The sequence below is a fragment of the Crinia signifera genome, chromosome 5 (genome assembly GCF_055691185.1).
Source record: "Crinia signifera chromosome 5, ASM5569118v1, whole genome shotgun sequence".
In the NCBI taxonomy this organism is placed as follows: Eukaryota; Metazoa; Chordata; class Amphibia; order Anura; family Myobatrachidae; genus Crinia; species Crinia signifera.
The window spans coordinates 167,234,764-167,306,852 of record NC_139221.1 but is presented as its reverse complement, the minus strand read 5'-3'; the positions used below and the strand labels follow the sequence as shown (position 1 = coordinate 167,306,852).

Here is a 72,089-nt window from a genome sequence, read left to right as displayed (position 1 = left end):
AGCGCTATGTGCACAGCGGCGCGGGAAGCGCTAGTTATTTTCTATTCACTGTAGGGACCCCGCCGGCCTCAGCCAGCTTATACACAATAACAGCGCCGCAGGTTCCCCCGGCGGCACGGACACCCCTGCACGCACCAGCACTCATCAGGGACGCCGGGGACGCAAGGTTTTTACCCCCACCGGCACCGGGGCGCCCCCACCCCGACTCGCCTGGGGCGCTCCGGTGCCTTGCACCGGCCCTGAATACATGCTTGCAAATCAAAATTCTTTCTAAACTTTAACTTGTGAAATTATAATAAATGTAATTTAATCTAATGTTCCTTCAAATGTAGAATAGAGGGTTGTATTTGGTAAATAAACCGTTAGATTGGGATGCTGCTATATCACATAACATGCTCTGTTCAAATACGTACTCCAAGTTTAGTAGGATTTAATGAGAAGCAGTCTGAAACAAATTCAATTATATTGTTCATTTGAAATTCAGACTTCCAGAGGGGATAAAGAAAAAGGCGTTTCACCATACATTTTGGAAAGCAAACATTATTTAGAGAGAAAAAGCATTAGAACTATGGGGCCAGTTCAGACCTCATTGCAGGGCTTCAACTTTTTGAAGCTCTGCGATCAGTTAGCCCCCTCTCTGCCTGAGAGAAGGGCCGCCCCTGTGCAGAGCTGCAAATGGCCCATGAGCACAGCATCTATTCAGTGCAAGGAGGTGAGCCGGAGGCTGTTCAGCTGCTCGGGGAGAGCTGTGCACATCATCAAAAGTACAAAAACAAGTGATGCTGCACTAGGCCATGCCCCCTCCACATGAGCTCAAGTTCGCTCCATCTGAGGCCCTACCCCTTTTTCAGGAGTGAGCAGTCCATAGGCATGGCAGATCTATCTAATAGGAATATGAAAGTTGGGAGGTATGCTATAGTACAGTAGGTAATGTCTACTTGGTAAATCAAGAGTAATGTAGCTAACTCAAAAACTTACCAAGTCAAAGGTGCAGCTCTATGTCTAATATAAAACATAAATACACAAGTAAGTTATGTCAACGTTTTAGAGTTGCCACAATCCTCAGGATAATAAATACAAGCAAGTGTACCTTATAATCCACAAATCAGCAATGTGCGGGGTGGGAGAACAAATGCATTATTTCGAAAAAAAATATCTGACCTGATCATGTACCCACAGCATTTATATTTAAAGCAGAAAATGTATATGGTAAAAAAGAGTGCTAAGTGAATTTGAAATATATAAAAATAAGATAAATGTTAACAATATATGAATATAAATATACTGAGTGGTACCTGTAAAATAAATCAATGATTAGAAAAATGTTTATACCCTTTTGGGGAATAGGTGATTTTTGTAAAGAGTTGTTGTGACCGGTATTTTCTTTCCATAAGCTTACCCTGAGTTGCTCCGTGTTACTGGAGAATTCTGGTGCTCCATGGATAGAATGAAAGGATGCTCTCTGCAGTGCCAGATGGTATCCAAAATTGATGTTGAGGCAGTACAGATGCCGGCTAAGTCACCTTGCTGTGACCGCCATTACTGCTGTAATCGATGCTTTCTACTGAAACTGGAAGTGTTTTCACTGCAGTGAACGGGATCTGGGTCATGCTGACCCAGAATACCCATTCACACTCACCGCATCCTGTGTCGATTCCGGAATCTGAACATGGGATGCGGTGACAAGACCCTTTCATACAGAGCTAAATCCTGGGTTGATGCGCGTTCATGTACAAAAACCCGGGGTATTTTTGCAAGTGTGAAAGGGGAATTAGGGAAAGGAAATACCGGTCACAACAATTCTTTACAAAAATCACCTATTCCCCAAAAGGGTATAAACATTTTTCTAATCATTGATTTATTTTACAGGTACCACTCAGTATATTTCTATTCATATATTGTTAACATTTATCTTATTTTTATATATTTTTATATATTTCAAATTCACTTAGAGCTCTTTTTTACCATACATATTGCCCTAATTGATCAAATCTGCTTTTTCTGAGCGCAGAACCATCAAACTAACTCCATAAAGTGGAAAATTATCAATCATTCAATAACGGATAATGGACAAATTATGCGTAACGTCTAGAAAATGTCTTGTGATCAGGTGATTGGTTGATCATTTAATCCACTCTGAAGAGCTGCTGTAATGGAGGATATATACCTAGCCATCCTTCCTTTATATCTACACTGGATTTTACCCACATAGAATAAACCTCATTGGCAAATTGTGGCCTGACAACTGCTGTATGTACCAAACACCAAAAATCATAGCTTTTCAGAGCTTGGGTTAAGCCATCCTTAGATGTCCATCCTTATATTCCCACACAATTTACATCTTTAGCTCAGCAGAGACGTTGTTCACTTTTGTGAAGAACTCCTGAGAATATGACACTGCACATGTATTTGTCAATTACTTATTAACAATAAAATTCTATTAAAGATGTAATTTACTCTTGCTAGTTTCTTTACTATTACAAGAAAGTATTACATTCCTACATATCTGGAAAGGATTACTGTGTACAGATCACATGCTGCTTTAAGAATGTTTTTCATTCTAGCTAAATAATCCACTGTAACCTACATCAAGCCTTGAATTCCCCTGTTCCACTGTATGTTGCTTTATGAATTCATACTAGAGCTGAGCCAGATCTGAACATTAATTTTACTCTTGAGATATAAAATGTGTCAGTGCTATTTTCACTTTAGCATGCAGATGACGCTGTTACAAGCAGGACACTACAAGAGTGGGCGGAGTCAATCTGTTACATCTCCTCCTTTTTACCTCAAGCTCTCACACTCTGAATTGCACCATCAATTGTTACAAATTTTTCACATCTTTACAAACTCATGTTACAGAACTAGGAAGGAAATGCATGACATTTTAAGCACTTTCTAACAAAACTACAAATTAGAAATTACAATATATCTTTTTTTCTCTTTACTTTGCCCTTTTTAAATGTCCATCCTCGTCCTACACTCCCAATTGGCTGACTGAACACGTGCAGTAGGGAAAGAGAGTGCAATGGACAGATTTTATAACACTAGTAACTTCTCAATCTGAAAGATAGCATTGTGTTGATACAATGTATGCATGAAACTATCATACCAGCTTTCTGTACTAGCATACCAATCATTGCATCTATCTACAAGCTCAAGAGAGAGAGAGAGAGAGAGAGAGAGAGAGAGAGAGAGAGATAATCAGAATAGTATCAAAGAAAATAAACAGTCTCTTATGATTCAATGATTTCTCTGAGGAATTGCACTTCCTTATGTCCTCACACCTGCTCTACTGCTGTATCTAATAGTTCATACAGACCAGAAGCACTTCATAGTGCAAGATCGTCTAAATTCAGACTGCAAAAGTCCATGATAATTCCATAGTACATACAGTACTTAGCAGAAAGTAATTAAACAGTTTGCCTTATCATGTGAACTTTCTATGAGACATACAAAATAACTCTATATTGTGCTATAAAACATTTATTGCATTTATAAAAACATTTTTTGCACACACCAAAAACATACAGTATATTTCCAGAAGTAGATCTTATCACAACAGCAGCATTGAGATAGCAGTCTTCAAGGTGTTTCCTCCAATTCAAATGTTGGAAGGATAGCTGCTCATGTTCTCAGAAGCCCCCTTTATATCCCATCTAATATGGAATCAATTAGCCAATACACAATCAAAAACCAAAACTACAGCTATTTCCATTATTTTGTCTTTGTATACATAGGCGAATCTAAGGGGTGGTCTGGTGGTGCACCGGACCACCCATTAGACTGCCGGGCGCACACAATTTAAAGAAATTACATCCAGGCAGAAAGAGCTGTGCGCTGCCAGCCTAAGCAGGTCCATCGATATTTTCAATTCTCGCACTGGACCGGGAGCCAATAGGAGCGCATGGTCTGGCAGCCCAAAAGGAGCGGCCACCAATACCACCAATGCCTCTCCAGATTGACTGCCGGACCGCAAGTTCCTATTGGCTTGCAATAGGAGAATTTAATTAAATTGAATTGAAAATATTGACGGACCTGCTCTCTCTGCCCGGCTGTTATTTCTTTAAATCGTGTGCATCTAGCAGCTGTCAGTGTCACTCCTCCATGGCAATGAGCAATACCCTTACCCATTCCACTCTTGGCAATGAGCAATTTCACTCCCCTCTGGCAATGAGCAATCCCCCTCCCCATGGCAACAAACAATCCCCCCCCCCCACAACAAGCAATTTCACTCCCCCTTTGCAATGAGCATTTAACTCCCTCTTAACAAAAAGCATGTATTCCCCCTTGGCAACAAGCATGAAGCCCCCTTGGTATCAAACATGAAGCCCCTGGCATTGAGAATGAAGCCCCTGGCATCAAGCAATGAGCATGTAGGTAAGTGGCACTTACGTGTCAAATATGCAATGGGCATTACGGTTTGTTATATAGTATGTAATGCGCATCATGATGTATGGCACAATATGTAATGGGCATTACGGTGTGTGGCCTTATGTGTTATTGGCATTACGGCATGTGGCTTCATGTGTAATGGGTATTACAGAGTTTGCTAAAATGTGTAATGGGCATTACGGGGTGTCGTCTAATGTGTAATACCACGCCCCTTTTTGTGATGACATGCCTCCTTTCCATGAGGCCACACCCCTTATTGTCACACGGTATTTGGATCTGGGATCATCCATTACCATAGGGAGAGGTATCAGCAGTAGAAAGAAAGAAGTAATAATGCCACTGTATAGGTCATTGGTACGACCTCACCTAGAGTATTGTGTTCAGTTCTGGAGGCCATATCTCCAGAAGGATATAAATACATTAGAGACTGTACAAAGAAGAGCAACTAAAATGGTGCATGGCCTACATCACAAAACGTACCAGGAAAGACTAAAAGATCTTAATATGTATACTTTGAAGCAGAGCAGGGAAAGGGGGGACATGATAGAAACTTTCAAATATATCAAGGGCTTTAACAAGGTACAGGTGGGAGACATTCTTCACAGGAAGAGGAGCAACAGAACACGAGGACATGCACTGAAACTAGAGGGAGGAAGATTCAGGGGAAATACGAGGAAGAATTTTTTCACAGAAAGAGTAGTAGATAAGTGGAATAGCCTCCCAACAGAGGTGGTAGACGCAAATACAGTAGTACAATTTAAACATGCTTGGGATAAGCATATTGATATCCTTACAAAAAAATAAGGATCAAATATGGTTTGAGGTAACATGTTTAAAAAAAGGGGCAGACTAGATGGGCCAAGTGGTTCTTATCTGCCGTCAAATTCTATGTTTCTATGTTTCTATATTTCTAGGTTTGTCTATGTTTGTATACTATGTAATGCCTAAATCAATATGGCTGCAATTTATCCATACCCAAATATGTCTCAGAATAAAATATTTTCCCATAACTAGGTTCATACTCAAATATTTCAATAGAATTACTTCTAAATATTCACTATAGATATATATTGTATAGGAGCACCAACATGATTAAAAATGAATAATAATTCACTGTATCCAATATGGGTATGGCAACAGCAAATCCCTGATATGTTTTATTCCACAAACAATATAGCCTTGGGTAATGGAAATACACTGCAATCCCTTGAATTCTATTAAATAACATTTATAAAATGTAATACATACAAAGGCGGAACTACAATACGTGCAGCAGGTGACGTTCACCGGGGCACCTGAGGACTAAGGGGCCCTCTGCTGCCCCTGTCTCCCGCTTCCTGTCACCAAAATGTTTTTCTATCATAATAGGGTACTTTTTATGATACATATTGGAGAATATTACCGTTCCAAAATTCAACAATACGCTTGTTTTATATCATTGTTTTAATAAATGTTTTATTTCTGATGAAAATTTGGTTGATCATGGTTGTATAAATTAGGGGAAAGACTATTATCATTTGGGCACTTGGTAACACTATCGTTTGTGATATATATATATATATATATATATATATATATAGAAACCCCCTTTAGAAATTGTGCGTTTGCTCCTGACAAATTCTTAAAATTCTGCTCACACAGAACTGATTCCTTGTTGTATATAATGTTTCTTTTGAACCTGCACGGGACTATAATTGAGGAGACTGAAATAACTGTCTCTAGAAAATTTCGGTACTCTTTACCTAGAAGGGCGCCCATCGCAGGCATCGCATGTACCAAAAAATCGCATGCGATGCGACCGACGCGATTACCGCGATTTCCCATAGGGAACAATGTTAAATGTCCCAATTGACCCGATTTTCCATAGGGAACAATGTTAAAAGGCCCACAGAGGCCAAATAGCCACCCTGAAGTGTGAAATGGCCCCCAAAATTGTTAACGCCACCCCACGATCAATGTCAACCCGAAGCGTGGCGAGCGCAGCAAGCCCGTGAGGGGCGGCGGTACGCGTCCTACGACCTTTTCATACCCCCACTATCCACGTCGGCGTGGAGTTGAGAATAGAAAGTGTGGCGAGCGTAGCGAGCCACCGAGCCCGAAGGGTTGCGAGCGCAGCGAGCCCCACGAGGGGACGCGGACACCTGTGAAGCCCGTGAGGGGACGCGTATACCTGTAAAGGTGTCCACGTCCCCTCACGGGGCTCGCTGCGCTCGCCACGCTTCGGGCTCGGTGGCTCACTGCACTCGCCACACTTTCTATTCTCAACTCCACGCCGACGTGGATAGTGGGGGTATGAAAAGGTTGTAGGACGCGTACCGCCGCCCCTCGCGGGCTCACTACGCTCGCCACGCTTCGGGTTGACGTTGATCGTGGGGTGGCGTTAACAATTGGGGGGGCCATTTCACACTTCAGGGTGCCTATTTGGCCTCTGTGGGCCATTTAACATTGTTCCCTATGGAAAATCGGGACAATTGGGACATTTAACATTGTTCCCTTTGGGAAATCGCGGTAATCGCGTCGATCACATCGCATGTGATTTTTTGGTCGCATGCGATGCGACCGACGCGATTTTTTTACCTTACGATGCCCAAGATCCAAATCGTGGGCGCCCTTTTAGGTAAAGAGTACCAAAATTTCTAACTGTTATATAAGGTTATAAGGCTAGAGTGGATTCTTAGATATTCATTACATTGTAGATTTATTATATATTATATTTTATGTGTTATATTATGATATGATTTAAAAATGTCTACTAATGAATTTTACAATTAGTAAAAAATAGAATATTACATTTTTTATTTGAATTTGCGCTTTGTTAATTTACTACCATGTGGACAGTATGTAGTGCCACCTGAGATAGCCAGCAAGGTAGGATGCTGGACGAACTTTGACTTTTTTAAAGGGGCAAACACTTACAAGGAAAAACCATGCCTTGTAAGTTATTGCCCCTTTAAAAAAAATCCAAGTTCGGCCGGCATCCCGAACTGCTGCCGAACTCAGACGGCATTCCATTCCATAGATCTATTCACCCAAACCGATGTGCTGTCGGGGCTCTGGCATCAATTGCCAATAATCCTCACTCCTCCAGGGTGTGAGATGTTAATACATGTTGTTGCTGCAGAGTTCCTGCTTCTCCTTGGTAAAGAGGCAAAGCGAACACATTTCCCTTTTGTAAAATTTGTTCAAGAGAACACCACCTCTTCCCCTAATTCCACATGCTCACAAGATTTAAAAGTCAGGAATTAACATGTTTAGTATCTTTGGTGAGCGTTTCATCTTGCTCAAGCATTATATATGTGGTGTGTTATAATGACAGAAATCTAACTAACATGGGCGTACCATACTATCCCTTTAAACGAAAACACTTTACATAAATGACACACTGCACAGATTCTGTGACTGGCTGACTAAATTCCTACTGGTATGCAAGGGAGACAAATAAATACATTGTTTATCTCTGCAGAGTAAATACTGCCTGCTTTTACATGAAGCCCACACATGTTAGACAGCTTTATTTTCACATTGCAATTTCTATTTTAGTTTGAACACACACTACCCAGGAGCTCCGTGTCCTGCCCCTTGGGAGGAAAATAGAAAAAAATTGTTTATGCTTGACATCAATGGAGGGAAAATATCTGGTTCTTGCCCCATGCTGGGCGTTCCAATGGGCGCTAATACCTTACCACCACCACCTGCTCGCACAAGCATTTTGTCATGCCTGCTCACACCAAGCTTCTGCACATGCGCAGAAATGGGCATGCGCAGATGCTAAATAACGCTCACCCATGCGCAGGGGCTGGCTTGCAACTTTTAGCCTGGGGGGCAAGTCCAGAGCACCGGCCCATAAGTAACAGCGCATCGTTAAATTGAGGTTTTTCGTTTAAAAAATATGTATTAATAAAAAAAATAGGACACCACAGGCTGCTAACCTGTATAATATCAGGACACCACAGGCTACTCCCCCTGTCTTCTAATAATAAAAAGGACACCACAGGCTGCTCCCCATGTATAATAATAATGCCATGACACCACAGGCTGCTCACCCTGTATAATAATTTATTATACAGGGGGAGCAGCCTGTGGTGTCATGGCATTACTATTATACATATACAGGGGGAGCAGCCTGTAGTGTCATGGCATTATTATTATACAGGGGGAGCAGTCTGTGGTGTCATGACATTAATTTTATTATACAGGTAGAGCGGCCTGTGGTGTCATGGCATTTTTATTAATAATAATGCAATAACACCACAGGCTGCTTCCCCTGCATAATACCAGGAGGACACAACAGGCTGCTCCCCCTGTATAATAATAATGCCATGACACCACAGGCCGCTCTCCCTGTATAACAAAATGAATGCCATGACACCACAGGCTGCTCCCCCTGTATAATAATAATGCAATGACACTACAGGCCACTCTCCCTGTATAATAAAATGAATGCCATGACACTATTATACAGGGGGAGCAGCCTGTGGTGTCATGGCATTATTATTAGACAGGGGGAGCAGCCTGTGGTGTCATGGCATTATTATTATACAGGGGGAGCAGCCTGTGGTGTCATGACATTAATTTAAAATGCCATGACACCACAGGCTGCTCCCCCTGCATAATAATAGGAGGACATAACAGTCTGCTCCCCCTTAACACATTAAAAGGAGGACACCTCAGGAAACAGCAGAATTTTTTTTTTTGTGAGTTCCTCACCTGGTGCTGCTGCTGCTGCGGCGGCTCCCAGCCTCTGTTTCCTGCAGCCACAGTCCCTGATTCCCTGTCCACTCCAGTCCTCCGTCTGCCTGCCTGCCTGCTGCTCCTAGTCCTACTTCCTTCCAGACGCATGGGCTGGCGGGCGGCGTCATCGTCATGACGTCCAGTCCACACCCAGCGTCTGTCACCGACAGGCAGCAGAGGGAACAAGCTGCCGGGCCCTCCTCCACATAGCCCTGGAGGCCGGCGGCCATGTTCCTGTAGCCGCGGGCACATTTTAAAAGCCTACAGGAACATGGCCACCGAAAGTGGAGCAAAAGGTGAGGTGGCAGCCGCTGCGGGCCACAGCACTCCTGTTAGAACGGCCTGGGGGGGACATGGCACTCTGCCCCCCGGCCCAGCCCGCCCCTGCCCAATCTGAATCACCTGCATGTATTCTTTGGAGCATTGCCAGTTTGTTTTGTGGGGGTTCAAACAAACCAAAGATGCTACGATGCTGGGGCCTAATCTTACACCTGCCCATATCATACTCCAGGATGTCTTTGTCAGCTAGGCTATGAGCATACATTTTACCTCTTCAGCTCCTCCTCCTCATTTTTGCCAGCTCCTACAAGGACTCAGGAACATTACATCACACCTGCCCATATCATACTCCAGTATGTCTTCATCAGCTCAGCCTACTATGAGCATCCATTTTTCTTCCTTAGCTCTTCTTTCTTGTCTTTGCCAGCCCCAACAAAGATGCAGTGCCATTATCTCATCACTAGTCCCAGCAATCTCCGCCACCAACATCTTTTTTCAGAAGGACAATTCCATATTTTACCTATTTTCTTTGAATTATGTGCTCTTTGTAGCATTGGCAGCTTGTTTTAAGGGGGTACAAACAAACCAATCTTTTTAACCGCAGTTGTGTGGCAGACCCTGCCGCTTAATACCCCTTTCACATTGCACTTTTAAAACGGTATATTGCCGTTTTTTTCCCATTTTAAAACGTTTAAGGCTGCAATGTGAAAGTGCCAAAGTTGAATTACCGGTTAAAGATAACCGGTATTTCAACAAGGTTAAAAAGCAGAGTCCTACACGTTTTAAAGCCGCTTTTTAGGCAGTGTGAATGGCTCTATTTCAATGGCTTGAAACGTGTCCCTTGGGGGTTAAACGGGTTGAATTTTGAATGGTATTAAATGATTTTTAAAACGGTTTTCACCTGCAATGTGAAAGGTCTCAAGGCTCAGACCCGTTTTAAAGTCCCATTTAAGAATACCGTGTCATTACCCATTTCTGCAATGTGAAAGCAGTATAAATGATTGGTTTGTTAATGTTGTATGCATGTTCGGTTTATACAACATAAGGGTGGGAGGGAAGTCTCAAGGACAATTCCATCTTGCATCTTTGTCTTGCACTGCAGTGTCACTCCTAGATGTGCCATGAGTTTGTGCTGCCCACATGTGTTGCTTAGCTTAGTCATCTAGCTACCTTGGTACAACCTTTTGGCCTAAAAGCAATATTGTGAGCTGTGTTCAGAATAGAATGGAAATGAGTAAAAATTAATATTATTGAGGTAATAATACTGTAGGAACAAAAAAAACCTAATTATGTCGTTTTAGCAGTTTTTGATATTTTTACAAAGCAAAATACAGATCTAAAACTAAAACCCAGAAAGGGTGGTTTGGCAAAACCAATCTACATCCAAAACCAAAACACAAAATCTGAAAAGTGTCTGGTGCACATACCTACTTTATTGTAATAATAGGATTTGTGAAACGAACTAGTAAAACTGTAATGCAAATAATATGAGCTATGACAATGGGTGCTGATTCATAATTGCAATCTATTCTGATGTATATGAATTTAGCGATTGTCCGTGGTTTGCGCATGCATCCCCCGCGATGTGTACATGCTGAGATAGAATTGCAATTATGGACGCATTAAGATTTTATTCTCAAGTGATTCACAGGAAGTGACCATTTTGTGGGAGGCAATGGGGAGTGATGGGAAAAATGCAGGTGTGTTATAGCCATTTGTGGTACATGTCAAAGGCTGAGTCTCTGCATCTCAGTTACAATGCCAATACTGCATAACCAGATATGTGACAGCAACACATACTGCTTTCACATAGCAAAAAGGCAGGTTTGCACCGAGACTTTGAAATGGCTCAGTCCCGGAGTGAACCTGCATTTTGGGATGTTCACATCCCCACAGTGAACCGGCATTATTGCCGGTCCGCTGACGTAATCTGGGGGAGGGGCAGGGAGTCGCGTGTCATCGGGGGCAGGGGAGGAGGCAGCGCTGCCTCCTACATAGTGGGAATGGGAAACAGGTTGTTTAACCCGTTCACACTGCCAAGCAACATGACAACGAATCGGTAAGAACTCTGTTTTTTTACCGGTTCATTTTGCCATGTTGCTACCCATTTAAGGGACACGGTAACCCCTTTCACATCACACTAAATACTGGGTCAAACCGGCTTGTATCCGGTAATTATTTGCGATGTGAAAGGGGTATAACTGTCATTTAACAGGCCAACAAGCTCCTGTAAGTTAAAAAAAAAAAAAAAAACATTTCAGTTAAGCTCTGATTGGCTGGTTCTTTATCTCTCTCCAAGACTTAGTAAATAGTCTCTTTTATCTTTTTTCCAAACTTTGATAAATAGTTCAGATCAACTATAAATACATTTTTTCTGAAACAAATACTGTACTTCAAATAGTTCCATGAGCCACCCAATCAATATAGGTTACATAGGATGTATTTCTGACAGTTTTGCACTATGCTACATATACAGTACTGTAGTTGAGTTTTTCAGTCTTTTCATCTTCAAATTGTTCTGTAAAACATATTTTCCAGCATTTGGCAAAATAATGAAATAAATAATTCCATTTAAGCCCTAGGTATAGTAAAAAAAAAGTTAAAAAAATTGTGCTATGCTAATTATCGGAAGATTCATTTTATAGCTGTGTCAATGTCCTTGTGCTGAGAGGAAGATCATAACACAAGTACAAAAGCAAGCCTGTCAAACACCAGAACATTTCTGCTATTGAGTATTATTAAGCGAAACAATGGCTGGTTTTCTATAATGCCAAACCTTTCAGACAGAACAATGCAGCCATAGACTAATTTCTGCAATTGTGAGCCGAGGAGACAGGACGTTCAAGGGTTTATAGCAAAAGCCAAACAGCAATACGTTTTACATTTCTATTTGTGGTTTATTCAAACACAGCAATTTCAGCAACACTGCATGGAGTACATGCTTTGTATGGCATTGTAGTTACTGCTTTGTACAGTTGATATGGCTGCTATGGGCAACTTTTCCACTTTATCATTCATCAGCTGAATGGACAATATATTGCATAGTGTATACCCAGCCTTACACTTCCAGCTGAAAGTCCAGATCAACATGCATACATTCCTTTACAATCTACCATTCAATGTAATATGGACATACAGTATACAATCCAGTATGAAATTAGGTGTCCCCATCAGTCATATGGAGATTGCTAAACATAGCCATACAATAATAAGAAATGTAACTATCAAATCCCCATAAAGATGCACATAATGATGTGTGTGCTTGATCTGCTATGGAAACTCTTTATTACGTGCCTTGATAACATTAGATGTAAAACGATCAGTGGTCAGTATGACATGTTGTGTGCCAATGCTGGGGCCGCACCTCAGTTTTGGCTTGCACATTTTTTTCCAGCCATGCCCTATATGTCAAGCTGAATTTCAAGTCTGTGACCACATCCTCTACACTGGTGGCTTCTGCAATGTGTGGGTTGTCATTGGAGGCACAGGACCATCTTAACGTATAGTCTCACCGGGTAGCTGCCCAGGGCATTTCTAGGGGCCTTCAAGCAAGATTGATCTGATGCCTCTGGAGCACCTTGGGAGGCAGATAGAGAATACTGCCAGACACTGACTGGATTACACTGGACTGAATAGCTATCAGCATGCCAATTGTTGGATAATTGGAGCTATCCACCAATCAAAGTGCTGATAGCTATTCAATGTATTGAAGCATGTGAATAAACAGCATGGGACTGATGGAGTGCTAATTAGATTTTTTTTTTCACTTATTCCTATGAATAAGTGGATAGGGCCCCCAGTGCATTTTGCCTTGCCCAGGGTTTACAATGCTGTTATGACAGTGAAGGCATAGCCCACCAGTGCCTCACTCACTTTCTGTAAGAATGCTAAAACAATAAAACTTCTATCCATTGGACTTATTAGCCTATTGGCACACCGGATAAGGCCTATGGTCAATTTACTTCTAATTTACTGTTTTCTACATGTACAAAGTATTGGGTATTTGCATAAAATGATTCTAGAATATTTGAAATAATATAGATTCATTAATATCCAATGTCATTTCTGTTTTGTTTTTTTTCTAAATCATTGTACATTGATGATAAAGTACAACTTAGTAGTTAAAAAAAGTTGTAAGAAAATAACCATTGCAAATTAGCACAGTATATGCATTTTGTGGAATAAAGAACAAGAGAAAATTTGTGGAGCAGTGAACACTTTCTATATTCAAACAATAATTAATACTTTGTTCAAAGCAGATGAGAAACCAAGGGGAGGTATTTTGGGTAAGTAATGTAGCACTGTAGGAATCTTCTTTGGTGTCAAATTATATTGAAGCTGATTAAACTACAAAAGCTTTTCTTCAATAAGATCTATATCCAATAGCTTTTCTGCGGCTAAAATAAAATTCTCTCATTAGCAAGTTTACTATGGAAAAGTAATAAAACTTGTGTTACTTAAATCAATAACTCAGTCTGAACACTAAAAGGCTACATTTTCTAAATGCTTTTCAAGGGATATGCTCAAAAAAGCCATTAGTTACTTAACAGGTTTTTTTTCATTTGTCCTCTTTTTCTTCACTCCAGTGATGTGCTCTTTGATGTATCTCACTAAGGATTTTTTCTTGCAAATAAGCTTCAGTAATTTCTGTCAGTCTTATATAATGTTATCCTTTACAATCTAATGTTACTGTACTTTAGCAAAGTATAATGTTATGTTCTCCTTGTTGTTAGAATTAACATATTTAGATATGCAAAATAGTATTTTAGGGAGTGTTATGACAGCAATTACAAAAAGCTTCTGCAAATTTTTATATACTGTATAACCCAGCCATCACTAGGTGTGTACCAGCGGTGCACCAGCTGGCAACACCACCAGCACAGCTGCCCCCCTTAGCCGAGCACCCTTCAGCTCCCCGTCCACTGCCCTCTGGTGCTACTCCCCACTGACAAACATTCCAAATTTCAGCTGGCAGCCTGTAGGAGCTAGGTCACACACACACACACACACACACACACACACACATACATATATATATATTATAAGGGCACGGTCGTGCCCTTATATTAAGGCTGAATCCAACGAACGGATTTTTCCCATAGGGAACTTTTCGGATGGGGGCATGGTGTTTGAGGGACTGCACCTCAAAAGTGACTGGGTGTACTGAGCTGAAATTTGGCATGTACGCGTAGAATCGTCAACCGGTGCTGCGTGCCAAATTTCAGGTCGAAATATAAAAAAATGACCAATTGGGAGCGATCTAAACTTCCAACTGCCAGTTTTTTTCTGACACTCGCGAAATGACACTTTGTCACCCATGTTAGTCTATGAGGGGTTTTTTGGGAAGGCATAACTCGGGGTAGGGGAACAATTGAGACTTGGGGTTTGTTTTATTAGGTAGATATTGTCCCAGTGGAGTGCCTTTTGGGGTTGAGGATTTTCAGATAGGTACAGTTTTTTTATAATTTAGTGAAACATGCCCCATTATAGAGATAGGAGCTCCAACTTGTTGCGCATGCGCAGTCCCGCCACTAGGGGGAGTCCTCAGATTGGCTTCACTTCAGTGTACCAAGATGGCCGACGGTGAAGCTAGTGTGAAGTGCTGCGGCCAGAGCCTCCTGCAGGTCCCCTCCATAAACTTCTGCCTGGCCAGCGTTGAGGTACTGGGTGGGGGGAGAGTGAGTGGGGGGCGCTGGCAGCTAATTCATGGGGTGAGTGAGTGAGTGAGTGGGGGAGCGCTGGGAGCGAGGGGGAGTGTGGCCGTCTGTCCTGCTGCTGACATCCATGCGCTGCAGCCTCAGTGTGCATGCCTCGTTATTAATAGACTATCTCTGTATGTATGCTCTCCCTGTCCTGTCACCCTGCAGCAGAGAGTGACAGTGTGATTTCAGCTGCAGGGTGACAGGACAGGGAGAGCGTACATACAGAGATCTTCAGTGCAGCGTATTGTTGTATTAAGCTAGCCAGCAGCTGCTGCTGCTGCCTCCAGAAGCCCCCGGTGTATGTAGCCTGACAAGTCCTCTTGTGGCCACCCCACGGTGAGTGCCTGCCCCACCCCATTCTGAGTGTCTTCCGTAGTAGATCTCTGTATGTACACTCTCCCTGTCCTGTCACCCTGCAGCAGAGAGCGGCAGTGTGCTTTCAGCTGCAGGGTGACAGGACAGGGAGAGCGTACATACAGAGATCTTCAGTGCAGACACTCACAGCGTATTGTTGTATAAATCTAGCCAGCAGCTGCTGCTGCCTCCAGAAGCCCCCCGTGTATGTAGCATGACAAGTCCTCTTGTGGCCACCCCACCACACGGTGAGTGCCTGCCCCACCCCATTCTGAGTGTCTGCCATAGTAGATCTCTGTATGTACACTCTCCCTGTCCTGTCACCCTGCAGCAGAGAGCGGCAGTGTGCTTTCAGCTGCAGGGTGACAGGACAGAGAGAGCATACATACAGAGATCCATACATACCTCCCAACTTTTAAGTCCTTAGAAGAGGGACACATGCCGTAAAATAGGGGGCGTGGCTACCGGAAAGGGGGCGTGGCCTATATGCCTGCCGTAGTAGATCTCTGTATGTACACTCTCCCTGTCCTGTCACCCTGCAGCAGAGAGCGGCAGTGTGCTTTCAGCTGCAGGGTGACAGGACAGGGAGAGCATACATACAGAGATCCATACATACCTCCCAACTTTTAAGTCCTTAGAAGAGGGACACAGGCCGTGTAAAATAGGGGGCGTGGTTACCGGAAAGGGGCGTGACCTATATTCACGTCTGCCTGCAAGACCACGCCCCCATTTTGACGCTGTGGGGGTTGGGATGGCCATCATTGCCATCGATGGCAATTCTGCAACTGACCATCGATAGTCCTAAACTATGCAATGGATGACCATCGATATTTTTACATATCGATGGTCATCCATTGGCAGGTATTCAATGCCGGTGCGAGCTGCCGGCGAGGGGGTTAAACAGCGAGGATTGCTGAAAACCAGCGATCCTCGCTGTTTAACCCCCACGCCGGCCGCTCGCACTATGCAACGCTCTGGGGAAATCCTCGCCGTCACAGGACGGTGAGAATTCCCCAAAACTGCTTCGCTGCTTCTGGAGCCGCATCCGCCAATTCCCCCTCGCTCAAAAAACGGAGCGAGGGGGAATTGGCGGATGCGGAGGCTACATTGAATGCTGTCAGGGTGAGTGGTGACAGCGAGCAGGAAGCCCTGCTCGCTGTCACCACTCGCCCAGAGCATTGAATACCTGCCATTGTGTTTGATTGGCATGTGGGCCAATCAAAACACGGGGCGGAGCTTCATGGGTGTCAGGGGCGGAGCTAAGCTCAGTGTCCTGGCACTTTGAAAAAAAAAAAGCAAAACATTGTTTTGCTGTTCCATTGATGGTACTCTGTCACCCCCAGTGCCCCCATGTGTACGCTGCCCCCCAGTGCCCCTGTGTGTACGCTGTCCCCCCAGTGCCCCTGTGTGTATGCTGTCCCCCCAATGCCCCTTCGTGTGTACCCAGTCCTCCCCAGTGCCCCCCGTGTGTACGCTGTCCTCCCCAGTGCCCCCCATGTGTACGCTGTGCCCCCGTGTGTACACTGTCCCACCCCCAGTGCCCCCCGTGTGTACGCTGCACCCCCAGTGCCCCCGTATGTACGCTGTGCTCCCCCTGTGTGTACACTGTGCTCCCCCGTGTGTACGCTGTCCCACCCCCAGTGCCCCCCGTGTGTACGCTGTCCCACCCCCAGTGCCCCCCGTGTGTACGCTGCCCCCCCAGTGCCCCCGTATGTACGCTGTGCTCCCCCGTGTGTACGCTGTGCTTCCCCCCGTGTGTACGCTGTGCTTCCCACCCGTGTGTACGCTGTGCTTCCCAAACCGTGTGTACGATGTGCTTCCCACCCCGTGTGTACGATGTGCTTCCCACCCCGTGTGTACGCTGTGCTTCCCACCCCGTGTGTACGATGTGCTTCCCACCCCGTGTGTACGATGTGCTTCCCACCCCGTGTGTACGATGTGCTTCCCACCCCGTGTGTACGATGTGCTTCCCACCCCGTGTGTACGATGTGCTTCCCACCCCGTGTGTACGATGTGCTTCCCACCCCGTGTGTACGATGTGCTTCCCACCCCGTGTGTACGATGTGCTTCCCACCCCGTGTGTACGATGTGCTTCCCACCCCGTGTGTACGATGTGCTTCCCACCCCGTGTGTACGATGTGCATCCCCCCCTGTGTGTACGCTGTGCCCCCCCAGTGCCCCCCATGTGTACGCTGTCCCGCCCCCATGTGTACGCTGCCCCCCCCAGTGCACCCGCCCCCATGTGTACGCTGCCCCCCCCCAGTGCATTATTATTGTTATTGTTATTATTATATTTCCTGCCCAGACTCTGTCCTCCCCATGCTGCCGCCGGGACTCGTCGGGACCAGGTTAAGGCTCTTCCACAGCCTGCGGCCTAACAATCTGGTGAAGCACCGGCCTTGAGTTGCCTCCGCCACCCGGAAGACAGAAAGCATCCACCCGGGCCATCAGAGGAGCAGCTGCACCCAGGTAAATCCATCCACCCACTGTCCCTGTGTGTACCCTGTCCCCCATCCCCACTATCCCTGTGTGTACCCTGTCCCCCCAACTGTCCCCCACACCAGAATCCCTGTGCATACCCTGTCCCCCCCCCACTGTCCCTGCATGTACCCTGCCCCCCCAGTGCCCGCCGTGTGTACGCTGCCCCCCCAGTGCCCGCTGCCCGCTGCCCCCCAGTGCCCCCGTGTGTATGCTGCCCCCCTACAGTGCCCAGTGCCCCCTGTGTGTATGCTGTCCCCCCCCCCCATGTCGCCGTGTGTACGCTGCCCCCCCAGTGCCCCCATGTGTACGCTGCCCCCCCAGTGCCCCCTTGTGTACGCTGTCCCCCCCAGTGCCCCCGTGTGTATGCTGTCCCCCCAGTGCCCCTTCGTGTGTACCCAGTCCTCCCCAGTGCCCGCTGTGTGTACGCTGTCCTCCCCAGTGCCCCCCATGTGTACGCTGTGCCCCCCGTGTGTACACTGTCCCACCCCCAGTGCCCCCCGTGTGTACGCTGCCCCCCCAGTGCCCCCATATGTACGCTGTGCTCCCCCGTGTGTACGCTGTGCTTCCCCCGTGTGTACGCTGTGCATCCCCCCGTGTGTACGCTGTGCATCCCCCCGTGTGTACGCTGTGCATCCCCCCATGTGTACGCTGTGCCACCCCCGTGTGTACGCTGTCCCGCCACCGTGTGTACGCTGCCCCCCACCCAGTGCCCCCCGTGTGTACGCATTATTATTGTTATTGTTATTATTATTATTATATTTCCTGCCCAGACTCTGTCCTCCCCATGCTGTCACCGGGACTCGTCGGGACCAGGTTAAGGCTCTTTCACTGCCTGCGGCCTAACAATCTGGTGAAGCACTGGCCTTGAGTTGCCTCCGCCACCCGGAAGACAGAAAGCAGCCACCCGGGCCATCAGAGGAGCAGCTGCACCCAGGTAAATCCATCCACCCACTGTCCCTGTGTGTACCCTGTCCCCCATCCCCACTATCCCTGTGTTTACCCTGTCCCCCCAACTGTCCCCCACACCAGAATCACTGTGCATACCCTGTCCCGTCCCCACCACTGTCCCTGCATGTACCCTGCCCCCTCAGTGCCCTCCGTGTGTACGCTGCCCCCCCCAGTGCCCGCCGTGTGTACGCTGCCCCCCCCAGTGCCCGCTGCCCCCCAGTGCCCCCGTGTGTATGCTGCCCCCTACAGTGCCCTGTGCCCCCTGTGTGTATGCTGTCCCCCCCGTGTTGCCGTGTGTACGCTGCTCCCTCCCAGTGCCCCCGTGTGTATGCTGCCCCCCCCCAGTGCCCCCGTGTGTATGCTGCCCCCCCAGTGTCCCTGTGTGTATGCTGCCCCCCCAGTGTCCCTGTGTGTATGCTGTCCCCCCCAGTGCCCCCGTGTGTATGCTGTTGTCCCCCCCTAGTGCCCCCATGTGTACGCTGTTCCCCCCCATTTGTCTACGCTGTCCCCCCCAGTGCCCGCCGTGTGTATGCTGTCCCCCCCCCAGTGCCCCCGTGTGTACGCTGCCCCCCCAGTGCCCCCGTGTGTACGCTGTCTCCCAGTGCCCCCCCATGTGTACGCTGTGCCCCCCGTGTGTACGCTGTCCCCTTCAGTGCCCCCGTGTGTACACTGTCCCCCCTGTCCCTGTATGTACCCTGTTCCCCCCAGTGCCCGCCGTGTGTACGCTGTCCCCCCCCAGTGCCCACCGTTTGTACGCTGCCCCCCCCATTGCCCCGTGTGTATGCTGTCCCCCCACAGTGCCCCCCGTGTGTATTCTGTCCCCCCACAGTGCCCCCCGTGTGTATGCTGTTGTCCCCCCAGTGCCCTGTGTGTACGCTGTGCCCCCCATTTGTGTACGCTGTCCCCCCCAGTGCCCCCGTGTGTACGCTGTCCCCCCAGTGCCCCCCGTGTGTTCGCTTGCCCCCTCAGTGCCCCCGTGTGTATGCTGTCCCCCCAGTGCCCCCCATGTGTACGCTGTGCCCCCCGTTTGTACGCTGTCCCCCTCCCAGTGCCCCCCCGTGTGTACTCTGTCCCCCCCTGTACTGCAGCTGTCCCCCCAGTGCCCCCGTGTGTATGCTGTCCCCCCAGTGCCCCCCCATGTGTACGCTGTGCCCCCCGTGTGTACGCTGTCCCCTTCAGTGCCCCCTGTGTGTACGCTGTGTCCCGATGTCCCTGTATGTACCCTGTCACCCCCCCCAGTGCCCGCCGTGTGTATGCTGTCCCCCCCAGTGCCCGCCGTTTGTACGCTGTCCCCCTCCCAGTGCCCCCCCGTGTGTACTCTGTCCCCCCCTGTACTGCAGCTGTCCCCCCCAGTGCTTCCTGTGTGTGTACGCTGTCCTTCCCCCAGTGCCCCCGTGTTTACCCTGTGCCCCCCGTGTGTACGCTGTCTCCCCCCAGTGCCCCCCGTGTGTACGCTGTCCCCCTCCCAGTGCCCCCCGTGTGTACACTGTCTCCCCCCAGTGCCCCCCGTGTGTACACTGTCTCCCCCCAGTGCCCCCCATGTGTACACTGTCCCCCACAGTGCCCCCCGTGTGTATGCTGTTGCCCCTGTGTGTGTATGCTGTCTCCCCACCAGTGTGTACGCTGCCCCCCCAGTGTCCCCCGTGTGTACGCTGTCCCCCTCCCAGTGCCCCCCGTGTGTACGCTGTCCCCCTCCCAGTGCCCCCCGTGTGTACGCTGTCCCCCTCCCAGTGCCCCCCGTGTGTACGCTGTCCCCCTCCCAGTGCCCCCCGTGTGTACGCTGTCCCCCTCCAGTGCCACCCGTGTGTACGCTGTGCCCCCCGTGTATACGCTGTGTCCCCCCATATGTACGCGTGTATGCTGTGCCCCCCCATTTGTGTACGTTGTCCCCCCTAGTGCCCCCCGTGTGTACGCTGTCCCCCCTAGTGCCCCCCATGTTTACGCTGTCCCCCCAGTGCCCCCCGTGTTTACCCTGCCCCTCCAGTGTCCCCCGTGTGTACGCTGTCCCCCAGTGCCCCCCCCATGTGTACGCTGTTCCCCATTGCCCCCGTGTGTACGCTGCCCCCCCCAGTGCCCCCCGTGTGTATGCTGACCCCCCCCAGTGCCCCTGTGTGTACGCTGTCCCCCCAGTGCCCCCCCATGTGTACGCTGCCCCCGTGTGTATGCTGCCCCCCAGTGCCCCGTGTGTATGCTGTGCCCCCCCGTGTATACGCTGTGTCCCCCCATATGTACGCGTGTATGCTGTGCCCCCCAATTTGTGTACGTTGTCCCCCCAGTGCCCCCCGTGTGTACGCTGTCCCCCCTAGTGCCCCCCATGTTTACGCTGTCCCCCCAGTGCCCCCCGTGTTTACCCTGCCCCTCCAGTGTCCCCCGTGTGTACGCTGTCCCCCAGTGCCCCCCCATGTGTACGCTGTTCCCCATTGCCCCCGTGTGTACGCTGCCCCCCCCCCCAGTGCCCCCCGTGTGTATGCTGACCCCCCCAGTGCCCCTGTGTGTACGCTGTCCCCCCAGTGCCCCCCCGTGTGTACGCTGCCCCCGTGTGTATGCTGCCCCCCAGTGCCCCGTGTGTACACTGTGCCCCCGTGTGAACGCTGCCCCCCCCCAGTGCCCCCCGTGTATACGCTGTTCCCCCAGTGCCCCCTGTGTGCATGCTGCCCCCCCAGTGCCCCCCCGTGTGTACGCTGTCCCCCCAGTGCCCCCCGTGTGTACGCTGTGCCCCTGTGTGTACAAATTCTCCCCCCCAGTGCCCCCCGTGTGATCGCTGTCCCCCCCCCCCAGTGTCTCCGTGTGTATGCTGTTGCCCCTGTGTAATTATGCTGTCCCTCCCCCAGTGCCCCCATGTGTGTACGCTGTGCCCCCTGTGTGTATGCTGCCCCCCGTGCCACCCATGTGTACGCTGTCTGTCCCCCGGTGCCCCCGTGTGTGTACGTTGTCCCCCCAGTGCCCCCCGTGTGTGCGCTGCCCCCCGTATGTGTACGCTGCCCCCCCCCCCAGTGCTTCCCGTGTGTGTGTGCCCGCCCGCCCACCAGCCAGCAGCTCCTATCCCCGGCATCTTACATCCCCTACCATCCAGGCCGGGGACGCGCTTGCCTGGCCGCCCGCCTGCAGCTCCTAAAGCTGAGCCCTTTATTATTATTGTTAATATTATTATTTATTATATTTCCTGCCCAGACTCTGTCCTCCCCATGCTGCCACCGGGACCAGGTTCAGGCGCTTCCACAGCCTGCGGCCTAACAATCTGGTGAAGCTCCGGCCTTGAATTGCCTCCGCCTCCCGGAAGACAGAAAGCAGCCACCCGGGCCATCAGTGGAGCAGCTGGACCCAGGTAAATCCATCCCCCCACTGTCCCTGTGTGTACCCTGTCCGCCATCCCCACTATCCCTGTGTGTACCCTGTCCCCCATCCCCACTATCCTTGTGTGTACCCTGTCCCCCACACAACTATACCTGTGCATACCCTGTCCCCCCCACTGTCCCTGCATGTACCCTGCCCCCCCAGTGCCCGCCGTGTGTACGCTGCCCCCCCAGTGCCCGCTGCCCCCCCAGTGCCCCCCGTGTGTACGCTGCCCCCCCAGTGCCCCCTGTGTGTATGCTGTCCCCCCCAGTGTCCCCGTGTGTACGCTGTCCCCCCCACCCCAGTACCCCGTGTGTACGCTGTCCCCCCCAGTGCCCCCGTGTTTACGCTGTCTTTCCCACAGTGCCCCCCATGTGTAAGCTGTCCCCCCCAGTGTCCCGTGTGTACGCTGCCCCCACCAGTACCCAGTGCCCCCGTGTGTACGCTGTCCCCCCCCCCCCAGTGCCCCCGTGTGTACGCTGTCCCCCCCCCCAGTGCCCTCGTGTGTACGCTGTCCCCCCCCCCAGTGCCCTCGTGTGTACGCTGTCCCCCCCCAGTGTCCTCGTATGTACGCTGTCCCCCCCCCAGTGCCCTCGTGTGTACGCTGTCCCCCCCCCCAGTGCCCTCGTGTGTACGCTGTCCCCCCCCCAGTGCCCTCGTGTGTACGCTGTCCCCCCCACAGTGCCCTCGTGTGTACGCTGCCCCCCCCGTGCCCTCGTGTGTATGCTGTCCCCCGCCAGTGCCCTTGTGTGTACGCTGTCCCCCCCAGTGCCCCACGTGTGTACGCTGCCCCCCCAGTGCCCCACGTGTGTACGCTGCCCCCCCCCCAGTGCCCCACGTGTGTACGCTGCCCCCCCCGTGCCCCCCGTGTGTATGCTGTCCCCCCATGTGTACGCTGTCCCCCCCAGTGCCCCCGTGTGTATGCTGTTGTCCCCCCCAGTGCCCCCATGTGTACGCTGTGCCCCCCCATTTGTGTACGCTGTCCCCCCCAGTGCCCCCCCATTTGTGTACGCTGTCCCCCCAGTGCCCCCCATGTGTGCGCTGTCCCCCCCAGTGCCCCCGTGTGTATGCTGTCCCCCCAGTGCCCCGTGTGTACGCTGTACCCCCAGTGCCACCCATGTGTACGCTGTGCCCCCCGTGTGTACGCTTTTCCCCTCCAGTGCCCCCCGTGTGTACGCAGTCCCCCCAGTGCCCCCTTGTGTACGCTGTCCCCCCTAGTGCCCCCGTGTGCACGCTGTGCCCCCCAGTGCCCCTCGTGCATAAGCTGTTCCCCCCCTATGTGTTCCCCGTGTGCACATTGTCCTCCTTCAATGCCCTACAGTAAAGCTTCTACACTCTGGGTGCCATGCTCATTGCCAGGGGTTTCATGGGATGGATGTCTTGCCTGTTGACAGGGGTTTCATGCACTGGGACGGGTGTCATACTCAATGCCAGGGGTTTGTAATGCTTGTAATTTTATTCTTACACTGAAATTTAAAATTTAAAATAAAAATAAATTGAAAAAAGCTATGAAATTCCATTGACAAAAAACCTTACGGTTTCACATGTCCCATTAAGGCTTCTTACACATGATCTGGCATTTCTGAAACCTGTTGTAACTCTTCCACTCAAACGCCAAAAAGCAATGAAATTACGATCATTAAGGCTGACGCCTTAATGGACGTGTTCCTTGCGCAATACAGATATGGTACGCCATCACAGCCTGTGGGTAAGTGCAGATTCAGCACTCTCACAGAGTGAGATTGCTGTCACTCACACAATGGTGGAGCTGCTAATTCACAGATTTGTGTGCTCATTGGAATACACACATGCAGTCTATGCAACTGAAGGTCTGAGCAGTAAACAGAGCCGAGAGGATAGGGTAAAAGTGGTGTTGATTGGGTAGGAGGCAGTGTGGTGCGGATGGGGAGGAATAGAAATGCGTAGATGGTAGGAAGGCTAAGCAGCACTGATGGGGGACTAACAAAGCAGATGGGTGGAAAAGAGTGGCACAGATTGGGGAAGGCAAGACAGAGTGATGCGATTGGGTGGGAAACAGAGGAGCAGTTGGAGGAAAGACAGCACTGATGGGGGAGGGGGTTCGGAGCAAAGGGGATAAAGGGAAAACAGAGCAGTACAGATGGAGAGGGGAGACAGCAGTACAGATGGAAGGAAACTATGTCATGGATGATGCGGGCAGAGCAGCATGGATGGAGGGGGAGACAGAGTCTCACTAATAGTGTGGAAGCCAGTGGCACAGGTAGAAGTAAACAGCGGCATCTGTGTGGAAAGACAGGGCAGTGCAGATGGGGAAAGACACATTGGTGCGGATGAGGGAGTACACACAGCAGTAGGGATTGAAGAAGACCGAGCAGCATGAAGGCGTATAGAAGAGGAAAGTGTTGATGCATAGTAGTTGGGAGTATTATAGTTTTTGCAATTATGAAAGATGTTTATTGTAACTGTATGTGAATACTAAATTAAATGGATATAGGTAGTGAGTGTGAAAGATGTTGGACCCTCAGTGGGATAGTTCTAGTAATAGTGTTTATTCTAGCACCCGCCATCTTTATAAACCCATGCAGTTCCTCTACCCTGTCTGGGGTATTGCTGTCTGCTGTAGTGTTTCTAGCACAGGTCTGGTTTGCAGTGCTGATATACAGACCACACTGTGCTAGAATTACTACAGCAGACAGCTACACCCCAGGCAGGGAAGAGGAACTGCATGGGTTTTCAAAGATGGCGGGTGCTAGAATGAACACTATAGTAACTCAGAGGTATAGACAGTTTTACATGATTGCAGATACTTATTAGGATGAGTGCGCCACATAACTGCTCAGACCTTCAGTTGCATAGACTGCATGTGTGTATTCCAATGAGCACACAAATCTGTGAATTAGCAGCTCCACCATTGTGTGAGTGACAGCAATCTCACTCTGTGAGAGTGCTGAATCTGCACTTACCCACAGGCTGTGATGGCGTACCATATCTGTATTGCGCAAGGAACACGTCCATTAAGGCGTCAGCCTTAATGATCGTAATTTCATTGCTTTTTGGCGTTTGAGTGGAAGAGTTACAACAGGTTTCAGAAATGCCAGATCATGTGTAAGAAGCCTTAATGGGACATGTGAAACCGTAAGGTTTTTTGTCAATGGAATATATATATATATATACATATATATATACAACCAATAATCTGAAGAGCGCTCAGTCTTTTTCTTGAAGTGAGTGGTCACTTTTACATACACCTTTCTGTGGCGCCGCCTTTCCTCCACATTTAGAGGCTATCTCCAACCTCAGGAATTCGTACACATGTGAAAAAAGAAGTGGGAGGAGGCGTGCATGTGAGTATAAAGTATAACAAATTCTACTATTCCATAAAAGCTCACGTACACAGAAGATTAAAATAAACAGCTTATTCGTCACCAGCGCCCAAAGATTTGGTACACTCGAGGTTCCCCCAGCCCGGCGGCAGAAGCACACAGAGAACAGCGTGGATGTAATACACGTCAGCTCCGTCTCGCCGAGGGGTCGGACCACAGGTTCACATCAGACAGGAACACCCTCAACGCATTTGGTCACGATGGACTTCGTCAGGAGGCGTGTCCACATGGTGTTGTAGGTAAGTATATATATAGCGTCTGCTTCACAGGTCTCAGCTGTTCCTAATAATCATATTATCGCATCACCTCATTTTTACTATGCGCTGACTCCCTGGCTGTTAATCAACTCTAAACTCATATTTAAACTATTCTAGTACATTTAAAACGGGGAATATATAAATTCATTATACATTGAAAATATACATAACATAATATTTAATACAATGAATAAAAAATTGATTTAATACAATGAATAAAAAATACAATGAATAAAAAAGAGACATTTCCTAATGTGTTTATATATTGAATCTGTATAGCACGAACACATCAAAACTGGCACAGAATATATGACTGACTAGTTCTCTATCCTATTAATTCTAGGACCCTTAACACTAGATATTATTCACCAAAAACAAAGAAAAAAGAAGAAGAGAAAGCAAGTGATTAGTATAAGTTACTTTATACATATTCTTTGTGCAATACATATCATATGAATATAATATTAGCGACATCGCCCATAGGAGTCAGCTGTATATATACAAGGCAGGAAATAGATGACATAACCTCTCATTAACTGTGAAAGCATTTAGACATCGTATCTACGTCGCCACCGAGTACTCCCTCTACCTTAATGGTGTGAGCAAAGGAATGCGAAACTCAACAACAGTGCCACTCCGGTATACGGGAGGGTCCTCAATGGTTTTAGCGCAGAAAAGGCACAATGTCAATGCTTTCATTCATAACAAATGGTGCCATAGTATTGGCTGTGTGGATCCAATATGTCTCACGTTTACTAAGCTTGTTGAAAATGTCACCACCTCTCTCATTAAGCATTACATGTTCTAACGCTTTAAAGGTAAAGCCCGATAAATCTGACTTGCAACATTTTTCAAAGTGCCTAGACACACTATGTAGACATGATTTGTTTTTAATGCTCCTGGTATGTTCTAACATGCGTATTTTCAGAGGGTGTTTAGTTTTGCCAATATAATTCATTCCGCATTTGCACCCAATCATATAGACAACATTAGTAGTTAGACAAGTTATGCGACTTTTGATATCCCATGATTTTGTATTGTCATTATTCCAGAATCTATGCCTATCCTTATCAACAAACGGACACATCTTACATTTATTGCATGGATAGCATCCATTTGTATTTTTCAACCAACTATGTTTTTCGCTGCTATCTTGTATTTTCAACATGCTTGGTGCCAATGTTGTTTTAAGAGAATTGGGTCTTCTGAAAACTACTATAGGTTTTGTTGGAATTATTGTACGTAGGATAGGATCCAACATTAATATGTCCCAATGTTTATTTAAAATCCGTTGTATCTTAGTACTCTCTGAATAAAACTGTGTAATGAATGGCACAAAGTTTCTTTCATTAGATTCCTTTTATTTATACTGCAACAGTTCATTTCTTTCGCGGTTTTTAGCTCTCATTTTGCATTTTTCAATGAGATCACCAGGGTAATTCTTCTCAACAAACCTTTTACTATAAACCTCAGCCTGCTCATCAAATTTATTAATGTCAGCACAGTCCCTGCGAATCCTCACAAATTGTGAGTAGGGAATGTTTCTAAGCCACTTCTTGTGCACATAACTGTTACTGTCCACTTTCTTAATGAAAGTAGATGTATCTATGACAGTATTACAATTAGACCATTCGGATGTATCTATGAGCAGGTCTAAAAAGTCTATCCGGTCCTTATCGATCTTAGATGTGAACCTCAAGTTATGCTGATTGATATTTAGTTCAAACATAAATTTGTTACATCTCCATCCCATATGATTAGGATATCATCGATGTAACACTTGTACCCTATAATATTAGGTTTGTAGATGGTATTCAATAGAGTATTATTCTCTTCCCATTGGCCTAAGTACAGATTTGCTAAGCTAGGGGCATACGGAGTCCCCATAGCTACCCCTTGTAGCTGTAAAAACTATTCTTCTTGAAAGACAAATACATTGTTCAACATTACTGTCTCTATACATTCAATAATGAAATCTCTAAAAACCTCATACACATTGGCATCTCTCTCAAGGAAGTATTGTACAGCTTTAAGTCCTTCCATATGTGGGATAGACGTATATAGAGCTTCTACGTCTATAGTACACCACATATAGGTATCATGCCAAGTTGTATTTTGTATGTAAGTTAATACTTGTGTGGAGTCTTTAACAAATGAATCTAAACCAATGACGTATTTTTGAATTAGTAAATCCACATATTCAGAGAGTTTAGAGGTGGCCGAATCAATACCGGCAATTAACGGCCTACATGGCGGATTTACTAGGCGCTTATGGATTTTAGGTACATAATAAAATAATGCTACCAGAGAATTTGAACTAGATCGAAACATCTTCACAGTTTTCGTAATTTTCACCCAGAAAGTGAAACTTCAGGCCTCTTGTCAGAGCAGTAGATGTTGACCCAAAACAAAAAGCTTTTGCACGTTTCTTATTCAGGTCGAGTCACAACTTTCCCATACTAGCCGATTTAGAATTTCTCAATTTCAGTTTTTTCACTCCGCCCTAATATATATATATATATATATATATATATATATATATATATATATATATATATATATATATATATATATATATATAAAGCACTTACCCCCCTCTTGCTGGAGAAGGATAGGGACCGGCACACGGATAGTAGTTAAAGAAAAAACAGAAGTTTATTGTACAATCATACTTGCACCAAATGACAGCTATCCACCTGACAGCTGTTTTAACTACATGCCCGCAGTTTTCATCAGAGGTGAAGCACAGGGATGTGGAGCAGGTTTTTATAACAATCGTTTTGCGCCAAAAAGTTATGCTAATGAGGTCAACCAGACCTCCACTGACGTTTGCATAGCGTCAGCAGTAGTGAGTGACAGCGCGAGGGGAGGCGCGGCTCTCAAGCGCGTCATCAGGCATCCCCGGAGTCTCAGCACTAAGCCGGCTTTGGGATACCCGTGTGCGCTACGCAGTGCTATGCGGCAGCTGTCATCAGAGGTACAGTCGCGCCGCTGGTGGGGACTGTGGGGCAGACTGTGGGGGAGTATAGGTGAACTAGGTAATGGGAGCTGTGACAATCCTGCTGCGAAGCCTCACAGCAGTGTAAGGGAGTGGGCATCTGGACCTCAAAGGGCTGGGTGGGGATTTATGTGGAGGACTGGTTGTTGACATGAGCTGTGTATACACTTGTGACAAAAATACAGAATTGAACATGTGACACATATACAACATGCAGTGTTGACAACCTATGGGGCGCAGACACACAGTGGTGCCGTTAGACCCACAGCGGTGTCAGACAAAATACGTGGAAAAAATTCAGTGACTTGGGTCAATTGCCTACCAACAATGTCGACATAAGGTCAACCATACATCACATAAGGAGCGCACTGACACATGGCGGTGTCATAGGCACTATATGAAATTAATCATCAACATGGCAGTCTGTAGACTCCAAAGTCAGTGTGTTCATAACCCTTTAGTCCCCATAGCAGTTATCATAAACATATGCATATAAGGCGCACGGTGGCGCAACATACCAGGGCTCCAAACCACACCAGGTTAATGGTGGTGATGGTCCCAGGTGGCGCTCGGCGCCGCCGCATATATATATATATATATATAATATATTCTGCAAGGAGCATTGCGTAAAGGCCCAGACACACACTACCATGTCTTCTTATGATGATAAACGACCCCATTATGAATCACCTCCTGAACAACCCAGAATGATTTAGTTCAGGGTCATTTAGGAGGTGAATCTTTTAACATTGTCTAGTGTTTATGCTGTGAATGACGGCTGACTACCAATGATGTGCGTACCCCCGGGTCGTTAAAGACCATAGCCATCGTCCATGCATGCAGGTCAATTTGGCTATGGTCTTTAACATTGTTTGTTTTTTCAATAGAAAAAGGTCCTGCATCGTTTGTGGTTGTTTGTCATCCGTCGTGCTCCAGCAATCAACTGCCATGCTGAGGTCATTCATTTTCACTTCAAGGGTGAAAATGAACGACGGTAGTTAACGATGGGTCATTAGTGACACATCATTGTGTGTGTATGGGCCTTTAGGGACACTATTGGGGGGCATTGGGGGAAATTTTCTAAGATGGGAGTTCTATTTCACATGGGATGTTGCTATGGGCAACCAATCAGATACTATCTACTATCTTCTAGAAGGTGCTAAATAAGAAGTAGATTCTGATTGGTTGCCCATAGCAACATCCCATGTGAAATATAACTCCCAATGTGTGTGGCACATTGTGTAATGGTAAATATAGGTTTATATTTGAGTGGAGTGGTGTGTAGCATATTGTGTAAGGGGCATTACAGTGTGTGGCATATTATGTAATGGTAAATATACAGTAGGTTTATATTTGAGCACTGGAAAAAATAGCTAAGATAAACAAGAGCCAAAAAACAAGTAAAATGTGGAAATGGATAATAGAGGAATAAATAATATGTAGATAAAAATAGATTTGAATAGATTTGAAATGGAAATGAAAAATTAATATAAAAAATAAAGAACAAAATTAAAATGAAAAAACAAACGTAAAAACATCTGTGACACCTGTGGAATAAAAGGGGAAAAAATTTACTGAAATGTATAATGCTCCTTCTGGAGTTAAGTGAAAGACCATAGGGTACTCTGTGCTATACCTACCTACTGTATTACTATTTTGTTGAGCAGTTTTGGTGTTTGTCAGTGTATGCAGGAGTCCCCTGCGGCCATTGAGTACCTGCCACTGTAGGTCTTATGTGCAGTGCGGGGGCAGCAAGTCTGAGCAGGGATCTTCTCCAGCTACTATCTTCCTTCTGCCGTAGTTCTGATGTGCGGCACGGACTGCCACTATTGGGTGGTATCACCAGGCTTCTCCATCTCCAGGGGTAGCACTTGGCTCTGATCGAGGTATTGGGATGAGGGCTTTGGTCTTCCAATTGTGGGATTGGCATGTTTCGTGCCTGGGTTACTTTTTCAAGATTTCTTATTTAAAAATAAAATTTATAATAAAACTTTAATACATACTACAATCAATCAAACATAATTATATAATTGCAGCTCCTCCCCCAAACTGAGGAAATCCCCAGTGACATCATACACTGGTCTTCCCCCCACCAGTCTATAAACTTTAACATGAGCTTATATGGAGCCGCGAACAGCCCATCCGCCTGCTCCTGATTGGCTAGGGAGGAACCAGTGTATGATGTAACCAGGGACTCGTTCAGCTTGGGGGAGGAGCCACCAATGTAAACACAATGGCGGCTCCTTGAGTTTGTTATGGTGTCGGGATGTCGGTTTGTTTTTTAAGTCTCCCCCCGGCTGTGGCAATAGCCTGCTGGCTGTTTAGGACTGGTTCTAGTTTACAAAATACAGGAAATACCTAGTCATTTTGTCCCCCGTATTTTGGGAACAAGGACCAACCAATGAGTCTGGTGCTGGTTATAGAAATATGGGGGAACTCCATTTTTTTGCCCCCCCCTCCCCCCTGTATTTCTGCAACCAGGAGCAGCTTAATGAGCCTGGGGCTGGATATAGCAGGGCTATATCCATGGAAGACCCCCATGTTGTTTTTTATTATTATTATTTATTTACTCTAATTTTAACACTGGCCAGCATCACACAGATCTGACAGATCCGTATGATGCTGGTTGCGCTGCCGTATTTGGCTGCCGTATTTCTGTCACCCCATATTTCTGGTACACAAATACGAATGGCTACGACATCAGAAAATACAAATCTGGAGAATACGACAGCTTCATAAATTGCCCCTATTTCCGATTCGTATTTACAGGCCATACAGTATATGGGCTATCCTGTTCTTACCCATACATATGGGGATCAGCCCTGTGAATCCTGGTTAACCTATGCCCAATCGTGAGGTTTCATAGCATATTCATTTTGTTATTTTGAACTCTGGTATCCTGTCGTCTACAGCTACAACCTAGTTTCAGCCTGGCTAACACAAGTTTTGCAACTTTACTAATATGGATTACATCTCAAACTAAAGAGTGTAATTTTCTACCTACAGTATCAATCCAGTAACCAGCCTGATTAATCTACTGCCACACTTTTCTCTGCTACACATATCATATTGCCACCAAATCCCAGGTGGTCTAATGGGTACGATCCGTCATCCCCATGTCAGGGTTTGCATCTCCTTTTTTTACATGTCTAGTGTTTTATCTCTCAGACCAGCCAGTCTCACATATAGGACCTTATTCTGGTCCACACGCAATGCATAATCATATATTGACAGCCTTGGGTGCAGGGGAGAAATCATTCGATGGTCGGGCAACACCTCTATGGTGTCTCTGATCGGCAAGCACCCTATGCGGGAAGCAGACAGGCAGCTGACATTTGCTGACATCAGCTGCCTTCTCCCTGCACCCATGTTATCACAGGATTACACTGGGAATGCCCAGAGATTTCATGAAACGCTGGGTATTCCCATTGGCTATGTCGTCCGCCACCACTGGACGTCCTCTATTCGCACTGCTTGCACACTGCGTTTGCAAATGCGGAGAAATGTGTCTGAATCACCCCCATGAACCATTTAGAATAACTCCATAATCCTTAATTTACCCACACAGAGTTTACACAGACTCAGGATCCACGAAACCCTGTAGGGTTAGAGCTACTGCCTAGGACAGTGATTTTCAACCTTTTTACCTTGCGGCACACTAAATAAGATTTTAAAATTGCCAAGGCACACCATGAGATCCCCACAGGGTAAAACACATTGGCCCCCACAGGAAAAAACAAACCTATTGCCCCACCATATAAAAAACAATCACACTGGTCCCCACAGGTAACCCAAATAAAATACATTGGCCCTTTAAATGAAAAGAAGAGACCAGTAAATAACACTTGAACTGGTGGTGGCTGTAAACTGGTTTGGACATCTCTAGATCTGGAGGCACACTTGAGAACAGCTCAAGGCACACTAGTGTGCCACGGCACAGTGGTTGAAAAACACTGGCCTAGGAGTTGTAAAAAGTTATCCATTGTTCTTATGCTATTAATCATTTTTATACACCAGAAATGTTTCACAATTCTTTGAGTTTGATGCTGTAATTTGTTTTATTATTTCTTTTTTTTTGCAGTTTCTTCAGTGCATTGTTCTGATCAGTAAGTGAACATCTAAATAATACAGTAATAATGCTCGAACATCAACCCATGATGTCATTTCCATTCTAAAACAGTTTTGCACTTGGGCAGAATGTCCAATAGTTTCATTTATTTTATTTGCTTTGTTACAACTGCCCTGTCTATTTCATCATTTCTATTTTTTGGTTTGTTATTAAAAATATCAAAATATTGATTTTTGTCCAAGGCTGACAACAGGGGTGCTAACAGCATACTCTAATTGAACAGTGTGAAAGTGTTCTGGATGGTTTGCTGTCTGCCTTGCTTGAGTCATTTTTTGGTTTAGATGTATTATTTAGATAGAAATCTGTAGACCTAGCCAATGATTTCTGATTTTCAGAGTAGTCTTTTCCTTATCTTTCATTGTTTTCAGTGTGCATTGCCAGTACATTTCATAGCTATGAAAGAATATTGTATCACCTCTACTAGTTTTTTTTTAGAATAAAATGACAGGTTTTAGAATTCAGTGACAGTAATATCAATTTATGCAAAATCTCTGACCAATTGCTTCAGAAACTTTTGAAACCTGATATGTTTTATGCTTCTCTTCACACATGTTGGCTATACACTACTGCAATTTACCGCAACAGTGTATGGCCATCCAATCCTCTTGAAGTTCCTGGGCGGCATAACTGCAGGCGATACATTGCATGCAGTCCTTCTGCATGTGATGTATCGCTTGCGACCCCCTTTCCCACCGCCAGGAGGGGGGCCGAGCCAGTGGTCCGACATGCAGGCAGGTCCAAAATTTTCCTACAAAAAATTAATTATAACTACCTTCAGCTTTACAAACAAAATTACAGAAACTACTAGTAGTCAGGCTCAGTGACAGGGGGTCAAGCGGTCACTGCAACTATGGGGTTTGAGGAACATAAAATGTGTCTGTCACTCCTTTTAATGCTCTTAAAGTGAATCGTGTGGCTGTCTGCAAATTAAGTAACAAAGAAATGGCACAGGCTTCATCAAGTGCTCCCTCCCACCCTTGCAGAATTGATTCATTACGACCATGCAGGTCATGTACATGTTGACACTCTTCCACTTCCCGTTAATGCCATATAGCAGTGCCTGCCCTCTTTCACCTGCTACCAGCACCATGCCAGTACAGGGAGAGCAGGGAGGAGTCCTCTTCCATCTTGCCTGAGGACAACAAACATATGGTGGCAACATGGACATCAGTGGCTGCCCTCTCAGCTCTATGACTATTTGGTAACATACAGAAAACCTCCACCTGCCGGACTACCTGCTACCGACCTATGAAAATCAGCCGGGGTATGGACTGAGTTTAGATATATATTCTCAATGCTGATGATGCTCGTGGAACAGGTTTAACAGATGGTAAAGCAGGTACAGGCCAGGAAGACATGATAGCAGCAGACCGCTGAGGACTGAAAACACAGAATACTAGTAGATAACAGGAATCCAATAAGCAGGACACAAATGAAAAGTGGTAAATGCTGGTATTGCAGTTAAAGCTGGAAATGCTGGTAAAGCAGAAAATGCTCTAACAGAGGACATTCTGGATTTCTATAAGTGCTGAAATCTTCAGTTTATATATTTACAGTTTCTTATATAGCGCAGCAAATTCCACTGCACTATACAGAAGGAAAAGCAGGTAAAGCAAGTAATGCAGGAAATGCTAGTAAGACAGGTAATACTCAAAATGCTGGAACACGGTTAATACAGGTGGTCAGACACAGAATCACTTTAGCAATAACAACAAGAGCACAGGAATGACTGAAGCATTACTCAATACACAATGGGCCTTATTCAGGTTCATGCGCTCGCATGCACATACGCAAGCACTCATACAAGAAACAAACACACGCACGCATCTGGCGACGTCACGCCTATAGTGCTTGCGAAATCCTTCGCACACAACCATAACAAAAGGGGACTGGACTTACATTGCGCGTACGTAAAACTGTTCGCTCGCTCCCACACATTTTCTTACGCACACCACAGTGTGCAAACGAACATGCTCTGCTCCCGAATATGTGAGTTGACAAATGTCGAATAATGTTGAGAGGGCCAACATGCTAAACATAGCAGAGTAGAAATGAAAATAGTGGTGGTATGTTACATAAGGCCAATTTATAATGGTGTAATTTGTTCGGTTTTATCGCATTGGTTTCTTAAAATTCACCTTACCAACATAAGAAGTTTGTGTCTGCTAACACTTGATTGCTGTTGGTATGCAATCAGAAGTTGTGCTGAGTTAATTGTCTCCCGAAATCAACCATGTATTGGTGTCAATGGTGTGCAGGTGCCATTGATTTAGCCATTGATTTAGGCATTTCGTGCGTGTGTTTGGTCCGTACGAATGAGCAGTTCACAAAAAGTATGGTGTGCAAAACTGAAAACCTGCTTTGAGCTTGCGAAAGCTTTTGAGTTTGTGGGGAACAATCCCTCTTGCACTCATGCGAAAGCAAACCCACCACTCACAGTGAATGCCCATGTGTACGCCCAGTTTTGCTCATTATAAAGGTCGTGCCCATGCTAACGCCCACAGCACGCCTACTTCCTAAGCACTCGTTCGGATGACTAAAACTACTCGGAAGATTGCTTGCGAATAGTGTTTTCTCAACTTGCACATGCGCATTGCGTTAGCTGCACATGCGCAATGGGAGCAGCAAGATGAAACATGCGAATTCGCATGCGAACGCGCCAATGTGAATAAGGGCCCATATACTTATTCAAGGTGCAGGTTTAAGTTGAAAACAGTTTTAACACATTGGAGCAGAGAATTGTGTGAGTGGGGCTGTGCTGTATAGGTGAATCACCTAACAGAGCATATCATGGCAGCCCCCGTGTTTGTGATGGTATGTTTACCTTTAGGGTTCATGCAGTGCTCATTCATCTTGAAGACACCCATAGATGTATGAATAACAGAGAGGCAGCACAGATGAACATAGTGCTATAAGTAAGGCTAAGACCCTGATTTGTGACAACAGTGAGGTTATGCCACATCTTAACTCCGCAGCTGCAGAGGGTAACTAGGCTGCAAATAGAGGAGCCCAATAAGAAACAACTCAGATATCTTTTGTAGAGTTCAAATTATTTGCAAAGAAATACACTTCATAGTTGGCTGCGTATATTTGTCGCTACGGCAGCTAATCACCGCAAACCTGCGTGTAAATGCAAGGAATTTAGCAGACACTTATCGGGCACAAAACAGAGTATTATCTACAACACACAAGGATATAATGAAACCCCTATCAGAAAAGGAATGCAATACCAATACTTGCTTTCTAATGCTGTGGTTTGAAGCAGCAGCACAGTCAAGTACAAAGAAACAGCTACAATCAATAAACATACGTGATACGCAAGCGCTCCCAGGTCTGGGCCTCAGTCAATCTTAGCAAGACGACTTAAGAGGAAGGTGTGTGTGACATTGGCCAGGAGTGCTATTTTATACAATAGTTCAAAAGGTAAAACAATAGGGAATGTATGGTCTTCTTCCATTGGGGCTGGGGGGTGGGACATATCCAGTACATTGGGGCTCGAATGGTGGTCGATGCCTGAGTCTTGAGATGTGATTACAGTTGTTTACTTCTGGGTTCCCGCCCCAAGACTAGTCAAACCCACCACATTATTATACAATAATATACATTAATCCGATATTGTTAATAACTTGTCACTGCAATATGTGACAGTATCCTCACAACCACCAGATTACTGCTTATAAATTAATAAACATTTTGATCCCAAGAATGATGTTCTAATGCTGTCCCATTCCCTCCTAGCATGTTCGGCTGAATAACTTGGTCACCATGTATTAGAAGTGTATGAGACTCGATGACCAGATGGGTGAAGACTATATGTAGGAGGAAATGTATTTTATACATTTGAAATATCACTATTAATACATATTCTCAATGTTTTATATCAATGTCTTACAGTATATCAATGTACATTTGGATGTCAGCTTCTTAAATCACTTAAAGGTCTATGCAGACAACATTGTTTGTTTGATTACACAATCAGGCATTTGCCTATTCTTGGATTTTTGTATGGTTTATTGTATTCTTAATTTGTTCTGACCTATAGTGTATACAATGACAGACTAGTATCTTATTGACACGACAAATGAGTCTTGTTTGTCGTTAACAATAGAAGCATACAAAATCTATTTAAACTTACATAGCAGTGCAGACATAAGTATTGTTTCCCAAATGCAAGTTGTCTGCAGATAAGTTGATGGACTGAGAGTGGGGGGATACACCATATAAATGTGTAATTAGGAAGTGATTTTGTGACAATTCTGTGCAAATGCGTATGTTACCGTACGCCTGGGTGTCACATGCGTATGTTACTGCCTGGGTGTCACTCTTGACTCCTCCCTCTACTTTGCACCCCACATCCAAGCCCTGGCCAATTCTTGCCGTTTCCAGTTATGCAACATTGCTCGCATCAGGCCCTTTCTCTCACAGAGTGCAACTAAGCTGATCATCCACTCATTGGTCATCTCACGCCTTGACTACTGTAATTCTCTCCTAACCGGACTCGCTCAATCCCAACTGGCTCCTCTCCAATCTGTCCTCAATGCTGCAGCCAGGCTTATCTTCCTCTCCCGCCGCTCTAATTCTGCCACTCCCCTTCAACAAAATCTGCACTGGCTTCCATTCCCCTACAGAATCCTCTTAAAACACCTCACACTCACATACAGGGCCAACTCTAATTCTACTGCTCCATATATCTCTAACCTCATCTCCATTCAAGCACCCTCCCACCCTCTACGGTCGGCTGACGACTGTCGTCTCTCCTCCACCCTGATCACTGCTTCCCATGCTAGAGTACAAGACTTTGCCCGTGCTGCACCCCTTCAGTGGAACGCACTCCCTCACTCCATTAGACTCTCCCCGACCTTGCAAAGCTTCAAACGGGCACTGAAAACTTACCTATTCATCAAAGCATACCCTTCCACTGCATAAACCAGCTGGTTCTCCGACCCCTTGCCTGTTTACATCCTGCTATCTAACCACCACCCACTCGCTTGCACCTCTTGTAATCTGTCTGTCTCCCCTTCCTACTAGATTGTAAGCTCCTCCGAGTAGGGCCCTCTTCCCTCCTGTTGTCAAAGCCCACTTCTCTTCACATTTCACTCACAGCTCTCCTATACTCCAACACTCAGTGACCATCTTCGTCTGCATACTCATCTCCATCATTGGCCTCAAGCCTCTAGTTGTATGTTGATTGAGTCCTCACTACTTACATTTAAGCTGTAATGTGTATTGATCTGTGGCACTCTTTATTTGTACTGTATTTTTGTTATTTATTCAATGTTATGCCAAGCTTTGTCTCCCTGTATTGTTCCTTTGTACGGCGCTGCGAAACACTTGTGGCGCCTTATAAATAAAATTATAATAATAATAATAATACCGTATTTACTCATACCATGTGCTAATACATACTGTAGTTACATAGTTACATAGTAGGTAAGGCTGAAAAAAGACTTGCGTCCATCTAGTTCAACCTGGTATAGATATCCATTGCTGATTTGGTAGGTTCTGATATTTTACAGACAAATTATATTTCTTATTTGTACCCATGGATGTTTTTCTCCAGTAAATGTTTGTCCAACTTTGCCTTGAACGCATTTAATGAGCCAGCCGTTACCACCTCTCTGGGAAGAGAGTTCCAGAGTTTGACTGTTCTGACCGTAAAGAAATTCTTTCTAATAGCTGAATGAAATCTTTTTTCTTCTAATCTATACTCATGCCCTCGTGTCCTAGATTCCTTTCTAGTAGAAAAGAGGGTGTGTGACAGTTCCTTATATTGGCCCTTGATATACTTGTACATGTTGAGCATGTCCCCCCTTAAACGTCTCTTTTCTAATGTAAATAGTCCCAAATTGCTTAATCTCTCCCCGTAGCTTAAATTCTCCATTCCCCTAATAAGCTTTGTTGCTCGCCTTTGGACTTTTTCTAATTCTATGATGTCCTTTTTATAGTGTGGGGCCCAGAACTGCACTCCGTACTCGAGCTGAGGTCTCACCAATGCTTTATACAGTGGCATAATTACCCTTGAGTCCCCAGTTTCCATTCCCCTCTTAATACATGCCAGAATTTTGTTGGCCTTTTTTGTAGCTACATTACAATGGGCACTACATCCCAGTTTGCTGTCTATTTGGACTCCTAGATCATTTTCAAGTATGGCATTACCCAGTTCCTCTCCGCTAAGGTTGTAACTTGCACACTGGTTGTGTCTCCCAAGGTGCATAACCTTACATTTATCTACATTGAACCTCATCTTCCATTTTTTTGCCCACTCATCTAGAATTGCAAGATCATTTTGAAGCATGGTGACATCTTCTGATGATTTGATGACTTTGCTAAGTTTTGTATCGTTCGCAAAGATGGATACATTGCTGAGTAACCCTATCCCAATATCATTAATAAAAATGTTAAACAAAATGGGCCCCAAAACCGAACCCTGGGGCACTCCACTTAGTAACGGTATCGTATCTGATACGGCACCATTCACAACCACTCTTTGTTCTCTATTACATAGCCAATTCCCTACCCATCTGCAGATATTTTCACCCAATCCTAGGTTCTCCATTTTATTAATCAATCTCTTGTGTCGGACAGTATCAAATGCTTTAGCGAAATCTAAGAAAATCACATCTACAGCATTTCCATTATCTAGGTTTTTGCTAACCTCTTCATAGAACCCTAGTAAATTAGTTTGGCATGAACGATTTTTCACGAACCCATGTTGGTTAGTACTGAGTAGACGGTGATGATCTAAATATTCCTGGATAAAAATCCTTCAAATAGTTTACCCACAATTGATGTTAAACTAACGGGTCTGTAATTAGCGGGATCTTCCTTTTTTGAATATTGGCACTACCTCTGCTATTCTCCAATCTTTTGGTACTATACCTGACGATAGTGACTTGCTAAAGATATAATGTAGGGGGGTAGCTAGTTCATCCCTTAAATCCATTAATACCCTCAGATGAATCCCATCTGGCCCTGGTGATTTATTTGTTTTGAGTTTGCTTAGCCTCAGTATTATTTCCTTCGGCATGAAATCCACAATGAGATCTGGCTTATTTGTCCCGTTTGTGGTAAATGTTCGTTCCACAGTCTGCTCTCCCTTAGTAAATACTGATGAGAAGAACTCATTTAACAGTTTTGCTTTTCCCTTGTCCTCAGTAACACCTTTTCCACTAGTATCAGTTAGTATGTTTTCCTTAATTAAACGTTTACTATTTATGTATTTAAAAAACTTCTTTGGGTTGGTTTTGCTTTCAGTGGCTATGCACTCTTCATATAATATTTTAGCTGCTTTGATTACCCCTTTACAAGTTTTGTTTGATTCTTTGTATTTTGCGAACGCCTCCTCATTCAAGTTATTTTTATAGAATTTAAAGGCTCTGGTTTTATTGTTGATAGCTGACGTTACTTCTTTGTCCAACCATGGTGGCTTTTTTTTGTTTAATTTACCTTTAGTTACTTTAGGAATGTATTCAATAGTTAGTGAATCAAGCACCTTTTTTAGAGTATCCCACATTTCCTCTGCATTTTTTCCCTCCATAACCATTTCCCACCCAATTCCTGTTAGGGCTTCCCTGAATAATTCAAAGTTCGCTTTTCTGAAGTTTAGTATTTTTGCAGATCCTTTTTGTTGTAATTTACTGTAGTTATTTCCAGTGAAACCATATTGTGATCACTCTTCCCTAATTGTTCAATTACTTTTGTGTTTGAAACTAAGTCTGTGTTATTTGTTAATACTAAGTCCAAGAGTGCCTCATCACGAGTTGGAGTTTCTACAGTTTGTGTAATAAACTGGTCTTTAAGTAAGCTTAAGAACCCATTGCTTCTTGCTGATTTACCTGTTTCGTTTTCCCAATCAATGTCGGGTAAATTAAAATCCCCCATAATTAATACCTGACCCTGATTTGATGCTTGTTTGATTTGGTTTAAAAGAAGAGACTCTTCCCTTTCGTTTAAATTTGGTGGTCTATAGCATACCCCTATTATAATTTTTTTTTATTTATTATTGTTGGTTATCTCTGCCCACACTGAGTCCGAGTTGTCTTCTTCCAGGTCTGTGCTCATATTTTTCTCACATGATGTTAAGTTATTATTTACATATAGGCACACACCCCCGCCCCCCTTAATACGCAGGGCTTCACAAGCCAATGTACGCAGCGCCGGAGTTTGCGCACGCATGGCTGGTACGCAACAGCTCAGAGGCCACTCTGATACATGTGGCTATGATATTTTCGACTTCAACACTTGTCAGTGGCCTCCCGAATGGAAACAGAGTCATAAGGTGGTTGGAGCCTTAGAACCATTTCAATCCAGGATAAAGAGAGCAGCATTTACCAGGAGCTGCATTGACAAGCATATGCACAGATAGATTGGATAATGCAAATCACAATCTAAGCTATAACAATCATTTTCAAATTATATTCTTAACAACTAAAGAGTAAACATTTTAAAAGAAAGAAAAACTAAAATAATAAATGTTTCCTCCCTAGTATGAATGTTCCAGAACTTATCATCTCAGCATAGATCTTTCTAATGTGTTGCATTTGTTTGAAAATATAATTAACATTTTTTTTGTTTCCTTTTGTTTTTGAAACATATAAAAAACTAATTTTGAGCCTCAGTGCTTTGAAATAAAAATATAATTAGTTTATATATTCCAAAATGTGTTACAGCCATATTTCTACATTGCCACTCCGTATATTGTAAAAAAATGAACAGCCGTCATTTTATGATTTTACTTACAATATTGTTTGGTGGGAAAAAAAAAATAGATATACTGTAGTCTCATTTATGAAATGCTTTATGTAGTCTATTTGCTTTTGTGCAAATGCACATAATTCATAATACTGAATATTTACTCTGCGCTGGCTATACAGTAACTTGTCAGCCAAAAATAAGCAAACAAACAATACAAAATTTTAAATGTTGGATACTGCACCTTGGTCAGTATAAGACCTTCATGGTGCCTCGTAACTAAGAGAAATGATTACTTTATTATTGCATCTGTAAATGTTCTTGCACACCTATTACATGTGAGATAGGTTTTTTAAAATACACCCTCACCATACACAAAATACTTTATATAAATAGTAGAGTCAAATCTGTTGCAAAGTATGCAAAATCAGCTAAAATTATTTTATTATTATTATTATTATTATTATTATTTATAATCTTTTGTATTGCTTGTATTTCTATTGTTGTTTTTATATCTATCTAACAACTTACAGTATGTTGGTTGTGCACACATCAGGGGAGAATTGGGTGTCTATTTATAAATGTCACATAAGCCCTTTCTCATACCAGGCTTCTATGCGTTACTCTGCTTGTGGCAGCTTCTTCTTGAGAAGGCTGCCACGAGCAGAGAAAAGCATTGAAGGCTCATGCTGTTTGCAGCTAGTCTTCAGTTATATTAACAACTATCTCCACATCTCCGCAGAGAAAGCACAGCACTATTGTCAGCTTCTCCAAAGAGCACCAGCATTGGCTGGAGGATGTCTTATCCGGCTGCACCACTGGTCCCGGTGAGCTTTTATGGAGAGCATCACATCTGGCTAAATTAAACTCCGATATATCAGGCTATACTGTACTTCCCCAGAGAATGTGCCCTTTTTTGCTCTTTCACAACGCTATCTATGACCTTAACACCCAGATACTCTTAGACAAGCCTTTAATAGAGAATTCCAGTGAGTGACTTTTTGCCATGTAGCGACTGATAAGACCGCACAGCATTAAACTGCATGCCATCCGCTGTTGGTACTCATATTATTTTTGTAATGTGGAGACAATATGCTGTTGTTGGACCAGTATATTCTTGTTTGCGTTAAATAGTGACACCTCGATCCACTATCATACCGTCGCTAATGGTGCATACACACTGGACATTTTTGCCCAGCGTGTATGCACATCAATGATGGGGGAAATCAGTGGGCTTAAAATCGCATACACACTGAGGGATTTTTGCCCATCCAAGTGATTTTCACGGGGGTGGGTGGCTTTCCATAGCAAGATGCTAGTAATACCAGCATTGCGGGTGCATGCTTCAGCACTCATCATCCGACCATACACACTGGGTGGGTTTTGAGCTCAAAATCACCCAGTGTGCATGGGCCTTAACTTTTATATTCTCTATTTTTCAGTTTTTTTAACTACTGATACAGTTACACTATTTTACTGAAAATATGCTGATGTGTCTTTATTATTTTAAGAAATCAAATTGTTATAAATTAGATACATTGAGTAATTGTAAGTATGTGCTATGGCAGCACCTCTTTGTTTTCCTTTTGTTGAAGGGTTTGCACTCCTTTAGACAGCCAGGCAGCGAGACTGCACCCTTGTTACACTGGTTATGTTTACTAACTGGCACTAGGACTGAAATATACTTTTTACAAGATAACTAAATGTTTTGACAGGTAAATCAAGTGTGCTTAATGGGATGTAGGTGTAATGTAAGCACATCACTTTTTCACATGAATGGTGCATTTTTAAAGTTGAAAATGTGATTGATGAATACTTAGTATATTTTAATTTGCCCTTATTTTAAGATTTGTATAACTCAAATTCTTATTACAAGTTGAAATTGATTCATACAGTTCTAATGCACAGACTAAGCAATATACATCTCAGGGTAAAAGTATATTAAACTATTCTCAATTTTCTGGGCAATGCTAAAATCTTACAATATTTCATGAGATGCTATTATCATTTGATGAGACAAAATGAATGGGGCTAGTCAACTTAATTTCTGTTAATCACTCTGCATTGTGACAAAAGGCTCTGTCCAGTGCCATTATCTTATGTTCCAATCTTCTTTGTAAAATGTGAGATATAACTGAGATTCATAAATTGCCTCATTATTAGAGTTTCATTCCAAAAACCATTTAAATGAAGTTGAATAGATATTGAAGCACAAAGAAGACAGAATGAAAATATTGAAAATGAAAAATAAGCCTCCTGGAATGGAGAGCACTGATAAAGAGATGTTATCTCAAAGGAAAAGCAAAAAAGGTTTTAATATATACAAAATGTCCCTGAGAAAAGGCCAGATATTGATGCGGCTGCACTTACTTTTCTGATCCATTTTGTCTTCTGTGTTAATGAGTACAAATATGACTTTCCATTATTTAGCATTTCCGGATGTGTAACAATATAAATATTTAAAACTACCAGTCTAAATTGGCAAACTTCTGTACAAAATGAGACTAGATTATTATCCACAAAAAAGAACACAAAGCATACTGTAGACTACATAATACATAAGTGAGTTGGGAATGTTTTCAACATTCATAATGCTGACATCAGGCCATGGACATGGTTTGAATGTTGACATGGTGAACATATTGACATTGACCATATCCAAATTCATCATGTCAGTGCTAGGGATGCGTACTGTAGGTTCGATTTCCAAGAAACAGAGCCCACCCAAATTTCCAGTTTTCAGGCTTGGAATCCAAAGTGAGGCATAACATCATCTTCTCTGCATTGGATCTTGCATATTTTGATTAGAATGTACATTGCCACCAATAAATAATATGAGCACAGTCAATTGCAGCACACTACACATGCTTCTGGTGAAGGATGGGTGTCTGAAACACGTAAAGCATTTGCGTGGCTAGCAACAAGGACCATTTGCATCCAGCCCTATCACCAGGTTCCCCCTCCTGAGGACAACGCCTTGGTCCAGACATTGTGCCTAACCCTAATTTCATCTGGGTGGATCGGTGAGATGCGCATGGGAGCTGTGCTTGCATTTACGGGATAAGAGGTTTTATATGCACTCTATTATATTTATATTGTGAGTATATTTTTGTTTTATTAAAACCCTTTTATCTAAAGGTTTCTGCACTAGATTGCTATATTTTGCAGTATCCTCTTTTACACAAAAACGGTCATGATTGAAGGGTAATGGGTCTACCAGCATCTTTTTCAGATATATTTGGACAATATCCATCCATGGTGAAAGCAAGGACTATACTCCTATAAAAAACATTGGGGCACTATCTCACATGAAAATGAAAATGACAAGGGTTATTATCATACTATTTACATATATGTTATATGTGGCTATGTTCAGGGGCGGATCCAGGATAAAATGACAGGGGGGGGGCACCATGATAAAAAAGGGTTTGGGTGGGGAGGGGCGGTGTTAGTGGTGCCAGTGTACATGCTAAGAGAGCGGCAGGAGAGGGTGGGAATGGAATTAAAAATAGGCCCTGGCATTTAAAGTATGCAGGCCCACCATGGCAACAAAAGTGAAGGATGTAGTTGTGCGCGCGCCAAAGGAAAAGGGTATGTGGCCACTCAACAGGGGGCATGTCAACACCATATACAACTTCTACACATTATGCAACAAAATACTAGACCCCATTATACTTGCCCCTTACACATGATGCCAAATGGAATGAGCCAAAATTGACATAATGCCACATGGATTGAGCCAAAATTCAAATAATGCCACATGGATTGTGTCAAAATTCACATAATGCCACATGGATTGAGCCAAAATTTACATAATAACACACACGGATTGAGCCAAAATTCACATAATTCCAAATGGATTGTGTCAAAATTCACATAATGCCACACGGATTGAGCCAAATGCATAAAATGCCATACGGATTGAGCCAAATGCATAAAATGGCATACGGATTGAGCCAAAATTCACATAATGCCACATGGATTGAGCCAAAATTCACATAATGCCACACGGATTGAGCCAAAATTCACATAATGCCACACGGATTGGGAAAAAATTCACATAATGCCACACGGATTGAGCCAAAATTCACATAATGCCACACGGATTGAGACAAAATTCACATAATGCCACATGGATTGAGCCAGAATTCACATAATGCCACACAGATTAAGCCAAAATTCACAATACACTTCATAAACAGGGACATTGTCCACCAAAGGCTCGCATTAAACATTTACACCATAATGTCCATTACACGTTAAGTTACACGCCATTATGTCCATTATGTGTTATGCCAAACACCATAATGCCTATTAAAAATTATGATACATAAGTGCTGCTTCTCTACATGCTCATTGCCAAGAGTTCCATGCTCATTGCCAGAGGTTCCATGCTCGTTGCCATGTGGGAATACATGCTCATTGCCAAGGGGGAATACGTGCTCGAGGTAAATGGGGGACAGCCGCCGCCAGGCAGAAGTGATAGCCACTGACAGTGGCAGAGCCTGGCTGTATTCAGAGCACTGCAGGTCTCGGCTATTTGAAATAATACCCCTTTCACACCAGAAAATGCATTCCCAGGTTGGCCCCTTTTACACCAGCCTAGTCCCTGCATTTTCTGGTGTGAGGGGGAGAGAAAACCACCCCTCCCCCTTTCACAAGTTATCTCATTTAACCGGCTATATCTTCGGAACCAACTGACCCATTTACATGAGAGAAGTATTATATTGAAGAACTTTTGAGTGGGCTTTGAATGATTTTGGTCCAGTGAAACTGGAACGTTTAGTTCCAGAGTAATCTGCCCTCAAAGAACATGAACAGCCATGAAATTACATTTCAAAAGTAAAAAAATCGGTTTACACGCAATATCTCTGGAACCGATTGACCGATTTGGAACATCCTGATATCATATTGAAGGCCCAGCGATTTGGAATTGAATGAAGTCACAAGCTTCTGTGATGCCAGGGCGGGAACTGGCAGCCGTCGGAACCGGGTGGGGGTCGGAATTGACGGGTCCCATATTATCCTATGGGGAAAAAACGTTACAGGTTTGCCAGGCTATATCTCCGGTTCCCGGGGGGCTAGAGACACGGGGCTGGGCTCGTTGGAAAGCCCTGGTCCTCAGCTACAAAATAAATGACAGGGGGCACGTGCCCGGGTGCCCCCCCCTGAATCCGCCACTGGCTATGTTTGTGGCATCAGCACCAAAGTATTTACATTTTTGTGTTGTATAGCATTGTGTAAGAAAAAACATATATATATATATATATATATATATATATATATATATATATAGTCTCGTAGGAAGGAACAGACAGTGGCACTCCAAGGGTTTTCAACAGCGTGTATTAAAGCAAACCAACGTTTCGGGGTATCATTCACCCCTTTGTCAAGGTTTAAGTGCAATAACGTTATTGCACTTAAACCTTGACAAAGGGGTGAATGATACCCCGAAACGTTGGTTTGCTTTAATACACGCTGTTGAAAACCCTTGGAGTGCCGCTGTCTGTTCCTTCCTACGAGACTACCTGTTTGTTCCAGAAGGCACCCAGGTACTGAATCCCAGCTGAGGGAGTGCCAGGCCGTCTACCTCTCTCTCTCTCTCTATATATATATATATATATATATAGATGTGGGAAACAGTGGCACGCACTCGGCTTTGCATAAACACAGTCAGACTACAGCAGTAGTATCCAATGTTTCGTAGTTTAATCCGTTTTCAAGGAGAGAATCAGTTTTCAAGGAGAGAACGTTCTCTCCTTGAAAACGGATTAAACTCCGAAACGTTGGATACTACTGCTGTAGTCTGACTGTGTTTATGCAAAGCCGAGCGCGTGCCACTGTTTCCCACATCTGTCTACCTCTGCTGTGTGTGCACCCCGGTCATCATTGATGTTACATGGAGTGCCATTCAAAGTATATCTATCTATCTATCTATTTATCTATCTATATATATATATATATATATATATATATCCAGGGGGTAAGGTGACACTCGCTATTGATGTCCATTCCTGCTGGGGTGTACACTCAGTCCTCTTCAGAGGTAAATGTAAACGTGGGTACAGTAAAGTATGAGGCCACTCTCCAGACTGTAATTGAATTTTTCAAATGCTTCTTTATTAAACACGCTGCCACATCTTAGGTCAACGTTTCGGCTCCAATTTGAGCCTTTTTCAAGACATGCAGACAGCCATCAGTAAATATATTATAGATTAGACACCTCCTCAGTGTAACTGCCGGGTGTACGCCATTCCGCACATGGGAGTGCTGATTGATGTTATATGGTATATAGTAATGATACAAACACTTGGACAATAAAATATGGTGTTATTAATATTAGAAAATAAATCGCAAACCATTTTATGATGCAATGCTGATCTCAGAATGCGTCTAATGTATTATGTCTGATACATGAATTACAGTTCATTTTAAAATATATTGGATAAAGCTTTTCTTTCTAGAAGAGTTAAGGCAACCCCATGTCAAACTGCATGACTCAAAAAAGCAATAACCCTAATTGCTAAGAGAAGAGATATGTAGTTTATTATGATAAAAAAGTACTAATATGACTGGATTTAAATGTTACAGCAATTATGGTGTCATTATTAATTATTTTGATTTATATTTTTTTCTAGGTATAGTGACATGCTAAAAGTAGAAGAATTTTCATTTATTAATTATATGGCAAATAAAGAAAAAGCAAATGATTCATTATGGTGAAGCAAACAGATGCTATACCATGGGGTTTATTCTAGTTCATTCTTTCTGACAAAATCCTTCTTAGATGGACAAAACCATGTGCACTGCAGGGGGGCAGATGTAACATGTGCAGAGAGAATTATATTTGGGTGAGTTATTTTGTTTCTGTGCAGGGAAAATACTGACTGCTTTATTTTACGCTGCAATATAGATCTCACTTTGAAGAAAAACCCCACCCAAATCTAACTCTCTCTACACAAGTTACATCTGCCCCACCCGCAGTGCACATGGTTTTGTCCATCTAAGAAGGATTTTGTCAGAAAGAATGGACTAGAATAACCCCCCATGTTATATTGCAGTAAAACTCCATATTGAAAAGGTAAATTAAGGATATGTGCTAAACCCATCACGTAATGTAAAACATCCTAGAACTACATGAAGATAAACCATGCAGAAACTCACTTGCTAAAATAAAGACCCTTTTAATTGAAATAATAAAAGTACACATCAAAACAAGGTAAAGACAAAGAGCAATATACAGTACTATTACCTGTAATCGCTATCATGGCTAATAAGCTGGCAGGAACTGTAAATTATTGCTAATCATCTTTACCTGCCAGCGAAAATGGATCTGTGGCATTGTGAAACACACTGGTTTCACTAAACCTGTGTGTTTTCAGCCAAAGCACATTTTATCGGGTGATGTAATCGGGTAGCCAAATGTAATAATATTAAAAAATGTGAGGTGATAGGATACCTCCAAAAGCTGGAAACTACTCTTACACATGGCAGACAAAGACTCTCTCTAGCCAGTCCTGATCAGTATCTGTATTCTATTATGCCCCTTTCAGACCGCACTTAAAAACCGGTATTTTGCCGATTTTTAACCTTTTTAAAACGGTAACCTGTGCGGTCTGAAAGGTGCAGGATCACTTTACCGTTTTACGAAAGCCGATTTTGTAAAACGGTTAAAATGGAGGGTCCTACCCATTTCAGACCCGGTATTTTGGCATCAAAATCGGGTCTGAAACGGTATTTAGGACCCAGCCAATGAGCTGGGTCCTAAATTCAGCGCAGTGAATATTTAATGAGCGCTCATTAATGAGCTCATTCATAGCACTCGAGCCGCCCCCGCCGCCCCGCCCGATGCACTTATGAAAAAAAGTGTCTGCCCAATAGGAAAACCTGTTTAAAAAAACTGTCTTTCGTAAAGACAGTTTCGGAAAGTCACTTTTTTCATAAGTGCATCCGTCCATACTGCAGTGCCGGGATCCGCAATTACGGAGGTACGGCTGCACGGGGGGGGGAGGGGGTTCTTAAACACATTGGGGGGGGTAGTTAGCCTGGGGGGGGTGTTAACCCACGGAGGGGGAGTGTTAACCCGAGGGGGGGTGGTTGTGTGTGTTAACCCGCGGGGGGGGGGGGGCGTGCTGAAGACTGGCTTTGACCCTGTATTTGGAAAGTTTCCAAAAACGGGTCTGCCAGTGTAAAAAAAACGCACTTAAACGGTAATATACCGTTTAAGAGATGCAGTGTGAATGGGGTTTTACCTAGCAGATCCGTTTTTGGAAACGTTTTCAAATACAGGGTCAAAGCCAGTTTTGCCGTCTGAAAGCAGCATTAGTCATTTTGAACTAATTAAATTGATAAGGAACAATACAAGTGGTGGCTTCAATGAAAGGATTAACAAAGTATAACTGTGAATGCAAATATAAAGGATATGTGAAAAATGGGCTTAATAATAAACGCTTTTTCTATTATTGTATATAAAAAAATGGAATACGCAGTGTGTTATAGGCTTATAATAGTGTGGATGACACCAAGTGTTAGAAGATATAGGGTGATCTGAGCAAGAAGGCTATCCAATTTTGCTTTATGAGTAGAAATGTCCCCTCATCTAAGAGAAATCTGGATGCATACCCTAGTCACTTGAAAAGGATTATAGCGAAACTAGATTTCTTCTAAATGATGAGTTGCTCAATTCACTATAATATCCATTTGGGCAAATCAGACAGTGGTCTTACAGTTAGAGTTTTCTTTTCAATGTTCTCTATCAAATTGTCACGTAATAACATATACATATGGAAAAGAGTAAAAGATATACAATGTTTAGTGCAGGCTTTGTATTAACGTTGATGTCAGTGAATGACAAAATAAAGGATATTCTACAATGTATGTGATAAAGTTTTACATTGCACACCTAACTAGATATTCAAGTAGATGAATAGACGGGTAGTAGGAAACAAACCGATCACCTAAAATGTATGGGTTGGATGGCGGACTTTATTCACACAGAATGGGGTGTAATGAAGCCTGTAAAGGTTTCTTTGAAGTAGTAATACTCAATCTCAATTAGCCACTATGCCACATGTATTATTTATTAACTGTTTCTTACATAGCACATACATATTCCGCAGCGCTTTACAGGAGTATAGTTGAACACTCACATCAGTCCCTGCCCCAGTGGAGCTTACAATCTATATTCCCTACCACATGTACTCGCACACAGACATTCTAGGGTTCATTTGTTGGGAGCCAATTAGCCTACCAGTATGTTTTTGGATTGTGGGAGGAAACCGGAATAACCAGAGGAAACCCACGAAAGTACGGGGAGAAAATACAAACTCCGCACAGTTAGAGCCATGGTCTGAATCAAACCCATGACCTCAGCGCTGTGAGGCAGTAATGCTAATCATTACACCATCCGTACTGCCCCACATGCAATCACCCTTAAATTTGAATCAGACCAAAAATCAATACAGTAATTCTGCATACATATATATTACATATAGATTATATATATTATATAGTTACACTAGATGTGCCTTTGATTCAATCAGTCTCTTTCATTGTTCTTTATTCTACAGTACTGTACATACCCTGATTTGGCGGGTTTACGCTTTGGATTGGCAACAAACATTGTGACCAAAGTTCCCCCTTCCCCCTTATTTAAATTGATAAGACTTGTTATGGTATTTGCTGAAAGTATGGGAAGCTTTAGTTATAAGAAAAATCGGTGTGGAAGGTTTGAATGTACAAATGGAGATGGCAAATCAAAATGTTCTATCTGTGTTGTTTTTTAAATCTTTCAGCAATACTGTAATTCAACAGAGCGTGTGACTAGATACCAAGTTCATTGTCAGCATGGCTCTGGAACCATGTTCAGCTTATTTTAGTTCCAGTACCGCTTTTTCACCAGGGCATGGCAAACTAGCTTTGTTGCATAAGGGGTAGGCCACTTGCAATGTTCCCCCGAATCACTGTAACTCAGATGAGCTACTACATCTTGTGCACTGGAAGAAAACTCATTAATCGATAATATGTATGGTGCCTGTGTCTTAAAAGCAGTCCTGGTGTTTCCATACAGGTTCTTTTGTCCATTGTTCCATTGTTCCATTTTTGGCTCTTGCTTTTCAACTGAGTCAAAGGAGCTCCCACCTCTCACTTGTCTGTCATCTGTAAAGCCTACATAGGATTACTTTGATCTTGTCCACCTGCTGTCCTGAAAATCCTCAGATGTGCTACCAATACATGCCTTGACTTTTTCTAAAATTTACATTTTCCTACAAAAGGCTGAAGTTCCCAAAATCCCAACTTTGGCAATACCTTACCACCATAGCATCTCACCAATAGTCATGTCCTCTTAGCACTCACAGTTAACAGTCACACTCCAGCAACTATACAATTCCAGGGATTTTCTTTTTAACTCTCTTACTTGTGGTTTTTCTGCACTCTCTTTGCAATCTTAAATGTACAGTAATTTCACATGGGACAAGATGCACCCGCATTACCTGCACCATATGATCACAGAATGGGTTTGGGTCTCATAGGATATACTGACTCCTCCTACTGCATAATGGCCAGGTACATTGCTGCCACAACCAGGTCTTTCCACCAACCCTGCAACCGCTTTTCTACTCAGGTCCTTACCACCAGCACATGAATATCACTTACTGCTGTGTAAGTCTAGTCATAGGCTCCCATGGACTGAATCTCAAAGAAATTGCTGTGCTGGTATAAGGGTAATGTCATAAGGGCCCTCATTCTGAAACACTCAGAACAGGGCGAATGCGGCCCCAATCGGATGATTGTTGCTCTGCGGATGCTCCCCCTTGCGACTGGCTCCAGCGACTTGCATAGTCGCTGAGCCATTTGCAAGGATGGGGGCAGGCCTGGGGCAACTGCAGTGGGGATGGGGGTCACCCATGGGAATGCCCAGCATCTTATGGGCATTCCCATGAAAATGGTGGGTGTTCCCATGGGTATGCAGGGGTGGGTGGCTGATATCCCAGGACAGAAGCCAGGAGAAATCATTCAATGGTTGGTGACCATAGAATGATTTCACCTGCAGTGGAGGCATGCAGGGTCGTCTTAACAATGGTTTGTTGGTATTGCTGGAGTTTCTTGTGAGGCTAGTAGAGATTGCTACCTGGCTTCACCTGCTTGTGACTTACTCAAAAACAGATCTTCTGGGAAACATTCTCTACTGACCTACAGCCAAACAGTTAATGGTTTTAAGCTAATGCTAATTTCTGGGTAGCTGAGGAGAGACACTGGAGGAAGTTATGATTTGTTTATTTAAGGCTTAGGGGCATAGTGGCCCCAGTGCTTTGCTTTTCCTAGGGCCCACAATGCCTTTAAGATGGCCCTGGCATGGTAGCAAGGGGAATCAGCGATAGGGGGAGCGTGTATTTGGTGGTGCGGCTTCTCAGAAGCTCAGTAAACTGAGATCCTTGCAGCTTATTGAGCAAACTAAAATCATATAAATAACTAGTAATAAATAATAATAATAATGAGTAAATAACCACGTAATTAGTGGGTGGTAAGTCAGCTCTGGGGAGGGAAGTGTACAAACAGTTCTGCAGTTGGTCCGATTCACACACAATGTGGAACCAGTGTGGTAGACAATATAGTTTGTAACCTCAACTGGGGCATAGACTGATGTGAATGTTCAACTATTTGTTGTAAATTCTGCAGTATATGTGTGTGCTATATAAATAATGGTTCATAAATAATAAATGTGTCCCAACTGTGGCATACTCCACCTGTCACTTTAGCAGTATCCTGCTTAAACAGACCATATGGGTCTTCCTGGCACAGTGCCAATCCCAGTCATTAGCTTGTACCACAATGTCCTGGTCAAGTATTTACACCATCAGCATTGCAGCTGGTACCAAAGCTTCCTTCAATGACTAGAATGTCAACTCACTAGCGGGTACAAAGTCCACTGACATGGGAAGACCCTTCCTAGTAAAATCTTTAAGGGATATCACTACCAAACAAAACTCAGGGACAACTCACCCAGAGGTCCTTACCGTTTCTAAGGTCCGTACTCTTCTTGGTGTTGTGTGCCATGGAAAGCCTCTGGTTGCATCGACATCCATTGGTTTTGCCCATGTCTCTGTGTCTCCACCTAAACTATAGGTGATGGTCTGCAGCTGCTTTGGTCTTGGTAAAGTGGGATATTTGTACAAGCTAATAGGGATTTTGGATAAGGAAGGCTGTCCCTCTATTTTGCAACGCCATTACATACCCTTTGGACAGCGCTTGATTGGAGCCAATTTTCTCCTCCAACAGGACAATGACCCAAAGCACACAAATTATGCAATATCTATTTAGGGAAGAAGCAGGCAGCTGGTATTCTGTTTGTAATGTCTGTAATTGAGTGACCAGCGCAGTCATCAGATCTCAACCTCATTGAGCTGTTGTGAAAGCAGCTTGACCCTATTGTTACGCAAGAAGTGCCCATCAAGCTAATTGAACTTGTGGGAGGAGCTTAAGGTGAAATTTCTTCAGATTACATCAACAAATTAACATCTAGAATGCCAAAGGTCTGCAATGCTGTAATTGCTGCAAAGGGAGCATTCTGTGATGAAACAAAGGGCCTTATTCTAGTTCACTCTTTCTGACAAAATCCTTCTTAGATGGACAAAGCCATGTGCACTCCAGGGGGACAGATGTAAAATGTGCAGAGAGAGTTAGCTTTGGGCGAGTTATTTTGTTTCTGTGCAGGGTAAATATTGGCTGCTTTATTTTTACACTGCAATATATGTAGATCTCACTTTAAAGTAACACCCCACCCAAATCGAATTCTCTCTGCACAAGTTACATCTGCCCCACCTGCAGTGCACATGGTTTTGTCCATCTAAGAAGGATTTTGTCAGAAAGAGTGAACTAGAATAAGGCCCAAACTTTGAAGGACAAAATTATTATTTCAAATAAAAATCATTATTTCTAACCTTGCCAATGTCTTGACTATATGTTCTACTGATTTTTCAAGTCATTTAATAAATGTCCGTTTTCATTTGAAACACAAAATTGTCTGGGTGACCCCAAACTTTTAAATGGTAGTGTATATTCAGAGGGTTTGAAAAAATATATTAGGGGTTTATAAAAATACACTCCTAATTTAAATGAGTATTACATCAATAAGTAAGAAAACACATATTTTAGATAGTAAAAAGCAAATACTTTTTAACTAAAAAAAGCTACCGACTATAAAGACTCCTACACATTAAATGATTTTCAGTTCAAAAACACTAATTTTGGCCGTTTTGAGAGATTTTGATCTGAAGTCGCCTAATGTGTATGCTCCAACAACGGACTGCTAGAGATGATGTGTGCTCCCACATGATTGCTAGTGAGGTGGGCCATCGGCTGGTTTCACCAGCATGTTTTGAAATGATGTTTACATTTTCAACCCTCAAGGATCAGTGTAAACGGTGCACGAGTAATTATGGCTGAAAGATGAGCGACTTTCAGACTGGTAAATGCATACCATAAAATTTGTGTATAATATAATAAATCTACTAATAAAAATAAGAGTTCTGCAAAAAAAAAACGCAGTTAAACAAATTCAATGGGTGACACTACCTCAAATTCTAATCCACTAAACACCTCCCATATAATAAAGAAATCATGCTGTGGCATCATGTTCATTTTTTATAGCAGTATGTTAATGATCCAGTAGAAACATTGTTTGTTTTGAACATCATAATCATAGTATCAATTGCATACATTTTGATACAAAGACACAGCAGTGGTCTATCCCCTTCTAACTTTCTGGCTTCTCTGTACATTAACCCTTCCCACCAGGTCACATTTCCTGCCCAAATTCAGTCAAAGCCCCCAGCTTGGCACATTGTGAATTCTAGGCGTGGATCAAAGAGTTGAGCCTCACTACACGCCGGCCCATGACCTTAAATTTCTACTAAATTAGTACACCCTACTGGGGAATCCAGATGGGGATTTCTTGGGTCAGTCTGGCTGGAAAGTGTCATTGGGAAGTCATTCATACACACTGCCAGAGTTGTCAAAAAAGTAGGGTCAGGAGCATCACTGGGCACTACCAGAGGATCAAATGAGCAGGATCCAACATCTTCTGTGTTGCTAGGGGATGTAGGCAAACTAGAGTAAAAAAACATGCTGCTGTGGTCTTTTCATCTGGGCTGATTGATGCTGTGGTTGCCAGTTGTCCAGCCACTGTGGTCTTTTTTTTACTGGGCTGTTGTAATGACTGTAGTCTGACCACTTCACTCCAGGTGTTAGTGTTAGCAAATGTGTACTTCTTGCTACACTGTATTTACCAGAGTCGCATTGGCAGTCTGACCCTGCAAAACTGCAGCATTATCAATAAGATGGGGGCTCACAATAGAGCCTGAGGCCCCAGAATATCTTCCTCCAGAACCATTCCTCAAACCATCCATATTCTTTCTGCTATCAACATAATAGCGAGAGTTTAGTTTAAGTAACTCTTCAGAGCAGTAGCGTAACTATGAATTGGGCGCCCCCCCCCGCCATTAATTGGGGGGCGCCCCCCCCTCCGCAGCGCCCCCTCCCCCTCCGCAGCACCCCCCCCCTCCCCCATCCCCTACCCGCAGCCTTACCTGTCTTGCTGCCGCTGGTCCCGGCTCCCTTGCTGGCTTCATTCTTCTGCTATGGAGACGGACCAACACAAAATGTCTGCCCCCATACAGCAGACAGTTTCAGAGAACTGTCTGCTATATGGGGCGGACATTTTATTGTGGTCCGTCTCACTAGCAGAAGAACTGAAGACAGGTAAGGCTGCGGGCGGCGGATTGGCGGGCGATGGGCGGGCGGGCGGCAAGTGGTGGATGGGCGGACCGGCGGACGGGAGGGTGCTAACTATACCAACGCAGCCCCCCGGCGCCCCCACATGCACAGCGCCCCCCCCCCGCGACCGCGGGGGCTGCGGTGCTATAGTTACACCACTGCTTCAGAGTTATTTGAAAAAATAATAGCATCCTTGGCTTGTACACAGATATCATTTATTACATTTTTTACTTTGTTTGGTTTCTTTGTATATTTTATTTATAATCTAACTGCATGAATGCTTTATGGGCAGGTGGCAAGCATCCAATGTAGGATTTATGTTAGAAAATGTCACATACTCAACTCGCATGGTTTAAAATGTATGAATAGAGAAAGGGTAAATGTCAAAATAATTTTATTTACAACATATTTGTAGACATGTGCAAAAAAGTCAAGTTGTGGAATATTATGACACATTTCTATTTTCATTGATTTGTATGCTAACATTTTCATTGTTAGTTTTCCAATAGTCAGTCTGACCTTTCATTTTCTCATGTCACTTAACCTACTATTTACTGAGACTCACAGAAGTGTTTTGCAGCATAATTCCTAAACTGTAAAGCTAGGATCTAAAAATTCTTCAACCAGTGCTTAAAGTGGTCATGGAGAGGTGGTGGAACTCTAATTCCCAAAACACTCCTCCCAGCAGGCAGAGCAAGGGTTGGTACTAGCGTGTTTGTTACACCTTCCAAATTGAAAATTTGATCCCTACTGACCAAACACTATAAAGAAATAGTGCACGTTATGCAGTGAAAAAAGGGGATGTGGTATAAAAAATTAGTATGGCCACACAATGGTAACCCCAGTTCAAATTATGACATAGAGTAGAACAATCCTATTCACTTTACACCACACACGTAGTGGCCCTTAATCACGCTAACCTCACATAGGGCCTTATTCTAGTTCACTCTTTCTGACAAAATCATTCTTAGATGGACAAAACCGTGGCCCTTATTCTGGTCGGTGCGGCCAGAGCCGCATACGGGGCTCCGGCCGCACCAACCAATCCCCGCCTACTATACGGATCGCCACGGCCGTCCGTACACGGACGGCTGGCGATCCGCAAGAAAATGGTGGGGCGTACGCCTCCACCATGGTGGGAGCTGCCCCCTGCATTCGATGGTCAGCGACCATCGAAGGCAGGGCCGCACGCCCCACCAGGTCCCGCAAGCTGAGACCACACGGACAATCGTCCGTGTGATAGCTTGTATGGGGGCTGAGAGCTGACATCCGGCGACGTCAGCTTTCCGCCCCCATCACTGGCGTCATACCCTCATTAGCATGCATACGCCCCGCGTTTGCATGGGAACGCCCATGAAACGCGGGGCGTATGCATAGGGAAATGAGGGTATGAAGCCCCTCACGCCCCTATACGCCCCCTTTGCGGCGGACGAACTACGTCTGCGGCGAATTGGGCTGCACATGCGCAGATTGACCTCTGCGCATGTGCAGACTAAAAACATCGGCGGTACGGCCGCACGCGGGCCGTACCGCACGATTCTGAATAAGGGCCCATGTGCACTGCAGGTGGGGCAGATGTAACTTGTGCAGAGAGAATTAGATTTGGGTGGGGTTTTACTTCAAAGTGAGATCTATATTGCAGTGTAAAAATAAAGCAGCCAGTATTTACCCTGCACAGAAACAAAATAACTCACCCAAATCTAATTCTCTCTGCACATTTTACATCTGCCCCCCTGCAGTGGACATGGTTTTGTCCATCTAAGAAGGATTTTGTCAGAAAGAGTGAACTAGAATTACTCCCATAGTGACCCATATTCACGCTACACAACTCATAATGGGGCAGATGTATTAAGCCTTAACAAGAGATAAATGCAAGGGTGATAAAGAGAGATAAACGTCCAGCCAATCACCTCATAACTGCCATGTTACAGGCTACGTTTGAAAAAAGTCAGTAAGGAGCTGATTGGCTCCTCATTTATCTCTCTTTATCAACCTTGCTTTAAATCTTGTTAAGGCTTAATACATCTGCCCCAGTGACCCATATTCACTTTACACCTCATGTAGTGACCCATAATCTCGTTACACAAAACCTAGTGACCCATTTTAACTTTAAACAACAGGTAGTGACCCATATTCACGTTACACAACACGTAGTGACCCATATTCACGTTACACCTCACATAGGCCCTTATTCTGGTCGGTGCGGATATATCCGCGTGCGTTCGGCCCGCCGATGTTTTGTGTCTGCGCATGTGCAGAGGCGTCTCATGTGCGAGCAGAACACTCCGAACAGGGGGTGGAGAGGGGCGTGAAGGTCTATTTGGGCTCATTACCATATGCATACGACCCGCGTTTCATGGGCGTTCCCATGCAAATGCTGGGCGTACGTATGGTAATGCGGCCGTGACGCACGTGTAGGGGGCGGACATATGACATCTCCGGATGTCAGCTGCCCGCCCAGATCCCTGCTTTTGCACGGAAAAATGTCCGTGTGGTCTGAGGTTGCGGGAGCTGGTGGAGCACTCGGTCCTGCATTCGATGGTCTGCGACCATCGAATGATGGGGGAGGTTCCCTTAGATGGAGGAGGCGTATTCCGTGAAAAATACACATGCGGTCCGTTCGGCCAGCTTCTTACCGCGTACGGACGGAGTTGGCGATCCGTATAGAAGGCGGGGTTTCGCACGCAAGGTCCTGGTCGCATAATCGGATCCGGCCGCACCGATCAGAATAAGGGCCATAGTGACCCATATTCACATTACACCTCACATAGGGGGTTATTTTAGTTCACTCTTTCTGACAAGTTCCATCTTAGATGGACAAAACCATGTGTACTGCAGGAGGGCAGATGTAACTTGTGCATAGAGAATTAGATTTGGGTGGGGTTTTACTTCAAAGTTAGATTTATATTGCAGTGTAAAAATAAAGCAGTCAGAATTTTCCCTGCACAGAAACAAAATAACTCACCAAATTGCATTCTCTCTGCACATTTTACATCTGCCCCCCTGCAATGCACATGGTTTTGTCCATCTAAGAAGGAATTTTTCTGAAAGTATGAACCAAAATAACCCCCATAGTGACCCATATTCACGTTACACCTCATGTAGTGACCCATATTTATGCTATACCTCATATAGTGACACATTCACTTTACACAAGTAATGAGTCATATTCATGTTACACAACACGTAGTGACACATTTTAACATTACACATCTCATAGTGACCCTTATTCACATTACACCTCATGTAGTGACCCATATTCATGTTACACCTTACATAGTGACCCATATTCACGTTACACAACACGTAGTGACAAATTTTAACATTACACAACACATAGTGACCCTTATTCACATTACACAAGACACTTAGGCCCTTATTCTGATCGGTGCGGCCGGATCCGATTATGCGGCCAGGACCGTGCGTGCGAAACCCCGCCTTCTATACGGATCGCCAACTCCGTCCGTACGCGGTAAGAAGCTGGCCGAACGGACCGCACGTGTATTTTTCATGGAATACGCCTCCTCCATCTAAGGGAACCTCCCCCATCATTCGATGGTCGCAGACCATCGAATGCAGGACCGAGTGCTCCACCAGCTCCCGCAACCTCAGACCACACGGACATTTTTCCGTGCAAAAGCAGGGATCTGGGCGGGCAGCTGACATCCGGCGATGTCATATGTCCGCCCCCTACACGTGCGTCACGGCCGCATTACCATACGTACGCCCAGCGTTTGCATGGGAACGCCCATGAAACGCGGGGCGTATGCATATGGTAATGAGCCCAAATAGCCCTTCACGCCCCTCTCCACCCCCTGTTCGGAGTGTTCACATATCATGCGGGATTTGGCCGTACGCCCTGCACATGCGCAGACACAAAACATCGGCGGGCCGAACGCATGCGGATATATCCGCACCGACCAGAATAAGGGCCTTAGTGACCTATATTCACATTATAAAATGTTCCACATTATTAAATGCACTTAAACACATAAACACACATAAAACTCCTTACACATACCCCACATTATTAAATGCACTTATACACATAAAGCCCTACATAATTCTCCTTACAAATGCCCCACTTTATTTAATGCCCTAATACATACATAGTGACACACATAATGCCCCTAACACATGCCTCATATTATTAAATTCCCTTATACATATATGCCCATCCCTACCCCTCACCTCCCATTCCCTGCAAAGCACTTACCCAGCAGGAGGTTACAGGCTGAAGTGTGGAGGGGAGTAATATTTCAGACAGGTGTAGCTCCTGATCTCATACTCCCAGGTTTGAATAACCTCCTTGCTGTGCTCCACAGTCCGCACACAAATGCTACTCCTTCCCGCTGAGGATCTTTAGCAAGCTCACTTCCGGTGGCCTACATCCACTGGCCGCTAGTGATACTGCCAGCTAGCAGTCTTCTAGCTTGGGAGGGGGAGAGCCGAACAAAGTGGTAACCATTCTGCCTCCAAATTGGAACTGATGGAATGCAGTTCCACCCCGTTCTGGCCCACTTTAACTCCTGTCTTCAACATAGTAGTGTGGTGTGCTATGTGATCTACATTAGCTAGAACCTAGATAGGGTAAACCTGTGGTACATAATACAAGTCTAGAATACAAGAGGGGTTTTGTTAGTCGCACAAGACACAATTGGAAATAGGTGGACCCCCTAGGGTTGATTGTTGTATTATATGTACTGAGTACAATAGTGGGGGTGTGCTACCATCGGACATAAGGAGTTCACAAGATCAAAGAAGAAAAGAGGAGATGTCCTGTATCAGTGCACCAAATAAGAATAAAACTTAACCTTTATTATTTATTTTTTAAGAACTGCGAGATAAAAGTTTCGACATATAACAACAAACAAGGGTGGGGTTCACACAATTTAAAACCAAGGTGGCAGGCAGATGTTGCAAGAACTTTAATCAATACTGATGTGTCTTAGAAACAGTGTGTTCCTGGTCTGTGCAGAAAAAGAAATATAATCAGGCAGGCCAGGTTATTTATGTGAGAGCGGGTTTATTCCACAAAAACCTCTTTTGTATTGAGCTCTCAGTGAAGCATGCTCACATATCAATGAGTGGGGTTGGCACACCTACAGAATGAAGGTAACATCGGATGGGGATCAACACACACTGGGTTAATTGAACAGTGTATGAGTGAATTATCACTATTAACTCCTGATAGGAGGATCCCTTCGATGCTGTAGCCCCCTCTGTATTAGCGTGCTTTGCTGGTGCAGACTGCCCACAACCTTCTAATGTAGGTTGCCTTGTGTGCAGGGGTACACTATCCAGCGTGGAAGCGCTCTATTGATGGATAGTATGGGCTTCCAGTGGCGGGGTTAAATTTACAAGTAATCAGTGCACCACCTGGGTATCTTGCTGCACAAGTCCAATGGAGTCGCCTCCAATTGGGCTAACACACTCAGTTGTGAGCGCCTTTACAAAGGCAAGTCACTGTCTAAGTACATAATCAAAATGCATAGATATGAAAAATAATAAAGACTGCAAACATCTGCCCACGCACCGCTAGCCGGCACGTGCTTCACAGATTCAGCTTCCTCAGGGCCAACCTGACTGAGTGTCTGCTGGGCTTTTTATACCGATGGTCTAATCGTATGCTCCAATACGTGTGGTTCTGAACACGCGTGCCTCCGGAAGTATCGGCCGTGGTTTGCCATCCTATCGCATATCTCGTAGGTGCGCGAGTCCCCCGCTGTGTTCAGATTCACTAGCAGCGTCATTGTTGCTATGGCAGCCGGGGTCGCGTGTAAACAGATGCGGATGCATCTTCTTTGTGCGCCTGCCCTCAGCCTATCGCGTGAGGTTTGTAGCCTCATGTTGCGGTGGAGATTGATCCGTGTTGATGTGTTTATCAACATTGTGCTTGCTCCAGACAGGAAGAATGGGATTAATTTCATTATGCATGTCCTTTAGCGATCGCTATTGATACTATAGCGGTAACATCCTGTTGTAGTGATACAGGTATATGGATGAGGGTTGTTCGCCCTGTATACGTTCTCTACTGGTAGTTGTTGATTTATATCCCCTGCATTTTTATTTATTTATTTATTAATAATGATCGCAGTTATGGATCCCCCACAGCAGCATCATGATACCGCAACAACAACTACCAGTAGAGAACGTATACAGGGTGAACAACCCTCATCCATATACCTGTATCACAACAACAGGATGTTACCGCTATAGTATCAATAGCGATCGCTATAGGACATGCATAATGAAATTAATCCCATTCTTCCTGTCTGGAGCAAGCACAATGTTGATAAACACATCAACACGGATTAATCTCCACGGCAACATGATGCTACAAACCTCACGCGATAGGCTGAGGGCAGGCGCACAAAGAAGATGCATCCGCATCTGTTTACACGCGACCCCGGCTACCATAGCAACAATGACGCTGCTAGTGAATCTGAACACAGCGGACACCGTCCGGGGGCTCGAGCACCTACGAGATATGCGATAGGACGGCAAACCCCGGCCGATACTTCCGGAGGCACGCCTGTTCAGAACCACACGGATTGGAGCATATGATTAGACCATCGGTATAAAAAGCCCAGCAGACACTCAGTCAGGTTGGCCCTGAGGAAGCTGAATCTGCGAAGCGCGTGTCGGCTAGCGGTGCGTGGGCAGATGTTTGCAGTCTTTATTATTTTTAATATTTATGCATTTTGATTATGTACTTAGACAGTGACTTGCCACAATAGCCTTTGTAAAGGCGCTCACGACTGAGTGTGTTAGTCCACTTGGAGGCGACTCCATTGGACTTGTGCAGCAAGATACCCAGGTGGTATACTCTGCCGGACCACTACGAAGACATTGTATTATAAGCTAACTTTGCCTGCAGAATATGTATGTTTTGGGGGTTATGTTTATGTTCAATCTGCAAAACTCAATAAAAATGATTGAATTTAGAAGATACCCAGGTGGTGCACTGATTACTTGTAAATGTAACCTCCGCCACTGGGAGCCCATACTATCCATCAATAGAGCACTTCCAAGCTGGATAGTGTACCCCTGCACACAAGGCAACCTACATTAGAAGGTTGTGGGCAGTCTGCACCAGCAAAGCACGCCAATACAGAGGGGGCTACAGCATCGAAGGGATCCTCCTATCAGGAGTTAATAGTGATAATTCACTCATACACTGATCAATTACCCCAGTGTGTGTTGATCCCCATCCGATGTTACCTTCATTCTGTAGGTGTGCCAACCCCACTCATTGATATGTGAGCATGCGTCACTGAGAGCTCAATACAAAATAAATAATAAAGGTTACGTTTTATTCTTATTTGGTGCACCGATACAGGACATCTCCTCTTTTCTTCTTTGATCACATAATACAAGTCTCCTAGGCTGAACCAGATCAAATTCAGTCTAAAAATTTGGTCAGAACAAGTGGTTAGCAGGAATAGTTTAATTGCTGACAGAGGTCAGTCCAAGAGGCATACAATAAAAATATTTGCAATTGCAAAATATCTAGAAGGCTGGTATTCCACAATAATTATAATAATAGAAAAGTACAAGGTATAAAATGTAATAACATGTTAAATAAAGTAAAAAATAATCTGTACTTGAATAGAACAAATGTTATGCACCTTTAATTACATCAATAATGGACATCTTGCCAAATGAATTTAACACTGTATCTTGTACATTCATAAATATAGTACTAATCTATCCTCACATCCAAAAATTCTTGTATTCAATGTTTTAATAGAAAAAAAGGCAAATGGCATTAAAATATATCCCAAGTAGTAACATGGGAATTGTGTTAATTTTCTACAGAACATATGTACAATTAAAAAATAAAGTGCAACATATAAACGTGTGTGGATCATTAGGTTGACAGCATGTTGGTCGACAGTCATTAGGTTGGCACCACTAGGTCGACATGCTGAAAGGTTGACATGGGTCTAGGTCGACATTGGGACATGGTCGACAGGTCATTAGGTCAACACACGCATATTTGCCGACATGGGCAGGGTCGACAGTTAAAAGGTCGACATGGGTTTTTTCACTTTTTTTACGCGAATGTCAACACAGTCGACATGGACACTAAAACGTAGCACCAAGTCCCCTCGCATGGCTTGCTGCGCTCGCCATGCTGTTGGCTCAAAAAACAATGAAAAACCCCATGTCGACCTTTTGACTGTCAACCTTGCCCATGTCGACCTAATGCTCGTGTCCATCTAATGACCTGTCGACCTTATCCCATGTTTACCTTTCAGCATGTCAACATAGTGGTGTCGACGTAATGACTGTCGACCAACATGCTGTCGATCAATCGACCGCATCCTTAAAAAAATTATATATACCTTTAAACAATTAAATAAAGGGTACTTATGTAGTATCTGGGCTGCCGATTTTTTGATTGTATGCCTTAAGTTAAGGCATACAATCAGATGCGATGCGATGCGATATCGCATCGCATCGCATGCGACCATCGGATGCGATGACCCGATTTTTCCATAGGAATCAATGTTAAAATGGACTGAGTCCATTTTAACATGGAATTCAATGGGAAAAAGGGGTCCTTTTCATACCCCTACTATCCAAGTGGGCATGGAGTTGGATATAAACCTGTGGCGAGCGTAGCGAGCCACCGAGCCCGAAGCGTGGCGAGCGAAGCGAGCCCCGCGAGGGGACGGTATTCTGTGTCCCCTCGCGGGGCTCGCTACGCTCGCCACGCTTCGGGCTCGGTGGCTCGCTACGCTCGCCACAGGTTTATATCCAACTCCATGCCCACTTGGATAGTAGGGGTATGAAAAGGACCCCTTTTTCCCATTGAATTCCATGTTAAAATGGACTCAGTCCATTTTAACATTGATTCCTATGGAAAAATCGGGTCATCGCATCGCATCGCATCGCATCCGATGGTTGCATGCGATGCGATGCGATGTACCCGATTTAGAAATCGGCAGCCCAGATACTACATAAGTACCAAATAAAGTGCTTAAGTACTTGTGTAGTTTCACGGCGCCAGCATGGCACCGTGCTACTTCTGGGTTCTATGCTCGCCACAACTATCTAAAATAAACTAACTTAACTCCATGCCAACATGGATAGTTCATACCCCCACTATCCATGTTGGCATGGAGTTGATTTTAGATAGCGTGGCGAGCGTAGCGAGCCACCGAGCCTGCAGCGTGGGCGAGCGAAGCCGTGAAACTACACAAGTACCAGTGATTATAATCATGATTTATTTTTTTAACACCCAGTGCTGATTGTGATTGATTGTGATCTATCAGTAAATAATTACTATATTACTTTGTCATACTGTGCAGGTAACAGGTGCACTTTATTGAATAAATAAATTAATTACTTAATTACTATGATTCACATTTTAAGCACAAGGCAGTCCAAAGTTAATTAAATATTCATATGGTAAAATTTTAGTAAATGTATTTGAAAATGTGTATGCTCTATCAATTTGTTGAAAACACATTTTAAAGTGATAAAATATACATTTTTCTAAAATACTTTTTTTAGACTGTATAGTACCTGTAACTTAATTATAGCAATATGCTGCCCACCCACCTAAGTTGCTGAAATATAGTTAAATTGCTTATAAAGCATATGCACTTCTTTAATTTATACAAACCATGATGGATTATAAAGCAGCATTTTCAATTTTTATAATGCAGGTTTAAAATCATTTCCAATAGCTGATTCATTAATTCGGATTGGATTACTACCAGGAGCATGACTGATATGGGATGCAGTTAAAATCCCGGCGGTCGGGATCCCGGCGTTCAAAATCCCGACGCCGGAATCCCGACCGCCGAAATCCCGACCGCCGAAATCCCGACACTTTCTCCCTCCTGGGGTGTCCACGACACCCCTGGAGAGAGAATAAATTAGTGTGCCGAGCGTAGCGAGGCACCGGGCCCGCAGCGTGGCGAGCGCAGCGAGCCCGCAAGGGGGGGCGATCCACGTCCCCCCCCCTTGTCGGGATTTCGGCGGTCGGGATTCCGGCATCGGGATTTTGAACGCCGGGATCCCGACCACCGGGATTTCATACTGCTTCCACTGATATGTACCACGTATCTGTCTACTAGAAAATATTTTTTATTCTTAAAGTTCACCAATTTTGCCAATTGTTCCTGGGCTTTAAAAAAAATAGCAATAGAGTATTTCATATTTTTGTGTAATATTAAATAATAATATTGCTTAATCTATATAATAAGTTGAAGAGTCTGTGTGCGTGCGTGTGTGTGTGCGTGTGTGTGTGTGTGTGCGTGTCCGTTGCATTGCGGACACACCGTGGCACTCAGAGCCACCAAATTCTGCAACAAGATACCTCTGTACCCGGTGGTGTGCACCTCGAAGCCGTTTTTGGGAAATTTCACTTAGAAATTTAAAAAACACCAAGTTTTAATTTGCCTTAATTGATGATCTGGGAAAAGGATCGACGATCTGGGAAACCGTTGCGAAGGAACAACTCCACACCTGATTTCATTGCTGTCATTGAGTATGAATGACACATTCTAACACTATGGTGGAGACTTTAAACAATTAGGAATAAATGAGGATATACATAGACCACACATCACACACAAATGTACACATTGTACACGTGCACACACACACAGTACACCACATATACGCACACATAGTACACAACACACACATATATACGTAGCGAGCTTCACACACTTACACATTGGACAGATACACACAACAAAACACACACATAACACACCACATGCAGTACATCACAAACCCATATACACTACAACACACACCCAAAAACAGTACAACAAACACACACACACTTAAACATTGTGCAGATACAGAAACACACACAAACATTGCCAGGATAGGCACAGCACACTACACTACACACACATGTATATGTAGCGCACCTCACAAACTTACACATTCGGCAGATACACACAACACACACACACATAACACACCACTCACAGTACAACACACACCCACATTCACTACAACACACAGCCAAAAACAGTACAATACACAGATCACACACACTTAAACATTGCACAGATACACACGGCACACTACACACACACACATTTATACGTAGCACACCTTACGCACTTACACATAGGGCAGATAAACACAGCACACACACACATAACATACCTCTAACAACACAACATACACCCACATTCACTACAACAAACAGCCAAAAATAGTACAATACACAGAACACACACACTTAAACATTGCACAGATACACACGGCACACACATTTATACGTAGCACACCTTACGCACTTACACATAGGGCAGATACACACAGCACACACACACACATAACATACCTCTAACAACACAACACACACCCAAAAAACAGTACAACATACACAAAACACACACTTAAACATTGCACATATACACAAAGACACAACATACACATACTGTATATACATAGCACACCTCACACACTTACGCATTGGACAGATACATGCAACACACACAACCACATACACTACATCACACAAACAAAAACAGTACAACACACAGAACACATAAAAAATTGACGTTTATTTAACAGTCTGTACCAGCAAATAAAAACTGTACCTAATGTACCGTTTTTTCTTTTTTCCGCATATCCGTCTCTCCAGTCCTCCAGCCTGTCACTGCGCTCCCCAGCCAGTTGCACTGAGAAATCTTTGTCCTGGCCAATGCACCCCTTGATCAATACAAAGTGGGTACACTGCACTCACCCTGGCAGTTGTATGTTAGGCACTGCTCTGCCTTGAGGGTGTCCCAGACTCTTTTGGTTCATACATAATGTTTGGTCGATGGGCATGAGCGCTGCATGTATTCGTTTGAATGTTATGAGTGTAAGAATTTGAAGAATAATACTGAGATGAAGGTTTGCCATGTTAAAGTGTACAATTTACTCAATAAATCGTGAAAAAAATATATGTACATAGAAGTACAACCAAGAAATAAAAGTAGGTTTAAAAAATAAATTCTAATTCAAACTGATAATTGTTTGGATGGGGTGGGTTGCCAAACAAATCTATAAGTGGAGGGGGGTATGGATATTGTGGGCATAATTGGTGTTTGGTACACCTACAGGGGGTCCCCAGTTGATGAGAAATTTTCACTACAGTGTCACCGTAGGGGGAAATCCAATTGGGGTTCAGGTGGTCTTTTAGGGACCCCTTTACAATCCCGTTGGTCTCTTCTCCTAAAGCCTATGGTCTCCCTCAGTGATTGACTATTATTAAGGGAGACCGTAGGCTCAAGGAGAAGAGACCTACGGGATTGTAAAGGGTTCCTAAAAGACCACCTGGACCCGAATTGGGAATCCCCTTATGGTGACACTGTGACCATGACACTGTAGTGAAAATCCCATCAAATGAGTAGCCCCTGTAGGTGTACCAAACACCAATTATGCCCACAATATCCATATCCCCCTCCACCTATAGATTTGTTTCACAACCCACCCCCATCCAAACAATTATGAGTTTGAATCAGAACTTATTTTTTAATCCTACTTTCATTTCTTGATTGTACTTCTATGTACACTTATATCTTTTCATGATTTATTGAGTCAATTGTACACTTTAACATGGAAAATCTTTATCTCAGTCTTATTCTTCAACTTCTTACACTCCAACCCTTATCAATGCACCCATTGATGATTGCGATGGCTGGATCGGTGGATTGGCCCGGCGGGTGTAGGGAAGAATTTGGCCCATTGCACCCATTCCCAGTGGTGCATTGCAGTGTTGTGCGGGTAGCCTGCGTCGCGTTATGACTTCATGTGGCCAGGCCTGCGGACATGCTCCCACACTCAGGAGCTGCCCACTGGTAGAGATGACCGGTGCATGTGCTTTACAGATCTCCAGACCTCAGAGACTGCAGCAGGCTGGATTGGTGAGGGGAGCGGGAGTGGCAGGGAACGTTGAATTTTTTATTAATTATGGCGCGGTAAGTAATGCCCACCCCGGTCTCCACGCACTCAGCACCTGTATTTACACATCCTAGAAACTGTACCATTGAAAGTATGGAAATGGAGGTGTGGCCACATCCCTTTCTGATTTTGTACCGATTTCTGACCCTCAGATGTTGGAGGCTATGTCATAGGTGCTAAATCTCAGGAGTGGATGTAGAATTCATCAACACATACAAGTTATCAACTCCGGATCGTTGTGTTTCAAACAACACCACCACACCTGAATTCATTGCCGTCATTGAGTATCAATGCAAACACATTCTAACATTATGGTGAAATCTACAACAAATTACAATCTTAGGTCTTTGGCACAGCATACTGTAAGATTACATTTTTCAGCAATTTTGGAAATAAAAAAAACCCAAGGTTTTCCCGGGCAACGCCGGGCGGGTCAGCTAGTATTCATTAATAATTCACACATGTTTAATAACACTGCATGCTTGAAAGAAAAAAACAAATGGACAGCTCTTGCATTAAGAGGACGTCTGAGTTTATGACCTAGGGTATATGTACTAAAGGTGTTTTTTTATTTATTTTAATTGATGACAGAGTGATTAAAAATCAATATTGATCAAAAACACATTTAATAGCAGACAATATATTTTAATTAATTTTAAATATTAGTAAATGTATGTTTTAGCCCCACCATTGATCAAACAAAAAGCTGTTGAGACAGCAGGCCGATAATAAGGTGCAGTATTCTTATGAATGAAAAATAAGAATTTAGCAGTGTGTGGATTCAGAAGGCGAATAGATAGAAGGGGAATGGAGTTACAATGCACTTAATATAATGAAACAAATTATAGTACCAGTCTAATTTTTTAATAGCCAAATGAATTCCCCCCCAAACCTAATAATCTTTTTCAACACCTGCAACCACACCCTTCCCATAAGATATGTATTTCATATAACTGTGGGGAAAATCATGCCCACTCTTCTTTGCATTAATTCATTAATTCAGCCTCATTGGCGGTCCTGAAGAAGCTCAATAGCGAAGCGTATGCCGACCGTACAATTTGTGTGTGTGCCCCATCCCCTTCCCTCATATCAATGCATTTTGATCTGTTTAGTTTAAATATCTTATTTCAATAGAGGTGCATTCCGGTGGTCTCATACCCTATGAGTCCGGCTACAAGATACACGGTGTGCTACCTACTAGCACCGTGACTTACCAGCTCCGGCTAGCAGGTGCTCGTGTGGCACCACAAGTAGCCACATTCAGCAACCCTACCGGGCGCAGCAAGTGACGCTGCAATGCGGCGTAGCCGTCTTTCCCGTACCCATGCTGCACTCAGCGAGTCGGGTTAGTGTTACAACAGTTGGGATTTGAAGCATCTTCAGCATATGTTACATACGCACTGATCCGTTTGATTTACTAAAGATCGCTCAAATCTGCTAACACTCAATAGCATGCTGAAATATTGAACATCATATCCGATACTGCTCCGCAATCTTAAGGAGAATACGCTACCTTTATGATAGTCATTGTGATCACTACAGACAAAAGCATTACATTTATACTAATAAAGCCATCTTTGAATGTATCAACATATATTTGGGTTTGGGGCCCCACGTTGTGAGGATACAATATCCTTTTTAACACATGTCCGTGTCAAAATGTTTTGTATGTATTTTGGGTCTTTTATTTCGCTATTTTTAATATGTATCTAATTAAAAGTTATGTATTATTGCGTCAGTTCTTAGGTGCACCACACAGGCATTTCTTTCTTGCCTCTGCATAATTTTCGTGATCTGATTCAGGTCTGTCAGCAAAAATGCTAACAGGTCTGCATGAGAAGTCGGCCGCAATCCCCCCCTGACCAGCCTGAACCCGGTATGCAGTTCTTATGGTGGGTTCTTAGTGTATGGCCACCAACAATGTATTTTTGAAAGGTGCAGAAATATCCATATTATTATCAATATGGACTACCTTGACCCCCCACATTGAATCCCCCCCTATAGGCTGCTGTACTAATGTGTTGTGTTTGTTCTTCCCATAGTTTATAATGTTCCACAACGGAAGAAGCGGGCCGCAAAGATGGAACCAGCCACAGAGGCAATGACCACCTTAATGCTCAAACACCTGAAGGAAATGGATTAATCTATGCAAGCGCACGAAGATGCTCGCCTGCAGCGATTTATGGAGAATGAGCGTGAGCTACAGAACTCTTTCCTTACAGCGATTGTTGGTATGCCTGATTATAAATATAAATCGCAGGAATCGAAAGACACAAATGGAGTTCCTTAATAGCCTTTTATGTAGGACCCAAGGCTATGCACCACAGCCCCAGCCACCACATAATAATTTGGAGGGTAGTAGTAGTCCAATGTATAGCAGAGGGCAAAAATATTTTTTCCTCGAGGCCAAGGAAGCACACAGAATGTCACACCCTCCACCAATGCCACATAATTATCCGGCTGGAACACAACACCATCCACCAAATCCTCACCAGGCCCCTGAGTATACAGCTGGAACAGCACACCCTCCACCAAATCCTCGCCAGGCCCCTGAATATACAGCTAGAACAGCACACCCAGCAACTACTCACCATGCCGCTGAGTATGCGGCTGCTCCACATAGTGATGAGCAGCTTGCATCTGCCCAAAGCCTTGTCTACCCCTGGTCCCAAGAGTTGTAAAACTGTTTAAGCTGGTTACAGTATTTTGTTTACATGTCTG

General features: G+C 44.3%; 1 long non-coding RNA gene across 4 annotated transcripts; it reads left to right on the top strand.

Annotated features, from left to right (window-relative positions):
- The first annotated feature begins 14,705 nt into the window (after positions 1–14,705).
- Positions 14,706–71,744, top strand: LOC146080704 (uncharacterized). 4 transcript variants are annotated; one of them, XR_014474957.1, is made up of 8 exons: positions 14,706–15,065; positions 17,767–17,930; positions 18,713–18,876; positions 22,062–22,215; positions 25,484–25,546; positions 25,632–25,824; positions 32,922–32,946; positions 36,708–38,284. It is a non-coding gene; the product is annotated as an uncharacterized LOC146080704 (long non-coding RNA). The 4 variants fall into 4 exon arrangements; XR_014474958.1 differs by lacking the exons at positions 32,922–32,946; positions 36,708–38,284 and adding an exon at positions 26,186–27,310; XR_014474956.1 differs by lacking the exons at positions 32,922–32,946; positions 36,708–38,284 and having other exon boundaries at positions 25,632–27,310.
- Positions 71,745–72,089: the final 345 nt, after the last annotated feature.